The sequence below is a fragment of the Gossypium hirsutum genome, chromosome D01, assembly GCF_007990345.1.
Source record: "Gossypium hirsutum isolate 1008001.06 chromosome D01, Gossypium_hirsutum_v2.1, whole genome shotgun sequence".
In the NCBI taxonomy this organism is placed as follows: domain Eukaryota; kingdom Viridiplantae; phylum Streptophyta; class Magnoliopsida; order Malvales; family Malvaceae; genus Gossypium; species Gossypium hirsutum.
Genome location: NC_053437.1, coordinates 53,938,799 through 54,010,887, shown reverse-complemented (window position 1 = coordinate 54,010,887; position 72,089 = coordinate 53,938,799). Strand labels below are relative to the sequence as shown.

Genomic DNA, 72,089 nt, shown 5'->3' with positions numbered 1-72,089 from the left:
GGAGGAGTAAGTTATAATCATGAGTTATTTAAGTAAGCAAGTAAGTAAACAAGTAAGAGAGTAAGTAAAGAAGAAAGTAAAGATCATGATACTTGATGATAATTTATGAGTATAATTATTTATGATAAATGTTGTTATTCATTTGCTTGTAAACTTACTAAGATTTATGCTTACCCCTTATTTTCCTTCTTTTTATAGTATCGCCAACCCAATTCAGGAATCGTAAGGGCGTCGGAGATCGTTTCACACTATCAACAGACCATCTCGGTATTTTGTAATTCAAAATGTTTTAAGTTATGGCATGTATAGGGACTTAGTCATTTTGTGTGTGTGTCCTTATGATCTGGCTAATGAATAGCATGTAAATACTCCACAATGATTAGCTATTGAAATGGCTATTTAATAACATGCTTTGGTGTTATGTATGCCTAAATGATAGTTAATACAAAGAAATTATAAAAGAGTAAAAATTTTGCAATGGAACAGTTTTTGGACAGCAACATTTATGTGATTTTGAAAAATCACCAAGGATAGTAGAAATGGAATTAGATTGTGAATGAGATATAGAAGAAAAGCTTATCGAGTCTATTTTCACATGAAAGAAACGGTGTAGGAAAAATAATTTTATATTTTGTAATATTTGAATTTTAGTGAGACAGGGTAAGAATAGTTTTTGAAGTCCTTTATTCTGAATTTAGGAAATCATTAAAAATTGTACAGAAAGAATTATGAGTCATAATTTATATGTCTGGATTCCTTGGTGAGTCTATTTTCAATAAAAATAGGCAGAAGCACCATATAACATCTGTACAATGAGATAATTTGTTTCTAGTGAATAGAGGTCAGAACCATCGGACAATGAAATAGGGGAGATTTTAACGAATTAACTGTACTATTTGTCTAACCCAAAAATTCTAGAAATTTTATGATAAGAAGATATATGAGTCTAGTTTTAGGAAAATTTTACTGGTTTAAATTTCGAGTTTTGTAACTCAAGTTATAATTAAATTAGTGACTGTTACGCAAGTGGACAGTTTTATTGTGAATAGTGAAATAAATTATTTTGATTTATTTAAGTATTCGAAAAATTTTTACTGTTCCCGGGTATCATGTTTTATGGTCTCGAGGACCCTTTATAGGGACATATTGATTGAACGTGAGCGAATTAATTTTAAAAGCAAATTTTTATGCTCCGAACTAGTAAGTTAAGTCAGGTAACGCCTCATGCTCGACTCCGGCAACGGTCTTGGGTAAGGGGTGTTACATGTTAACCAAAAACCAAGAGTTCATGATTGAAGTTATTGATAAAATTCAAGACCCAGAACTTAAAAGAGAATATCTTTTGAAATTAAAATCCTCATTAAAAGATAAACCAAAAAAAGAAAAAGAAATTATCTTTAGTCAATCACAAATGTATAATATACAAGATATAATATTTAATAAATATTGAAAAACAAAAACCAGACAAATTACAAATAGAAATAAAACAAATTAATTGGAGCTTTCTCAGCTTAAAATTAAACAACAAGAAATGAAAAAACAAATGCAGACTTTAAAACATGAAATCCCAAAAAATATTTCTTCAAAAACTATGTCTGAACTTGAAGAAAATACACACGAATATATGATGGTTCTCACTGAAGAATCTATCCAAAGATATTTAATAAAAATAAATTATTATCAATAATGAATTTCAATTAAAAACAATAACACTTTTTTATACAAGAGCACATCAAAACTATTATAAAGAAAGGATAATTCCAACCAAATATTTTCCCTAAACATCAGAATCTCTTAAAGCTGAAATGGTAAAAAAAAACTCAAAATTACATACAAAATTTCTAATGTAGAAATCTGCAACAAAGGTATAAAATATCAAACATTTTTTCTATTGGTAAAAGATATTATCAAAGATGTCATATTAGGAATCTCATTCATATCCTTACTCAAGCCATATAAAGTAACAAATAATTCAATCCCTAACAAAGTTTTTAACACTAAAGTAGAATTTTATTTTGTAGAAGACCCCAAAATAAGAAATCTCAACTTATTAAAATATTTATCCATCCGTAATGGACAAATCAATAATTTAATTAATTATAAACATAAACAAATCTCTTGTTTTAAAAAAGAAATATGTTTTAAAAAATTAACTGAACAATTAGAAACAAAGAGAAGCCCAAAAAAAGATAAATCAAATCAAAGAAGAAATAGAATCAACAAGTTGTTCGGACATTCTTAATGCCTTCTGGAATAGGAAAAAAACATGAAGTAACATTACCATATGAAAATAATTTTGCTGAAAGACATTACCAACAAAATCGAGGCCAATACAATTGAACAAAGAAATGGAAGAGTTTTGTAAAAAAGAAATACAAGAACTTCTTAATAAAAAATTAATCAAGAAAAGCAGTTCTCCTTTAAGTTGTTCAGCATTTTATGTAATGAAAAATGTTGAACTCGAAAGAGGGACACTTAGATTAGTAATTAATTACAAACATCTTAATCAAGCTTTAAAATGGTTTAGGTACCCAATCCCAAATAAAAAATATTTGATACAAAACACTGCAATGCAAATATTTCTCAAAATTTAACATGAAATCAGGACTTTGACAAATCCAAATAAAAGAAGAAGAAAGATACAAAATGACATTTACTATACCATTTGGACAATATGAATGGAATGTGATGCCTTTTGGATTAATGGAATAATGAATGCCAGTTTTGAATGACATGAAATTCATTATTCTTTGAAATTTAAATGGAGCATTTTTAATCCAAAAGGCATCACATTCCATTCATATTGTCCAAATGGTACAGTAAATGTCATTTTGTATCTTTATTCTTCTCTTTTTTGGATTTGCCAAAATCCCGATTTCATGTCAAATTTTGAGAAAATATTTGAATTGTAGAGTTTTTGTAACAATTTTTTTATTTGAGATTGGGTACCTAATCCATTTTAAAGCTTGGTTGAGAGGTTTGTAATTAATTACTAATATTGGTGTTTCTCTTTCGATTTTTGCGTTTTGATTACATAAAATGTTGAACAAGTCCAAGTAGAACTGCTTTTCCTGATTAATTTTTTCATTAAGAAGATCTTGTATTTCTTTTTTACACAATTCTTCCATTTTTTTGTTCATTTGTATTGACCTTGCTTTTGTTGGTATTTGTCTTTCATCAAAATTATTTTGATATAGTAATGTTACTTCATGTTTTTTCCTATTCAAAATATCTTCGTCTGGAAAGAGATGGTGAAAAGGGGGCTAATTGCTTCAGAGGAGAGCTGTGAGAAGAGAAGGAACTACTGTGAGTTCCATTGTGAAATGGGGCATGAAATCCAAGAGTGTACGGAGTTCAGAGCCGTGGTACAGGGTATGATGGATAATAAGGAGATGGAATTTTGAAGGAATTCAGAAGGAGAGTCATGTATCTACGTCAGAGCTGTCATTGGGAGTTCCAAAGGCTAACCATCCTGTGGTCATCATCTCACTACCTAATAATAATGAGGCTAGAGCGCGAGTAACACCAAAGGTTATCATTCAAAAACCGACCGTGTTTACTTACAAGGATAACAGGAGGGTTCCTTGGAATTACAATTGTAATGTGACAATCCCGGGGAAGGAGGACGCAATTAATAAAGAGGACCATGATAAAGAAGGGCATGACGAACAGATGAAAGCACGAGTAGAGCCAATAAGAGAAGAAACTTCAGTTAAGAAGAATATGGTTGAACCCGAATTGTTGGTCAATGAACCAATCAAAGAGGAGGAAGCTAGAGAGTTTTTGAAGTTCATAAAGCATAGCGAGTATAGCGTTGTGGAACAGCTACACAAACAACCAGCTCGCATATCTGTGCTAGCTTTACTCCTGAACTCGGAGGGACATCGGAATGCACTACTGAAGGTGCTAAATGAAACTTATGTGGCCGACGATATCTCTATTAACAAGTTGGATCGACTGGTCGGCAATATAAGCGTTGATAACTTTATTTCTTTCAGCGATGACAAAATAACACCTGGGGGTGTGGGATCTACTAGAGCTTTACACATCACTGCAAGGTGTAAAGGGTGTATATTACGGGGAGTTCTGGTAGACAATGGATCAGCATTAAATGTATTGCCCCTATTTACGCTCAACAGGCTACCGGTGGATAGTTCGCATATGAAGTCTGTCAGAACGTAGTTCGAGCATTTGATGGTACTGAAAGGAGGGTCATGGAAAGAATCGACATTCCCTTGTTAATTGGCCCAACTATTTATGAGGTGGACTTCTTAGTTATGGACATCAAGCCTTCTTACAGTTGCCTATTAGGAAGGCCGTGGATTCATTCAGTAGGTGCGGTACCGTCATCGTTACATCAAAAATTGAAGCTGGTGTCAGAAGGCCGGGTAGTGACGATAGATGATGAGGAGGATATCATTGCATCTGTGACTAACGATGCACCTTATTTGGAGACGAGTGATGATGCAATCGAGTGCTCTTTCCGTTCCTTAGAGTTCGTAAATACAACATTCATCTTTGAGGGAAACAAGATCCCGATGCCGAGAATATCAAAGACCACAGGGATGGGGCTGCAATTGACAGTTAGAAAAGGAGCTTTTCCAGGGAAAGGATTGGGGAGATATCTTCAGGGTCGAGTCGAGGTCCCAGTATTGAAGGGCTCATTTGACAGGGGATGAAGTTGAATGGGAACCCATGACCTTTCCTCACCTATCCAAGACTTTTGTATTGGGGGGATTTGTCTATCCAGGAATGCTAGGGGTCAGAAGTATTAGAACGGAGCTAGGGAGTATTCATGCCGTGTATGAAGAAGCAACGCGAGGAAGAACTTGGCCAGATATTCGACCTTACGAATCGGAAAGGGAGCTAAACAACTGGACTGCAGAAGAAATACCTGTAGTTTTTAGGATTTCCTCAGAGTAATGTCTAGAACACCCTTATTGCTTTTTAGCCTAGAAGTGATAAGGATTCCTTTGTGAAATAGGCTCATGTCCAGAAAATCGTTATTTTAATAAAGTTCATGTTTGTAATCATTTTTGGAGCAAATCTTTCTTTCCATAAGAGCAGTTATTTTAAGTTTCTCTTAAATTACACTTGCATTTCATTCATGACCATATTGCACAAAACAAATTCTTGAATCCATATTGTTTTTCATACCTATAACAGGTCCCATGATATCAACGATACGAATGTCACCCTTACAAATTTAGAGTCTCCATTTGAACGAAACATGTGTTTAAAGGGATCGCATGATTTTGAAGACAATGAAGACTGTGGTTTGTCTCCTGACTTGTTGAAGATGGTAGAAAGGGCCGAGAAGCAAATCCTACCTCACGGGGAATCAATAGAAATTGTGAGCTTAGAGGAAGGTAAAGAGGTGAAGATTGGATCGGATATCACTGCAAAGACAATATAGGACCTCATCGAATTACTCCGAGAGTTCAAGGACGTGTTTGCATGGTCATACCAAGATATGCCGGGGTTGAGTACCGACATTGTAGTCCACCGTCTCCCTATAAGAGAAGATTGCAAGCCAGTGCAGCAAAAGCTCAGAAGGATGATGCCTGATATCGTGTTGAAGATAAAGGAGGAGGTCCAAAAGCAGTTTGATGCCGGATTTCTGCAAGAAGTCAAGTATTCTAAGTGGGTGGCTAACATCGTACCAGTTTCAAAGAAAGATGGAAAAGTACGAATGTGTGTGGATTACCGGGATTTGGACAGAGCTAGTCCGAAGGATAACTTCCCATTACCCTACATTGACACATTGGTAAACAATACTGCGGGCTTTTCATTGTTTTCCTTCATGGATGGTTTTTCTAGGTATAATCAGATAAAGATGCATCCTGAAGACATGAGAAAGACTACGTTCATTACGTTATGGGGAACGTTTTGTTATAAAGTGATGCCGTTTGGATTGAAGAATGCAGAAGCGACATACCAAAGAGCCATGGTAGCCTTGTTCCATGACATGATGCACAGGGAAATCGAGGTTTACGTTGATGATATGATCGTGAAATATAGAATGGAGGGCGAACATGTGCGAGTCTTGAGAAAGTTATTCTTAAGATTGAGAAAGTTCCAGCTCAAGCTTAATCCAGCGAAGTGCACTTTTGGGGCCAGGTCAGGAAAGTTGCTAGGCTTCATAGTCAGTGAAAAGGGAATCGAGATTGACCCAGACAAAGTCAAGGCAATACGAGATTTACCTCCACCTTGCACGCAGAAAGAAGTTCGAGGTTTCCTCGGAAGACTGAATTACATCGCTAGGTTCATTTCACAACTGACTAAGAAATGTGACCCTCTATTTCATCTTCTGAAGAAACATAATCCTGGTACTTGGAATGAAGAATGCGAAGAAGCTTTTAACAAGGTGAAGCAGTATTTGTCTAACACTCCAGTGCTGTCACCACCTAGCCCGGATAGGCCCCTGATATTGTATCTGGCAGTATTTGATAATTCCATGGGGTGTGTGCTAGGCCAACATGATGAAACGGGGAGAAAAGAAAGGGCGATATATTATCTCAACAAGAAATTCACTGACTGTGAAATGAGATATTCGCCTAATGAGAAGTTATGTTGTGCCTTGATTTGGACAACCCGAAGATTAAGGCAGTACATGTTATACCACACGACTTGGCTAATCTCAAAGTTAGACCCGTTAAAGTATATGATGGAGTCAACTGCTTTGAATGGGAGAATGGCCCGATGGCAGATCTTGCTGTCTGAATTTGATATTGTTTATGTGAGACAGAAGGCTGTGAAAGGGAGTGCAATTGCTGACTTTCTAGCTAGTAGAGCTCTGGAGGACTACGAGCCGTTGAGTTTTGATTTCCCAAATGAAGACCTGATGTGTATAGCGGCTACTGAGGAAAGTCCCCAAGAAGGTCACGGTTGGAGGTTGAACTTTGATGGAGCCTCGAATGCTGTGGGTAATGGAATTGGGGTAGTCTTAGTATCCACGAATGGTGATCATTACCCTTTCACTTGCAAATTGGATTTTGATTGTACAAATAACATGGCAGAGTACGAAGCATGCATCATGGGGATTCGTGCAGCTATAGAGCGAAGAATCAAAGTGTTAGAGGTCTATGGAGATTCAGCATTGGTGATATATCAACTCAAGGGTGAATGGGAAACGAAAGATCCCAAATTAGTCAGTTATCAAAAGTTGGTCCTCGAATTGATTAAGGAGTTTGAGGACATCACTTTTTGCTATCTCCCACGAGACGAGAACCAGATGGCTGATGCACTAGCCACTTTAGCCTCCATGATCAAGGTGAACAGACATGAGGATATGAAGCATTTCCAGATGAGTATCTACGAAGACCCGGCTCATTGTTACAACATTGAAGAAGGAGAAATCGATGATAGCCCTTGGTATAAAAATATTCTACGATATGTAAAAAATCGTGAGTATCCTGGCCAGGCAACGGAGAATGAAAAGAGAACTTTTAGAAGACTAGCCATTGATTACGTCTTAGATGGGGAGATCTTGTACAAGAGGGGAAAGGATCAAGTTCTGCTAAGATGTGTGGACGCTGTGGAAGCAAAGAAAATCTTGGAGGAAGTCCATGAGGACATCTGTGGAACGCATGCTAGTGGTTTCACAATGGCCAGACAGATTATGAGATTTGGATTCTACTGGTCCACCATGGAAGGGGATTACATCAATTATTCCAAAAAGTGCCATAAATGCCAAATCTATGGTGATAAAATGCATGCACCTCCTTCGCCTCTTCATGTCATGACTTCTTCATGGCCTTTCTCCATGTGGGGTATGGATGTTATCGGGCCAGTATCGCCGAAGGCTTCAAATGGGCATCATTTCATATTCGTGGTTGACTACTTCACCAAATGGGTAGAAGCTGCTTCGTATGCTAATGTTACAAAGTCATCAGTCAGCAAGTTCTTGAAGAGAGAGATCATATGTCGGTATGGAATGCCTGAAAGAATCATATCCGACAATGCGTTGAATTTGAACAACAGCTCAATAGCAGAGGTCTGCAGTCAATTCAAGATCAGACATCACAATTCGTCGCCGTATCGCCCGAAAATGAATGGTCCAGTAGAAGTGGCAAATAAAAATATAAAGAAGATTGTAGGGAAGATGACTGAGACTTACAGGGACTGGCACAAAAAATTACCGTTTGCCCTCCTTACTTATCGAACGTCAACCAGGACCTCCACCGGGGCAACGCCTTTCTCCTTAGTTTATGGCATGGAGGCAGTCTTGCCCATCGAAGTTGAAATTCCTTCTCTCCGGGTTTTGTCTGAGCTACAATTGGATGAAGCGGAATGGGTTCAATATCGATACGATCAGTTGAACTTGATAGAGGGAAAGAGGCTAAAGGCTATTCAGGACGGTCAGATGTACTAGAAAAGAATGATACGAGCCTACAACAAGAAAGTCCGACCCAGAGAATTTCACGATGGGGACCTGGTGTTGAGAAAAATTCTTCCTCTACAAAAGGATTTTAGGGGGAAATGGATGCCGAATTGGGAGGGTCCTTATGTTGTAAAAAAGGTCTTTTCTGGAGGAGCCCTGATCTTGGCTGAAATGAATGGAAGAAACTTGCCTAATCCGGTAAATTCAGATTCGGTGAAGAGGTACTTTACTTGAAGAAGGGAAGGAACCAAGGTGAAAACCCGCAAATGGCGCTTTGATTCCAAAAAAAAAGAGGCTAGGGTGAAAACCCGTAAAGGGCACCTTAAGACCAAAGGGGATTTGAGTTGAAAACCCGAAAAGGGCGGCCCAAATTTTGATTGTCGTGTGGTAGTCTTGTTGTACCTAAATCGGCAGAAAGGAATAGACGACATCTTGGGGCATCAACAAAATACTGTGAATCCCCTAAACACGTGTTGAATTCAGAAAGGTCTTCGAAAAGTTGTATAGAAAAATTCAAGAAAAGATATCTGGGGCACCTGATCACAGTATTTGTATTGAATTCGTTGTTTCAGAATATTTCATTCTTCAATATAAATGTCCCCAGACAATTCAATCCATTGCGAGCTATGCTCCCAAATTAATTTTGTTTTATTCATCGTTGTAATCTTTTCGCAAACATGTTGCATTAGAGTAACGATTAATGGACTAATAAAACTTTCACAAGGGAAATTTTTCATATTACTCTAGAAATCTTTAAATAACTCAGGAACCTGAAATAGGACTGTTGTTTAGACCTTCACCGGGTTAAAAGGTCGAAGATATCTAGGAGCCAAGAGTCGAGATTTTAAATTTTTTCAAGTTTTGACGAAGCATTGTTGCCACGAAGGAGGCCTTAATGAGCAATAATGACTTTAAACATTCAATATTCATTTTTCATGGCATAACATTCAAATGTCATTCTTACACGCCTAGTTAGGAGCATTTGATTCATCCTGATCATAACATCCTAATCATTAGGCATAATTAGGCTCATAAAGTGAATCATACAGGTCATGTTTCACAGAGAGTAGATTGGTGAAATCATAGAGCCTTATCTCCCTAAGCAACAGCGGAGCAGGTTGAAAGATAACAGATCATGTCTTCATGTACTGGCGTGAAGTAGATCATAGATACCAGATCTTGCCTTCCCATACTGGTGGCGGAGCAGATCAAAGAAAGCAGATCTTGTTTTCATGTATTGGCGTGAAGTAGATCAGAGATACCAGATCTTGCCTTCCCATACTGGTGGCGGAGTAGATCAAAGAAAGCAGATCTTGTCTTCATGTATTGGCGTAAAGTAGATCAGAGATACCAGATCTTGCCTTCCCATACTGGTGGCGGAGCAGATCAAAGAAAGCAAATCTTGTCTTCATGTATTGGCGTGAAGTAGATCAGAGATACTAGATCTTGCCTACCCATACTGGTGGCGGAGCAGATCAAAGAAAGCAGATATTGTCTTCATGTATTGGCGTGAAGTAGATCAGAGATACCAGATCTTGCCTACCCATATTCGTGGCGAAGCAAATCAAAGAAAGCAGATCTTGTTTTCATGTACCGGTGTGAAACAGATCAAAGATAGTAGGTCCTGTCTTCCTATATCGGTAGCAAAGTGGATCGAATATACAGATTTTATCTTTCCATACTGGTGGCGAAATAGATTGAAGATTACAGATCTTATCTCCCTAAGCAGTAATGGAGCAGATCAAAGATGGCAGATTTTACCTCCCTGAGGTTGCAATGGAGTATATTGAAGCCAGTAATTCTATCTCCCCGGTCGGCAGTAGAATTGATCGAAGAAAGCAGATCTTGTCTTCATGTATTGGCGTGAAGTAGATCGAAGAAAGCAGATCTTGTCTTCCCATACTGGTGGTGAAGTAGATCGAAGATACAAGTCTTATCTCCCTGAAGTTGCAGTGGAGCAGACAGAAATAATCGGTCCTATCTCCCAGGAGTTGCAATGGAGTGGACTAAAACCCTTCCTCGTGCGTAACTGACTCCCGAACCTGTTTTCAAAATTCGCAGGCCAAAATAGTTTTTTAAGGTGGGCCGGTCACACCTTAATAAAGGATCGGTGGCGACTCCAGTTTTATTTTTAAAAAAAAAGTCGACAACTAAATTTTTGTTTTCAAAAAACAGTTTCGACATTATATATTAATTAGTTGAAATGTTGTCACAAATTAACTCGGCACTAATTTAGGATTGATAACAAAACCATGATAAATAATTATATTTATTTAGTAATCTTAATTTGATGTATTCATGTGTTTAAATTTTATTTTAATTATAATTTAAACTATTTTTTTATTTTAATATAATACATATTTAATGTATTAATATTGATTAATTTCAAATCATTCATTTCATTATTTATTGTAAATTAATTTAAATATAAATATGTATTCTAAATATAAATTATAACTTTTTTGTATATTGTTGTTAAAGAAAACCACCAAAAAGGAATAACCTCCTTCAGTAATTAAATAGGTCACCAAAATAAAAAGCTGGGCCTTTAATAAACTGAAAAGGAAGCAAACTTGTTTTAGCAGTTTTAAGGCGGTGAAAGGGGTTTGGAGAAAGAAAAGGGTGAAATTTAGGCTTTTGATAGGTAATCATAATTTAGAGATTTTGCTTGCATGCCTATAAATGGAGTTACCAATAATACCCCAACGCCAAGATTACATATGACGTGGGTTCAAGCCTAATTAAGTATATTTTTCTTTCAATTAGTGGCGAAATTAGAGAAGCTGGTAGGAGTCCGGCCTCCTAAAATGAAATTTTTTTCATTTTGGTCATAAAATTTTAAATTAGTATTGATAAAATTGTATTTTGGCCTCCTAAAAATGATAAAATTTTGATTCAATCCTTTAAAAATTATAAAAATATAAATTATTAAAATAATGAAATTACTATCATAAACCCGAAAATTTTTATTAGCTTCACCTTCCTTTCAACTTAAAAGTTGGGGAAGTGTTATGTCTAAAAGTAAGTTGTGTATCAAAAAGGATTACTCAAAATATATAAAGTATTCTCTTTTAAAATTACTCAAAAGTTTAAACTAAAATTATAACAACAAAATAAGGTGAGGGTATTTTAATCTCTTGATTTTAATAAACAATACTTTTATATTTTTGTTGATGCATTGGATCAACAGTTAGTGAAAAGGGGATTGGGTGCGTGGCTTCGTTCTCCAGGAGTAGAGAACCAGAAAACAAACAGGAAGAAGAAGCCTCCCACACTTTAGGGTTTAAGATTTCCTTTTATTATATCGAGTCAGACCCCAAGTTGGGTCGTTTTTATTCTCTTATAATTATTTAACAATTTGCCCCCCCATGTTGTTGAAAAAGGGTTATAAAGTGACTCTTCTGAAACAAACTTACACTTATAGCATATTTAATTTAGGGCTTTCTATATAAGTTTTTAACTTGAAACTTTATTGAACAAATTTTGTTTTCTGATAATGTGGAACAAGAGTCAAGAATTGTGATGCAGAATACTGTGAACTGTATTTCATAAGAAAAATTTGTAAATTAGCGGACTAATTGAAAATTATTCAATATTAGTTTCGATCTTAAATCAGCGAGCTGTTTGGAGGCTGTGATCTTAAATCAGCCAACTTAAATAATTGAAGGTTGCAATTTTAAATCAGCTAACCTCTATAATATAAGCCGAGAACATAGGTCCGCGAGCTGTTTTGGAGGTCGCGATATTAAACTGGCGAGCCTTTAGAATATCTGCAAGGAAGTAGGTCCGTGAGTTGTTCTATACTTAGGCAAATATTTGGAAATGATCAACAGGAAATGTTAATTCACGAGTTATTTTAAGGGCTGCGTTTTTCACTTACGAGACCTAGTATGACAGCTATGAGCTTTTAACTCTCGCTAACTGTGTTGTGGCTATGATTTTTCACATGCGAGCCCTGATGACAGCTGGGAGTTTTGCACTCGCAACCTGTGTTAGAGATTGCGACTCTTCACCTGTGAGCCTAAATATGACAGTTGGGAGCTTTGCTCTCACTAACTATTTGGAAGTTGTGGCTATTTACCTGTAAGCCTTAATATGACAGCTAGGAGCTTTGCTCTCGCTAACTGTGTTGGACATCGAAGGTCGCGATATGAGTGTCAAGCGAACTATTAAAAACATCAACAAAAATAAAAGAAGGCGGAAAGCATACAAATATCTAATTAAATAACATTCATGTTGTAATTTCATACGATGAACCTGTTCTCAATCTAATTCTATGAATAACATGCAAACTAGCATGGAAGCTTTATATAGCTTAGAAATGCAAAGGCAATAAAATGTTAGGTTGAACAGTATACTTGGTGATGAAATACCACATAGGGGAAAAAAATCAAAGGAGATGACAAAGGAAGAAGTTCAGGTGTGACAACTGAGTAAACAAGTCTTCATATATTGCAAAGTTCAAGCAACCAGGATCTACCGTATGCAGTAATACATAACCTGAACTTTAGTAAAGGGGAGATAAGTAGAGAGGATAACATCTACTATAGGTGATTTAGTTTGATCTTACCTACAAAATGTTAGCATATACAAAAACCAATTTCGTATAAAAAAATCATATATAAACTATAAGCTATTTTTTAAACAAAACAAACCAGTTATCACTAATCCTACACGCCATCCTAGTAAAGGTTATGCGAAAATAATATATCTTCAAAAAGTAACTTTATATCAAAAGGCTGCAAAGATCTGCATGTGTAAATGCCTCTGCTAAAAGGCAAAATGTCCATGTTTATAAAAACATACCATTAACAAAAACTGCTAAACAAACGGCCAAAAGGTTACCATGGTTAGTAACACTTATTTGGAGATATGGATATCTCATCAAAACAATAAGAAGAAGCAAATCCCTTTTGTTCTTGTTTCTTGAACAACCTATACTATATAAAGTTCAACTCGTCGAAGGGAGTACTCATTAGAGACAGATCCAAATATCATAGGTTAAGTATAAATTCTATTTATTTCATCAATAAGAAAATAACTCTCTTGAATATAGATTAACAACTTTGAAACTAGCATTAAACAGTTAACTTCAAAGTAAAACATGTCACGAGCTAGTGTCTTTTAATTGTGTTGTATGTAAACATAATATAAGCCCTGGTGGTGAATTATTTACAAGCCATTAACAACTAAATTATGTTGACAGTTAACAACAGACCTCCAAGTCCTTCAGAAACTAAAAGTAAACTTGTACTAATTTTTCAGCGATTCTTTTTCAACTTGGTAGTAACCAAACCTGATACTAGACATAGCCATCTCCACACTTTGAGATCGTGCTTAGTCATGCAGCAAAACATGTAAATTAAATTGGATTTGTCATTTGCTAGGTCCATTGTGGATAAAGATCATGCAAACATAACAATTAACATCTAAAAATTATATTTAGTTACCTTAAGGCATACCTACTATCCCATATAAAAACCACCACCACCAAGTTGAGTCCACGTATGTGCTCCAGCCATTTGCAGGAATATGTTTTGAGAAGGAGAAACAACAACAGGCATGTAGCTTTGATTTTGTAAACATGGGCCAGAGACAAAGCTCTTTCATTAGAGTCAATAAATATACCACAACCATCACAGATAAAGAAATTCCAAATTGAAATCCCTAAAATCAAATGCTCCCCAGAATATAACTTAACTTCTCAAAGTAAACAATCAAATTCTAAAAGGAAATAAATAAATTAGGTTAGAGAATAAATAGATATTTGGGAGCTTAAAAGCGATTAGAAGTAGAAAACCATAAAACCGTGAATTTGTAATTGGTGCATGTATCTTCTATCGGTGCTACTCGCTTCCTCTCGACATCTCCCCATCACCACTGGGCACCGCTGCTCCTCGACTAAAAAGAAACATGGGGAAAACTCCACGCATCCACTCTCCAAAACTCAGTCCACACATCACCCTCTTTCTTAAATGAACCAAATCAACTTTGTTGGACCAAAGTTTTTATGTAGAAGATCAACCAAAAAGAATAAATAGGGGGATGATAATATACGTGTCTTTCAATGTGCTCCATCCAACTTTCTCAAACCAATCAAAAGCATATTTACCACAAATACCCATCTGCAAATCCCCCCCCCCAAAATTCATCTTCATCATTGTCTCTACTCCCTAAAAATCCCTTTTTTTTTGTTTTACCCAGCCTCTGTCTTGGTCAGAGTTTTCACAGAGTAAACAGGAAAGCCAGAACCTTCCTCTTTCTTTCAACACTTTTTCTTTCATTTTATTATTTCTTACCCTCATCTCTTTATTTCTTGTCAAATACCCTTGTCTCTTTTTCATATCCATATTTGTGGGTCTCTTAATCTCATCCCTGTGTTCTGAAACATAAAGAAGATTAAATGCGTTGCTGCTTCTGTAGAGTATTCTCTATACCCCATATACGAGGACCAAAGGAATAGGTTCAAGCACCACAGCCTTACGCAAGGCTTCGACGACTTGCTCAAGGAAATAGAGGCTATAAGGAAGAGATGGCAGGTTTTGGAAGATAAAAAATTGACCCTTTTGGCTGAAGTTGAATTTTTTAAACGGAGGCAAAAGTTCTTGATGCAAAACCAAACATGCAAAGTTTGGGGCGCCTAGTTGCAGGTTTCAATTTGAACCGGAAATAAAGAACCTAAATATTTTGCCAGTATTGAAGAGACGATGATAACGACCTTAACATCACAGAGAACACAAACTCTTTGGCGGGTTCATTCTAAGCATTAGACTAAAGATCTGAAGGTCGCGTGTTTGATCCACGCCCATCTCACCATTGATGATATATTGGATCAACAGTTGGTAAAAAGGGGATGGGGTGCGTGGCTTCATTCTCTAATGGCATGTTTGGTTCACTGGAATGAAATAAAACTGTAATAGAATGTGTGGATTCATTCTCTAACGGTATGTTTGGTTTACTGGAATGGAATAAAGCTATAATAGAATAGAGTTGTAATCATTAATTCAATTGTTTGATTGAATGTAATGAAATACAACTGTAATATACTAGTTATTTCTTCAAATATACAAAAAAAATTTAAATTTTTTAGTAAATCAGTGACAGATGTACATAAAAATCCAACATTGATCACTTAATCTTGATAATAAAGCAGACACATGTGGTTAAAATTTTTTGCTACTTGAAAAGCTATCTTATTTGGGTATGCATCTCATGTCAAAATCGATCACATGAAGATAATAATGAACCAAACTCAACATTATGGGGATTAACTGAAGATTAAGAATAGATACTAGCAAAATAATACAATTGGATTCCATGAGAACTAACCTTGTTGCAGAATAGAGTTGTAATCAGTAATTCGCTCTAATAGAATAGAGTTGTAATCAGTAATTCAATCGTTTGATTGAATGTAAAGGAATACAACTGTAATATACAAGTTATTTCTTCAAATATACAAAAAAATTTAAATTTTTGAGTAAATCAGTGACAGATGTACATCAAAATCCAACATTGATCAATTAATCCTGATAATAAAGCTGATACATGTGGTTAAAATTTTGTGCTACTTGAAAAGCTATCTTGTTTGGGTATGCATCTCATGTCAAAATCGATCACATGAAGATAATAATGAACCAAACTCAACATTATGGGGATTAACCGAAGATTAAGAATAGATACTAGTAAAATAATACAATTAGATTCCATGAGAACTAACCTTGTTGCAGCAAACACAAATACAACAGTCAAAACTTCAACACCATCTAATTCAGTTAGGAACTATTTGAAAGCAAAATAACAATGAGAAAGTCATCAAAAGTTAAGACAAAATAATAAAATGCAGCAAGAAAAAAGATACTAACTTGTTTGACAACTCGATTAGTTACTCCAGTGTTGTCATGTCCTCTTTTAGGGGCAATGGAATCAAATTCATCAAAAAAGAGGAGGCAAGGTGCAGTAGCTGCTACTTTAGAGAAAATATCTCGAACCTGGAACAATATTGAGAGAGTATAACAACATTAAAATCAGCTCGTACCAAGATTCTACCTGGGAACCTAAACTGTCATACATCTTTTTACAAACCAAACTAAATCTATCAAAAGAAAGTATTACAATGCCTTTGGAATAAAATATTAACAGTACAAAAGGTACAGGTTTATTTATCATACTCTCTTCACATGAATAAAAAAGATAAGCACGCTGGGGACAATAGATACAAATAAGTTCAAATTCTGGATTACATTAGAAGCTAATCCAAATATTGATTAAAAATAATCATAGGAAATTTAGAATCCCGAATGTTATTAAGACCACCAACATTGTCCCAACCAGAGCGACCAACATCAAGAGCTGATTTAGTTATGTCACCCATGGCAACTAGAAGGAACTCATGCATAGCATGAGACAAATCATCCCTAACTAGCATGGGGTTCATGTGTTCTTTAGAACCAGAATCAGAAGGCAAAAATCGGCCAGCAGCAGCATGAACAGCTCTATCAACCAATATTTTTTGAAATTTAGTATAAACTTTTACCCAAAATTTTTGGATAAACAATGGGAAGAGTATCCAATCTCATTCCCCAAATAACTTAGAATGCAACTTACTATATCCAATTTAAACTACATGTAGATTAAAAACGTTGTGAAAATTAGTAACAAGAAGGATAAAGATGTCAGTAATATATAGAAGTAACAAATTTATCCAGAGGGGAAAAAGAACATTAATGAAAAAGAGATACAAGACAGAAGTACATACACACATAAGAAACAAAAATACCAGATCATACGCATCATATCCATCGCAAAGATAACAATTCTATCATCTAGATTTAACCAGTTGGTTAATGAGAAAAGTCCCAATACCAAAATCTATAATTTCTAACCCTATCCCCAAACTGCGATCTTTGCAACTAAAAAAGTTCCATTTTTCTAATAAATTCAAGAAAATTATGGAAAATCATTACTTAATATGAACTAGATTTCTCAATATTCTTCTGGGTCATTCTTATAACAATAATAATTGAAAAAAAAAATGAAAGAAAAAGAGGAAAAACAAAAACAATAATACAAACATAGTTGAAATTATAAAACAAGAAGAGGAAAAAAAAGGGGAACTTACAGAGGTTCTTACAAGGGAAAGGAAGCAGCTTTGCGGAGGTGGGGAACGAGTCAGAAATGAATCGAAAAAATAGACAAAAAGGAGCCCTCCACACTTTGAGGTTAAGGGTTTCCTTTTATTATGTTGAATCGGACCCCGGATTGGGTCATTTTTATTCTCTTACAATTATATAACAATTTTAAATTGATTTTTTTAAAATAATAAAACTAACTACTCCCTACTTTTTTTACCTATATTTTTATTTCAATACTTGTTTACATTTTTATTACTTCCTCACAAATTATTAACTTTTTCAAAAAAAAATTATTAATTAAAATTTTCTTTTATATTAACTTTATTTATTCCACTTGCATAATAGGTACAAATCATTATTAATTATATTTTATATTATTTTTATGAGTAAGTTATATAAATAGTCATCTAACTATTAGCATATTTTTGTTTTGGCGATCCAGGTTTAAAATTTTCTATTTTAATCAATAATGTTATTAAAATTTAATATTTTGGTCATTCCTCCATTAAATAACTAAATTTAACATTTTGTGTTTGAGGTTGTGATTAACGATGAACATGATTAGGGATATATATAGGTGATGATGAGGACTTGGAGACCCAATAGATAGAAGGTCATGCCTGCAGCTCCACTATCGATTCCTAATTCGATGGCATGATGATGGAGGATGTTAAATCAGGGAGTTTAAAGTAATCGTTATTGGTACAATTGATTGTGGGCAAAGGCGGTACTTAGCGCTCAACAAATTTAGCGAGGATTAAGGAACAAGACCAAACTTATAATATACAAATTATTATTTATAAAATAAAACTAAAAAAAAGAGTTTGAATTTGGTTTAGGTTTTGTTTGTAGATTTTTGAAGGAAATTATTTTATTTATAAAATTATTATAAATAATTTTATGCTAGAAAAGGGAAACCGGGTTTTTATTTATAATTTTGTATGCATTTTTATCAAAAATAAATAAATTTTTAAGTAATTTTTTTTATTTTTAAAGTTTTTAATTTTTTTTAATTCTTAAGAATCAAGATTAAATTGGTAGAATGTGTGAAGTTGAGGTTAAATTCTTGATTTTTTTAAAATTAGTACCAATTTGATAGAATCTATAAACAATAAAAGGCTAAAATTGATATATGCCAATAAAAAACACTAAGTCAACATTTAGCTAATGATTTAAGAGATGAGTGATAAAAATATTAAATTTCGATAATATTAATAACTAAAATAAAAATCTTGAATATAAATAATCAAAACAAAAACACGCTAACAATTAACTAATTATTTACATAATTTACTCTATTTTTATTTATTTCATCAACAAAATAAATGCACATAACTCACTATTATAAAGTGATTGACTGAATTTAACTCAATAAAACCAACTAGTGAAAATTTACAACAAAAGTCAAATTTTAAATAAAATATATCTCATTTATTAAAAAATATCACCATTCTAGAAAACACTCTTTCCTCATAGTGATATCGATTTTAGTAATATAAAATATCAACAAAAAGTAAAACATGGGAACAAAGAAAGAATGAAGAATCCTCTTGAGGAAGATAACTAAACCATAGTTTTCATAATTCAACTGAATCAATCAATTGAATCTTGAGAATCCATCAAGATACAATCTAATTAGCTAGACTATTGTTGGTAAATCGATCGGTTCAATTGATCAATCCTGTTTGTTTAAATATTATCATTAAAATTTCAAAAAAGAAAGTATTAAATCAATTCAACTAATTTTTATTCGATTCAACCAACCTGTACTAGTTTTTGAGTTAACCAATCTAATGACATTCTCTGGATCAATATCTTAATCAATTCCCAATTTGATCCAATTCAAGCATCATTACCTTAAACTAATTAATCCACTAATCGGTACAGATCAGTTGAGCCAAACTAAAAAATTGATTAAAATCAATTTTATCAATTTTTAATATTTTTTTATAAATTTTTTAAATTGTATTTAAGGGTAAACTACACCCAGCTATCCTTAAAGTTTGTTTAAAAATATATTTTTATCACCCAACTTTCTAAAGTTACATAATAGTCATTAACATTATCAAACTGTTATATTTTTGTCACTCGATTGTCTACTTCCGTTAAAAAAAAGTGTTGCACCTTAAGTCAAAGGGTTAATAGATAATTTGGTCCAAAGTTAAAAGTTAAAAAATTATTTTGACATTTTAAAAATATTCTTAACAATAATGGTAAAAGAATTTTAAAAAAATCTTAGACTAAAAATTATTTTAAAAATCTATAAAAAATAATTAGAATTTTTATTTTAAAAAAATAAAAATATCTAAATATGTATAAATCTAGAAAATTCTTGAAATTAAAACTAAAAAATTTTTAAGCAAATTTTTTATTATATAAAATATGTTAAAATTTTCAAACTAAATTCCATTTGTTTTCCACCATTAATGAACACATTCAAACATATCAACAAGTTCATATCGTTTTATCTAGAAATTGCTTTACAAATTTTATTTTGTTTTATTTTTTTCTCAAAACCGAAAAGTCCTAGCAAAATACATCTCAATGCAAAATTTGGTTTCCACTATTAGACCAATTATTGCTACTCAAGTTTTCGAGAAACAAAATCTACGCGTGTAACACTGCTTTCATTCTTTGATAATTCTAAAAACTTCTACTATCAACTGCCTATCTACATGATTTTTTTGATAACTATAAAAAAAGGAAAGAGAGAATAAATTAAGAAAGAAGAGGGCAAGAGAAAAGAGTAAAATGTTCTATTATATTATCTGGTTCTTTGATTAGTTTCAATTTTTTTGAAATTTGAATTTTTTTTTAATTTATAATACAAGGTATCTTAAATTTTTTACTAAACTTATCTCTTTTTTTTCTGTAACTCTAGTTACTAGATTAATTGAATGTTTGAGTAAATTTCGGTTTTAAAATTTTGAATTTTTTAAATTTGTAAAACCACAAAGCAAATAAAAAATGAATAAGATCAAAATGAGTAATATTTAATTTTGTTTGTATGTGTGAAAGTTCCAAAATAATTATTTTTATGAGATTAGACGTGGAAAAATTAGCTATAAAATTCTTACAACAACCAATTCCAATAAAAAGGTAGAACAAATTAAATTGGTAAGACCACTCCCAAGGCTTCTAATATAAGATTCTAGAGAAATTAGAAAGTTTTTCTTACTGCATTCGATATGAATTTTTATTTATTGTTACATCTTTTAAAAAAATTACTAATTTTAACTAGCTATTACCCTTTGACTTGAGGCGCACCGTACCAAACATGTACAACAAAGTCTAAGAAAATTTATCCTTTTTTTTATTTAAATTCAATGATAAAATTGACCATTAATGTTTGTATATTTTGTCAAAATAATTCTAATTGTATTTTTAAGTATTTTTTGACTATCAAACTTGGTTTTTTTTTAATTTATTTTTTCCAACAGATTTAATAAAAATATCATTAAAAATTAACAGGGATAATATAAAATTTCATATGTAGAATATTTTTAAAGATATATAATTTATTATTTAGATAATTCAATAAGATAATTGAGCGTGAAAAATAATAAAATAAGTAAATAATACATTAAATTAAAAAACTCTTAATTTAAAGAAAATAAGCGTAATTATCTAAAAAAATTAACTCTTTAAAAAAATTTCTCAATAAACAAATATATAAAAAATTAAAAGAAAACAAGTATTAAAACCTTGAATTTATTCATTAAATTTATTAGACAAAATAGATTAAAAAAACAAAAATTGATAAAAAAACTCAAAAATGAAAAAAAGAACAATGGTTAATAGTAAAAAAATTTAAAAATACAATTACGACCATACATTAGTATTTAAATTTATTATTGATGGTGAATTTGAATAGGCGGTGCGTTTACCTGCAGTTAGTGTAAAAACAGTGGTGGCGGTAAAATTAGATACTATAACGATACTGTAGCATAAGACAAAAAGTAAACTACCTATCAAACCCACCTTGAGTCAAGCACATTAGTCCGACCAACATCCACACCTCGGGAAAAATCGAAGAACCCCAAGGCCAAGCGGTGGTGGGACGCCACATCTGAAACGAGGCTCTATTTCCATCACAAAACAAATAACCTTGTCTCTCTCCACGTATCACCTGCTTTGATTTTTTGCCTTACAGCTGAGGCTGTGGATCAATCTCCAAGGACCCCATCTCCTTCACAAGTGTCTATGTAACCATAATTATTCAAAACAACCCATGAGATTATTTGGATATTTTGTCTTCATCTTCTTAAGTTTATCTGCAAAAATATCTTTATTTTAAAAATCCATTTCCACAATTGACTAGGTCTAAACAATTTACACCACCGATGACTAAATACCAATGCTTTTGATTACACCGCACGGAGCGGCCAGTGGGTGAGGTTTCTACTGCCGAGAAGAAGCCATTGCCAAAAATTAAAAACACAGGTAGACAGAGATTATTATGATGATGAAAAAGAGTATCTTATTTAATGGTAGTTAATCATAAAAACTACATAAAGCAAGTTCTTGAAAACCACCAAACCCAGTGACGATAAAAACAGCACCATAAAAGAGTCTAAATGACAGACATTAAATATTCTAGACATTAGACAACATCCCAGCTTAACACATAGTTCTCTTTTTCTTCTCTAAGAGAGCTGTCCGCAGTCAGCGACAACAACGGGCTTGGAAGTTCTTCCACTGCTAGACCCAACTTTCTCAATGGCTTTCACCACATCCATGCCTTCAACAACTTGTCCAAACACAACGTGCTTTCCGTCGAGCCACTCAGTCTTAGCCGTGCAAATGAAGAACTGAGATCCGTTAGTTCCCGGTCCAGCGTTAGCCATTGAGAGAATACCGGGACCAGTGTGCTTCTTGATGAAGTTCTCGTCAGCGAACTTTGATCCGTAGATGGATTCACCTCCGGTACCGTTTCCGGCGGTGAAGTCACCTCCTTGGCACATAAAGTTAGGGATCACACGATGGAAAGAAGAGCTTTTGTAGTGGAGGGGCTTACCGCTGCGGCCGACGCCTTTCTCGCCAGTACAGAGGGCACGGAAGTTCTCCGCAGTGCGAGGAGTGCAATCTGCGAAAAGCTCCATCACAATCCGACCAGCGGGCTGACCACCGATCGTCATGTCAAAGAAGACCTTGGGATTTGAGGCCATAGTGATGATACTAAGATTTCTGAGAAGGAGAAGAAGATTTGTGATATTTTCTGCTTCAATGAGTAGGTATAGGGTTTGAACGGAGAGAGAGGAGTTTTTATATAGAAAGGAGAGGGATCTGGACCGTTGAGAGATGGAAACGTGGATTGATCGCGACGGGTAAATATTAACCAGCGTAAGGTATAGGTTCAACTAGAGTTAGTCCATTTGGTAACCGAGGGGCCCTTTGGCTTGGCGGCATATGCTTTTTGTCGGTATTCACGGATTAGTAAAGTAGTAGCTAGTACTGTACGAGTTTAATTTTACTTTTGGTGGGCCTTCTCATTTTTATCACAGTCCATCGAACAAAAACCCTTTCTTTTATACCTATACTATTTTCTCCAAATTTGAGATATTCCTCTCTATATTTTATTTCTCAGATGTCAAAATTAAATTCTAAAATTTTAAATCGCATACGCTTTTTTTCTTAAATGTATTTTTACAATTAAAATAATTTATAATTTTAAAATTTTTAAGGGATTGAAATAATAATTTTTTTTTATTTTAAGAGAGTCTGGGCACTTACTAGTCCTCTTGGCACCGTCCATGTTATGTAAATTTGATTTTTGCTAATTTATTACATATGACTGCTAACTTCTATTAGCTGTTTGCATATAAATTATTAAATTACTTATCTATAGGTCGATAATGATTAACAATATTATCTAATTGGCCTAAGTTTTAGTAGATTAGATTATGAATTTTTTTTATAAAATAAAAGGATAAATTTATAATTAATATTCTTAGGTCAGTAGAAAAATAAAATGAAATTTATTAACATTATATTTAAATTTAAAATTTAAAATTTTAATTTTTAATCATTTGTATTATGTTTATGTTTTATATCAATAAAAAAACCATAGCATACATGATCCAAATGTGGAGTGTATTTAAGAAAAAAAAGCTAAGAGAAAACTAAGAAAATGGGGTTGTAGACTTGTAGTTGAGGCAGCAATCCCGCAGGTTTACTAATAATAAAAAAATTCACAAGGTATGAGATGAGATGCGGGGCAGCGGGAGGCCACTTTTCCGCTTATTTTCCTTTCTTTGTTTTTTTAAATGATGCGGCTTATTTTCATAAATAATAAGTTAAAACTCAAAAAGACTGATTTAGACTTTAGAGAGAGAGAGCGACACTGCTTCAGACATGGAGCATGCTAGGTAGGTACAAATCTAGTCCTTTTCAGTTCTTTAATTTTTAAAATAAGTAAATTGATCATTAAATTTAATCTTTATTAAATTTAAAAGTAATAATTAATCACGGCCTTTCATTAATTATATATAATTTTAATTAGTATGATAATAAATTTAACTTTTAATATTTACATATATTTTTTTATATTGACTTTAATTCTAAAATACTTAATAAATTTAACATCAATATTTACGCAATTACACAAATATGGTGAGATGAATTTATGAAATTAAGATTAAATTGATAAATTTTATAAATTTGTGGATTACATTTATTATTAAACCAATTAAAATTATGTTCTATGGTTCAATTTATTCTAGTAATAGCGGACCCCCTGCCTCACAAAGCTTATTTTAGCATCTCGTGTCTGCAAAAAAAAAAAAGCATATATTATTATAATATTGCAGTTAGCTTCTCGATGAAACCTATGGTGTCCCTCCAACCACCCTTTATGCTCTGCTCTGCTGCTTTTGCTTGGGAAAGGGCGTTAGCATAAAGTAAAATATGTGATTGGTTAAGCAGAATTGAATGATAGATGCCAATCTAGGGGGACGAATATGCCTTTGATTTTCACAGGGAAAGATAATCTTGGTTGAATAATCATCTTACATGTATTTAGAGGTTTTTGATTGCAATAAACAGGCGAACAATGAATAGAGGTAGGATGATGAGTTAGTTGGGATGCCATCAACAAGTAAAACCCTCTGGTAGTCTTTGGCCCAATAAACAAACATGGGCTAACAAAATCAACCCCACCTTCTGATTGCTTCTTTCTATTGGGTCTGCCCTTTCTTTTAACTTAATTAACCAACAACACTCCACATGAATATTAACATTAATTATTTTTTAATAATTTTATTTTAAGTAATTAATGTAAATTATCATTATATGATGATATCAGAATTTCTATATGAGAGGCTGTAGATTTGAAATTATATATTTGCAGGAGTCTTAGGTTTAAAATTAGAGAGGTGCAAGATAACAAATCCTTGCACAAATGGTACACACACGACTAGAGGTGCTCATGGGCGGGCTGCGTCCAAAAAAATTTTGGCCCGCTTCCTAGGCTCGGGCCTGGCCCAGCCCAAAATATGAGCCTGAAATTTTGTCCAGGGTCGGCCCAGCCCTCTTTTTTAGTAAACACCAAAATTGTATAAAAAAATTACAAAATATAATCAACCAACCAAAATATCCATAGTTCCATACATTAACCAAAATATCCATAGTTCTATTATGGAACTTAAGTATAAATAATATATTAATTCTCGATAAAATAATCTTATTTTAGAAGAATGTCTAAAATTCAATCACGTTAAATATTAAATTTGAGAAATAATATAAAAATATATGATGGACATTTTTTAATAAAAGCTGGTACTTAAAATGATTATTTTAATTTGATATTTAAAGTTTAACAGCTCCTTTTTAGGGCCAATTTCATCCAAACTGCAATTAAATGCAAAGTACGTGCTCTATAAAAAATAAATCAATCAATTTTAATTAGAAAACAAATGTTTTTATGATCATTCATCTGCTAAGAATACATAGACAGACTTCTTTACCTTGAATAAAATTCAAACTACATCTTAATAAAAGAAAATGTTGTACAAAGTAAAAGAAAATCAAATCAAATCAAATTAAATTAAATTAAATTAAATTAAATTAAATTCTAAAAAGAAAATGTAAATGAAAGCTTACGAGAAAGGAAGCTAAGGTAAGCCAAATCGATTTCAATGTCGCTTGTTTCTGTAATAAAACAAAGCAAAAACAAAAAAAGATGAGATTAAATGAACAAATTACAAAGACAATCAATAACAGTGTTATACTGAGTTGGAATTACATATTTCTTACCTGCGAAAAGTGTTGGGATGTATAGCTAACAAGTTGCAAAAGGGTTTTAAGATTTTAAGCAATATATCTGAGATAAAATTAAGTTAGAAGTCTGTATTAATCCATTAGCATTGAAATCTTGAAGTAATTGAGGGTATAACTAATGCTATCCTAATCAATCATCAGTGAGGATGAAAAGAAAAAAAAAAGGAGTATGGAATGGTAAGGAATCAAATCAAACAAAGAAGCAGCCATGAAAGCAAGCTGACTTGAAAATGGAAATGAGAAAAGTAACTGTAAAGTCAAATGTGTTCCTTTATGAACCGTGTTAATAAGGTGGTGTGAGAATCAACAGTCTAGTAATGTGATGTTAAATCATGGGCCAAACACATTGCATCCCTCAACTTTTGACCTTTTTAAACATTGAAATCCCCCTCTTTTATTTTTATCAATGTGAAACATCACAAATCAAAGATCTTGTTAACCAAAGGAGTCCCCAATCATAAAATCACAAAATCACAAAAAAAGGTCCTAAAAAAATTCTTAAAGATACACCATGATTTCCATCCCTTTGCTTCTGGAAAACCATCTACATACATGAAAAATAGAAAGGTTTTTCTCTAAAGCAAACAAAACTTTTATTTCAACACTCTTTTTAACATTTCAGGGGACATAATTATAATAGATTAAGATCCACCAAGTCAAACAAGAAAATGCTAATGTAATATGTATTTCTCTCCATGTTTCTATTTTTTCTTAAAATATTTACATCCAACGTATATTTAAACAGATTGAAAAATATATTAATATTAAATCAATAATAACTCGTTGAATGAATACATTACAGTTGAATATGAAATAATCAATCATTTAAGCAGGGAACATACAAAAGTAACAAAATATGGGTTCTAGACAATGGCATTAAAGTATTAGTTAGTTCAGAAATTCTCACTCATTTTTTGAGGGAATGCAGGATAATCGACATAAACCTGTATGTTTCACTCACTCGGTACCAGTTAACATAGTCTCGGTAATTAGCAATGATAATCAACAGTATTGAGTATTGAGATAGAAAATAATATGAGAGGAAATTGAGAAGGGTTAACATCTTAGACATTTAATAGATATCAATTAGTTCATCAATCTAAAAAAAACAAAAAGCAAAAAATTACTTCGACATAAACTAGGGTTAACAACTTAACATTGTTAACAGTAGCAAACTCACCTTGAAATTCAAAGGTAGAAGACGTAGAAACAGCGCTCTAACCTCTTCATTTTTCCTCTTCCTTTACCTTTCGATTTCGAGAAGACAGTGCCAGATCTTTATACATTTGCAAAGGTACCCTTCTTGATCAAGCTTGAGTGCTGTCGATTACTTTTTTTCCTGTTGAAGGAATACCCGCTGCTAGAGTACTTGTAAGAGCTGATTCTGGAAATAGGTGGAGCCGTGGAGGACCGGAGGTGGAATGGTCGATCAGTGGAGATGGAGGTGGATTTTGGAATTGGGGAAAAAAAGGGGGGAGGGAAAGGCTTAGGGATTTTTATGGGTTAGGGAAATGGAAAAAGGGAAATGGGAAATGGGTAGGGGAAAGGAATTAAGGAAATGATAATTTTTTTAATATATATTTATTATATTCGGGCCGGGCAGGACCCGGGCCAAAAAAATTTTGCCCGAGGCCCAGCCTGTTTTCTAAACGGGTCTCGTTTTTTTGCCCAAACCCATATTTCGGGCTTACATTTTTACCCGAACCCTCCCATATTTCAGGCAAGCCATCGGGTCGGGCCGGGCCACCCGGCCCATGATCACCTCTACACACGACCAATTGTGCAGATAAAGCTATTTTTTAAAAAAATTTACAGAAATGGGTCGATTTTTTTCAAAAATGACTAGAATGGTCCATTTTCACAAAAACGCACCGAGATAGTGTCGTTTTCAGGGAAAACGTAGAAAAGTGCGTTCAGCTCAATGCTTTTATCACTGATGTCAGGTAAAACGCGCTTACATGGAAGCGTTTTTGTAAAAAGCATCCACGTGGGCTCGCTTTTGCCCGTGCTCCAACGGTAAACTCCAACGGCTATTTGAACTAGTCATTCGACCCCCAACGGTCCAAAAAAAAAATTAAAAACCCCCTACACAATTTTCACACACAATTCTCACAAATTCTCTTCTAATTTCTCAAATTTCTCACAATTCTCAAAAAGCTCTCAAATTATTATCCTAAATTCTATTTTTATCTAAGTTAATATTTTTTATTATTTTCTATTGGTAATTCCAAGAATAGTATTTTTATTAAAAATTTGTTCGTGTTCAATTTAGCAATGGTCGAGTCTCTAATTCGTCTTGATGACAAGCACATCTTCGTCAATTAATTGCAAATGGTAAGAATAAATTTTAAATTTAAAAAATTTAATTTTTTTATTTCATAGTTATAATTGAACTTAATATTTTTTATAACTTTTTTATGCAAAATAGGTGGAAAATCGAATTTTGCAATGTCATTTTGGTAATCTACATGGTCTTCCATCACTGTTGATCGAAACATACTTGAGGGAAGCTGATTTTTTCTACGTGGCCTACTTAGGCTGGGGCATAAGCTGGACCCGAAACTCATAAATGCGTTGGTGGAGAGGTGGAGACCAAAGGCGCGCACATTCCATCTTCCATGCGGTGAGTGTATTATCATTCTAAAGGATGTGCAATTACAGTTGGGTTACCCGTGGACGGATCGGTAGTCATCGGGTTTGTTCAGTCTGCTAATTGGGGGACCGTCTATTACGAACTTTTGGGTGTGGTACCGGAGATGATTATCGGAGGTCGGATCGAAATGACCTAGTTACGAAATAATTTCGCAGAGCTGGCGGAAGATTCTACTAAAGAGAAAAGAGTACGATACGCTTAGCGTATATCCTTCCATTTTTACGTCCTCGAGTGGACTACCCGTATACATTCCCACTCGTAATAAGGTAAAATTCAATATATATTACCATTATTAAATTGATTTAAAATAAAATTATTATGCTAATAAGTTATTGAAATAGGTGGAACCATGCCCTGAGTCACATAGGATTACCTATTGAATTTGAAGATATGTTGCTTCTATTGGACCAACGATCGGAAGCGGATGCATGTATTTATTTAATTTTAAACTATATACAAATAATGTAGTCAATTTCGTATTTAGTATTTAGCAGTATATATATATCTAATGTTTTTATCACACTCATATAGTTTGAATAGATACCATACGAATAACCAACAATTTGGGCAGTAATTCTTAAAGAATTCTTTGTGAATCCCAACGCTTAGCATATTTAGGTCCCATTGGTAGTATATGCTATTGTCGAGATGCATGAGGCGGTAGAGCATTGCAACAGTTCGGATTCTGGAAATCGATTCTCCTAACACCTTAGGAGCTTGATGATCTGCATCGTATCAACTTACGATGACCGGATACGAATTGGCCTGTATTCCACTCGCAATACATTGAGATGTGGAATAATCGATATGATTTTTTACCTACTTGCGATACAATTCTAGTTCTGGATTTAGCATACGATCCAAATTACAAGTCATGGTTTAAGATCCATGGCAAGCCATATTTGTTGACTGAAGAGGAGAGGCGTTCGGCGTCCCCATACGAGTAGGCCACGACGGGCCCTTTTAAAGCCAAAGGGGTGGCGGGACGGGCCCATCATCAGTGCCCACGTAAGAATCAGACCCAACAGCCTGTGCATCATCGCCCTCACCATATCCCCTTCATTGTGTACCGTCTTATTCTAGCCCGTATCCTAACTCTTTTATTTTTACATAAGTACAAAATATTACACCACATTTTTCTGTTTCTAGTCCTATGTCAGGTTGGATTGTTAGTCATCTATCACTGATGTGGTACATGCCCGGTCTATCTCATTTCCAAATGATGGTAACGCATATGACGATGCATAGGCCATCTATGCATGAGGTACCGACAGGGAGTCCACTCGTTATCCCATTGGCTTATGGGACTGAACATAGTTACGCCTATTCGCCCTGGGTGACGCAGACACCTTTGACATAAGGTGGATCATCTTTCCAACCACTTAGGTATAGATTGAAAGTTACATGAATGCAATGACCTACATCAACTGAAGGCAAACCCCGACAACCATAACCTCGACCGAAAGTTGAACCTAGAAGGAATTCAAAGCGTAAACATCGACCACCCCGATATGGCACAGATTCTGACCGATATATGTACTGATGAATTGTAAATTGTATTATTTAAATTAATATAAGTTCTTTTGAATCTTTTTTGGTACGCTATCTGATTTAGCTATCCATTAAACCCTAATCAAAATTCGAATTTACCTTGAATATTTTCACATAGCATTGCAATAAGATTTGATTTGAACAAAAACATCAAATGTTTTTTTTGAAAATTTATATGAACAAATATTAAATTTATTTTGGATTAAAAATGGCTAACAATTCCCATAAAGACATATTATAATGTTTAACTTCGATGTGGACAGAACGACATTGTATGACCTGGGTTCCTACAGCACCCGCATAACCTCTGCTAGTTTGAGCGCTCCCAAATATCCATGTTGTTGTATATTCGAGTCGAGTACGGTCGACATTTTGGTTTGCGACGCAAATCTCTACCGGGTAAAAACTTAAATGGAGCAAACAATACAGGCGGCCACTTACATTCATCTAAGACCGGTAGAAATACGTGTTTTCACACATTGTACGAGTTTTCTAATTTGTACATTTCGTCGACAAAGCCCATTAGATCCATATAGAGATTCATACAATTTGCAATTACATGAGCGCATGGATAACGAAGTGCATCAAATATCTCACAGTCACAAGTCCTATTTCTCAGGTGTACCCGGTACACCCCTGGCAATACATTGGTCTGACCTGTCGAACTCCGTCATCCGAAACCATAAGTCAACGCGCGGGTGACAAGCTGCGTATATGCAGTTTTCCCTTACCTTACCATTATTAATTTCTTCCACTACTGTCAGGCACTATACATGGCCTCACTGTAATTGCCTGGCATAACTCACCGTTCGTTTTAAGAATAGTTCTGCAGATGGAAGTATATCTCTTTCACAACTGCGGTTATCGGCAAATGACGCGTTCCCTTTAAAACAGAATTGATGCATTCTGCCAGGTTCGATGTCATGTGGCCATATCATAGCCCGCCCGTATACTTGTGTCTATTATTTGAATGGTATGTTTTCAAGATGTGCTGCCCTTACCGAGTTAATTGACCACAATATTGCCAACATCTCATGAAAGCGGTCCTTCATGATCTCGTACCCTGTCAATATAAGTGCATAGCGACGATTACATACCAAAAAATATAAAAATACAATCAAAACATTACAAACCAAATAATACTGGTGGCAATTGGACCTGTCCATGGGCCGGGCGGCCCGGCCCGGCCCGACGGCCCGCCCGAAATATGGGAGGGTTTGGGTAAAAATATAGGCCCGAAATATGGGCTTGGGCAAAATTTTAGGCCCGTTTTAAAAACGGGCCGGGCCTTGGGCAAAATTTTTTTGGCCCGGGCCCGGCCCGGAAATATATTAAATATGTATTTTTTATTTTTAAAATATAATATTTTTTCATTTACTTTCAATTACTTTCATTTCCTTGACACTGATAGAGACAAAATCCCTAACCCTATCTATTGTGCCGTGCGACTGCCTTTTTTTCCCATTTCCAAAATCGACAGAGTCTTCCACCGTCAAGACCTCCACCGATCTACCTCCGGTCGGTTTGTTTATTCCTGAATCGTCAAGGAGAAGCAAGCATACAAGAACGAGGAGTTTGGTACAGGTACGGGTTTGCTCATCTTCTTCAGTTTCCTCGTTTTCATTCTCTTTATTAAACACAATTGTTCTTTCAATGAATTTATGCATCAAAACAGCAATAACATAAATACCAAATGTAAAATAAAACGCATTAAAGCATCAAAAAGCTTACCTGAAATGCAGACTGAAATCAAGAGTAGATAATGCTAAGTTCCCACTTTCTACAGATTACCTACTCTTTTACCTCTCAAGATGATTCGCTTAATTTTAGTTACAAAACATACAGGCATGATGTGTTTTGTTTACTTAATTTTTGTTTCAAGATGATTCTGCAGATTACCCACGCTTAATGTATTTAGTGGTTGATACTATGAAAATATTAGAGGGTAGAGTCAGTAGTGACTAGTGAGTCATGTCAATGGAGGATATTTAATACAATTCTTCCTTTTTCTTAGAAACAGTTTGAATTAAAAATGGAAATCTAATCTAACATTCTTACTTCTTTCAACTTCTTCAGGCTCTGTTTGTTTCTATCAAATTGCATCATTTCAATATATTTAAAATTTATTTTTATTGTTGCTTAATTTATTATTTTGGTGATGAATTTGAAGCTAAAAAAATGGGTAAAAGTTCGAAGGCAAAAGAGAAGAAAAATAAGTGATTGATGATGTTTCCTGAAATGCAAAATGAAAAATCATGTTGCTGTTGATTCGTGGATAGGTCTTGGAAGTTGATTATGTTGTAAACATGTTTTTAGGTATAACATGCTATAAGATTTTGCATAGCTCTTAAAGATTATGTTTATGGATTATTATAGTGTGCTTGAGTGATTCATCTTGTAGTGCTTTATGTAATTCCTGGGGAATAGTTGGTTAAGTCATGTAATTCTTGGGGAATAGTTGTTTTGAACTTTTGGGTTTAATTCAATTATGAAGATTTTTCCATTATGAGGGTCTTATTTTCTGTTTGTTTCTGTCTAAGTTTATAGAAGTGTATAATAAAAGTGTTGTTGAAATATATACATATATATTCCCTTCCATTTATGTCTGTTAATCTATAATAAAAGTTTATATGAAATTTGTCAATTAGCTTTCTGTTAATCTATGATTCAATCAAATAATTAAGTGGTAAATGTTTGTTTATATGTTTATATCTGGAAATAAAGTTATCAGAATTTTGAAATTGCATGGGATTCGAGTTTAATGAATTTATTATAATGTTTACTAAGATTACAAGCTTAGTTTATTCATTTAATTTTAATCTCATCTTTTTTTTTTTTGCTTTGTTTTATTGCAGAAACAATCGACATTGAAATCGATTTGGCTTACCTTAGCTTCCTTTCTTGTAAGCTTTCATTTACATTTTCTTTTTACAATTTAATTTAATTTGATTTTCCTTTATTTTACTTTGTACAATATTTTGCAGATTAGCAGATTTTCCCGTAAGCTAAACTTGCTTATCTACTAGTAGGAAAATAATGGGATTGAGAAATAAAGATGCTTCTATTTAAGATTTTGGATTGGATTTATGCAGTTTGAATTTCATTAATTTCTTTTTTGGTACATATGTAATTTAGCTTATAGAATAAGTATGACTATCTCAGTCAATTGTTTAAACGCAAAGGATGTTTCTAGTTTAGGTTTATATTATATATTTAATAATTTTCCTATTGTTTATATATAAATTTGAAATCTAATAAATGTTTTTGTTCCATTCAATTCTTATTCATTTTTTGTTTGCATTTTAATTTTGTTTGCGTTTTTCTCTACATAACGGTAACGGACTTTCAAATTTAAACTATTTTATCTAGTTTTCATTTGTAGACCATGATATTTTTTTAAATTATTTCAAAAATTTTTTATACAAGGTAATTTTAAAGATAATTGATTGTAGCTTAAAATTATTTCAAAAGTTAGTATGAATTTTATTAAAAAATATTTAATAACAAATTATATATTTGTAATTTTAAAAGATTAAATTAATTTTTTATTATTTTAAAGAGTTATTAATTTAAAATTCTATATATTATAAAAGTATGCATCTCTAAGTCTAAGTGGATGAGTAGTGTTTTTTTAAACAGCAATTTTGGTGTCTACATCGAAAGTACTAGTAAGGTATGAAGGCAGTCCGGTATTGCTACTTCAACTGCTTCATTTCAAGTGCTTCAAAGCCCAAGAGGCCAAGACCGATAGTTTAGTTAGTAGCTGCTATGCTAATAGTTAAAGTCAGTTAAGTCAGTTAGCTGCTATGCTAATAGTTAGTAGTTAGTTGCTATGCTAATAGTCAAAGCTCAACTGCTATGCTATGCTAATAGTTATTAGAGTTAAAGATATAAAACAAGTAGACTCTTTTTCTCTTTTGATGTCATTTACATATTTAAACAAGTACTAAAAAATATTTATGCGTCTCTTTGAAAAGATATAACATTTCCTTTTACAAAGATTTATGAATACTTGTGTGTTTCAATTTACATGTATTGTATACACCTCTTTTCAAATTTATATTACATTTTTTCTTTCTTTTCTATTATATATATGACTGTTGTATATATTATAAATAATATATAATATATTATTATATTATTATATAGAACAGATTCTACGTTTTAATTAGTTTAATATATCTTGATACTTTTTTTTTCTTGTAATTACACTGTATCATATTAGTCAAAGTTAAACAGCAAGTATGCATTTTGTTTTAATCTATTTGTATATATATATTTAGTAACCGAGTTATAAAAAAGATTATTTTTGGATTTCAGGACTTCAATTTTTATGACTATGGCTAGTTCGAACACACCTATACCTGTGGACGATGGGTTTAATGAGTACGAAAGTGCTGTCAAACGTCAAAAGTCTACCACTTCAAAGGTGTGGGATGAAATGACAAAGCTTGAATGCGAGAACAAAAATGAATTGAAGGCACAATGTAATCACTGTAAGACTATCTTCTCTGCTAAATCTTTTAGTGGAACCTCTCATTTAAGACGTCATCTAAATAGCTGTTTGAAAAAAGTTAATAAGGACATCACTCAATACACCATAGCCACTCAACCATCACCAGAAGGTGTTCCATACGCTGAGAAAAATCAGGAGAATTGAAGAATTAAGGGTAAAATTGGAATATTGCAAAATTTACTTTAAAAGTTAGGACTAAAGTGGAATATCTGGAATTCTCTTTATTTTTCTGCATTCTCATCACCAAAAAACGTCCTAGTGGTTTCTTCAAGCTGGTTTTTCATAATTTTTACACCAAGTGAGTTAATCCTTGCCTTTTTCTTGTAATTTTTGTGTTTCTAAGACTTTTACAACTAGGTCCTATTACTAAATTCATTAGTTTTTGATTTTATGAATAAATTTGAAAGTTGCTATGAATATGTGCTGGAAGTTTATGATGAAATAGGATGAAATTTAAGCTTTAATTTGTTTATGAGATGATTTTATTAGGTAATTTTAATAGAAATTGATTTGTAGGACTTAATTGTGAAAAAGTTTGGAATTAAAGTCTAGTGCTAAAATTCTGATTTCCAAAGGTTATAAAGTAGTTTAAAGTGATAGAATAAAGTGTTGTTTGAGAAAAATCAACTCAATTGAGAGGTAAATTGAGCAGGGATGTAATTATCATTTATTGAAAGTTTAGGGAAAAATGGTAATTAACATCAAACACTAAAACAATTTTGGACAGCAGCAGTAGTGTAACTTTGAAAAATCACCAAAAATTTTATAGATTGAATTAGAGGATGAATAAAATATAAAATTAAATCTTATTGAGTCTAGTTTCTTATAAAAGAAACGATGTAAGCAATAAAATTGTAAATCATGAGATATAATAGATTTTGTGAGACAAGGTCAGAATGAATTCGGGTTCCCCTGTTCTGACTTTGGAAAATCATTTAAAATTGTAAAAAAATTATTATGAGTTATAATTTATATGGTTAGAATCCTTAATGAGTCTATTTTCAGATTAAACAAACAAAAATATCATCCAAATTCTGTACAATGAGATAATTAATTTTTAGTGAAGAGGGGTCGGAACTGTTAAACAGTGAAACATGGGAAACTTTAAAGAATAAACTGTATTTATTGGCTAAACCAAAAATTTTGAAAATTTTATGATAAGAATATATGTGAGTCTAGTTTCAGGAAAAATTAACGGATCTTAATTTGGAGTTTCGTAGCTCAAGATATAAATAATTTAGTGACTGTAACTCAGTGAGACAGCTTTGAATGCACTATAAATAATAATGGAATTATAGAGAATGTTACATATGAACATGAAATGTATTAGATTAATGATTAAATTTATTTATCTAGATCCAGAAAGTTCAAATACGAAGCTAGATCGAGGAAAAAAAAAGTTTGGGATTAGTAGATTTTTGTTTACGAACAAGTATCGAGGTAAGTTCGTGTAACTTGAATTATAAACTTAAATGCTTGAAATGTTTGTTGTTGATGTGAATATGATTTGAATGTTCATTATATGAAAATTGATGAAACATTGATATATTTGATAAAAAGGTGAAGAAATCCCGATTGAATGGAAGGAAAATTTGATGGATCTCTGAAAAGAAATTGACGGTAAAAAGGATCTAACCCGGACGGGTAATCCTATCCTGATATAGCCCTCCCGAAGAATATGTGGAAAATAGATTTAGCCCAGACGGGTAATCCGAATTAGGGTCTGAATTTAGCCTGAACTGGTAATTCAGATCCAAGCTCATTAGAGTAATTGTCGTTGCAGGGGATTTAACCTGGACTGGTGATCCCGACAATACTCTATGAGTTTATATTACAGGGGATTTAGCCTGGACTGGTAATCCCGCTGTAAGGATGAGGTTTGTGGGAGTGTGCTCTCTGAAATGGAAATGTGCGCACATGAATACGAATTAACGGACCCGGATTTGTACACTAAAGTGTACCTCTGAAAGTCCATCGAAATTCTGAGAAATTCAACGGGATAAATATGGAAAGATAATAAGGGAATGTAAATCATGGAATTGATGAGCTCATCAATCATGATAAATATTGTTGATACATGGAAATTATTGGACTAATTTGAATGTTGAGTTTGTGCATGATAGGGGAATAATGATTGAATGGATGTATGAATGTTTATTGCATTATATTGAAAATGTTAGGTAAGTATAATTCTTGTTACATGAGCTTACTAAGCACGAAGTGCTTACCCTGTTTCCTTTTCCCCTGTTTTGTAGTGTTAAGAGCTCAGAGGTCGGATTTGGTCAGAGACGTATCACACTATCAACCTAAAGATCTCGGTATATAAAGAAACTTTATTTTGGAAATTAATGGCATGTATAAGCTAGTAAAGTAGATGTTAATGTGAAATGAATGTATGGTTAGCCATTGGTATGGCTAACAAATTTTGGTTTTGGTATGTGATGAGATTATCTTATGAATTCGATAAATCTATCTTGAAAATATATTGAAATGGATTGGTTGTGTTGGATTGGCCTCGATTTAAAATTTGCAGGGAAGATTAGACATTTATAAAGGGGTTATATTGAGTTTTAAAAAAAATTATTCGCTAAAATCTGGCAATGCCTCATACCCTATTTCGACGACGAATACGGGTAGGGGGTATTACATTTGTTGGTCATCAGAGTAACCCACTGCCAGAAATAGAAGCAGGCGAGGAAGTTGAGTCTAGGGTTAACGAAAACCTTACTCAAACATTGGGTTAACGAAAGAATAGAAGTCGACCCACCAGAAGAAGTGTCTAACGCTAGGGTTAACGTAAACCTGAATCTAGCACAACAACCTATGGCTCAAACAACTCGGTAAATGGCCGAAGCTCCTACAGAACAACAGTTGTTATGCATTGCATATCCTACTTTGGATACTAATTTTGAGCTGAAGTCAGGATTAATCCAGTTTCTGCGACTTTTTGTGGATTGCAAAATAAGATTCCACATAAACATCTGAAAGAGTTTTATATGGTTTGTCTTAGTATGAAACCTTAGGGCGTAATTGAGGATCAAATCAAATTACGTGTTTTCCTTTTTTCCCTAACAAATTCTTCTAGGAAATGGTTATTTTATCTGCCTCTTGGATCTATCACAACTTGGACTGATCTTTCCCATTTTTTTCTCAACAGATTTTTTCCAGCATCGTATGCAGCTGAGTTAAGGAGAAAGATTGTTGGGATAAGGCAAAAAGATGTGGAGTCTCTTTACGACTATTGAGAGCTATTTAAGAAGTTGTGTGCAAGCTACCCACAACATGGGATAACAGAACATGAACCCTCAATAGGCAAGGGACTTTATCTCCACGATGGCTATAAATACACAATAATTTCGAGCCAATCTTGAACCCACTAGAAGGGTTCGCCGGCTAAGTAATTCAACTTTAGACGATAAAATTGATAGACTTACTAATATCATGAATTCTCTTGTTGCAAAAAAGGTAAGACCAGCTCGACTATGCGAAATTTGTGCAACACCCGAACATACAACTGATGCATGCCCCAATTTTTGTGATGATACTATGATCCATTTGGATGTTGTGGGGAACTTGCTTAGACTACCCTAAAGGCGATATGACCCTTATGCAAGTACATATAACCAAGGATGGAAAAACCATCCTAACTTGAGTTATGGGGCTAACCTACAGTATAATCAACCATACCAAAACTGATTTCCATAACAAAAGCGAGATTCAGGTACCTCTCTAGAAACCATGGTCAATAAATTAGCAGCTAATGCGCTTGATTTCCAACAACAAATACAACGACAAACTGTTAATTTTCAGAAGAAAACAAAATATTTTCAACAGAAAATCAATGCATCTATAAGAGAGTTGACCACATCAATTGAGAAAATAAAGTAACAGGGAAAGCTGCCGTCACAAATGGAACCTAACCCAAGACTGGAACCAAATCCTGACAGGAATCTTGATCAAGATTTTGCGCAGAAAAAGTAAGAGTCCGATGAATAGGTCCAAACGAAACCTCAATTGCCCATAATTCAATCTCTTTTTCTAGGATGGTTGAATCAATATCAGAGTCGTAAGGAGGAAAAAGAGATCCTTGAAACATTTAAAAACGTTGAGATTAACATATCGTTGTTGGATGTCATCAAACAAATTTCGCGATATGCCAAGTTCCTTAAGGAGTTTTGCACCAACAAACGAAAATTAACTGGAAATAAAAGAGTAAGTGTTGGTGAAAATGTATCTGTGGTGTTGTAGCAAAAAATGCCAGCAAAATGTAAAGACAGGGGCATGTTTGTAATACCGTGCAAAATAGGCCACTTAGCAATTAAAAAAGCTATAAGTGATTTAGGGGCCTCCATAAATGTAATGCATTTTCTCTTTATAAATCACTTAATGTGAGTTTTTTTTAAAACATGTGTTATCATTCAATTAGCAGACAGGTCTATTGTGCATCCCGAAAAAAGTCATTGAGGATGTATTAGTGAAAGTCAACGGGCTAATCTTTCCCCTAGACTTTTATGTGGTGAAAATGGAAGAGGATAATGCTCTTAGGTCTTCGGGCATCTTGTTGGGGCGACCTTTCCTTAGTACTGCAAGTACTAAGATTAACGTATGTAGCGAAACCCTCACGATGGAGTTTGACGGGGAGATTGTGAAGTTTAATATTTACGATGCTATTAATCACCCGAGTGAAATCTTAAACGTAAATCGTGTCGACATAATTGACTCATTAGTAGAAGAAAATTTTGAGTCAGCTTATGAAGATAAGCTTGAAATATTGTTTAATGATAATTTCGATTCAAGATCTATTAACGAATTTGTTAATGAATTATCGACTCTTATGAATACTAAACTTTTACCTTCTATTGTGCAGGCACCAGATCTGTAATTAAAACCACTTCTTGAGCATCTCAAGTGCAAATTTTTAGAGAATGATGAGACCATTACCGACTTAAAAGGGATTAGCCCCGTAACATGCACACATACGATTTTCTTGGAGGAAAATAAGAAACCAAAACGAGACGTGCAAATATGATTGAACCCAAATACGTTGGATGTGGTAAAAAAGGAGAATTTCCAAGTCCATACGATCGAAAAAATTCAGCTGGAACAACCCCAATACTAATTGGGTCGTTAAGCTAACGACGTTAAGCAAGCGCTTGTTGGAAGGCAACACAATTTTATTTTTATTTTCTTTATTTTCTTGCATGTTAATAAATTTTATCTCTCTTCTTATATCTAGGAGAATCGATGAAACAAAAAAATAAATTTGGAAACGGGTGGCGAAAATAGTAACGAAAACGGCATGGGGAGTGTTCTAAACCCTTTCTTTTTCATCATATTTGTTAATATTATTTTTCACATCGAAGGCAATGTGTTTTAAGTAGAGGGGAGGCATTCCTCATTGCTTTTGTTGTTTTATCTATTGTTTTGTTACTGTTGTTGTTGCCTTATGCTTGTTTTTGCCCACATTTTTTTTGTATATCTTGACTTTTTTCATGCCCATGATTTTGACTAGGAATTACCCACTGTTTGATCTGTGAGCGTGGTTCTTATTTACTGAGTTACTTATGATTTTGCTATATTGATTTCATCTCTCTATTAGGCTAAAATAATTATGTTCAATGAAGTTAATCCTATCTTTCTTGTAGTAGAATTAATTAAGTCTAAATGCAAATAGGACACTCAATACAAATGTATGCTAAATCTATTTTCATGATTGATAGGTAATTGCCGAAACTTATTTTTGACACTTGATTGTTTTTCCTACACCTCCAAAATTGAATTTCTGTTTCATTAATAAAATAAAATAAAATAAAATCTAATGATTCCTTGGTTATGAGCACAGCTTAAAACGTGATTAACTGAGTAACCGGGGTAGGATGCTTAGGTTGTCATCCTACTTCGCATCAAAAGGTTGTGTAACGTGTTATGGAGAATTTCGCTAATCGAAATTAAACAAAAAAAAGAAGAGTGTGTTGGGTTGAGTAACTGGGGTGGGGTGCTTAGGTTGTCATCCCACTTCGTGTCAAAATGGCCAAAACATTCTTAACCAATAAAAATAAAAATAAAATAGGAGCGTGTTGGGCTGAGTAATCGGGGTGGGATGTTTGGGTTGTCATCTCACTTCACGTCAAAAGGGCCAATATATTCTTAAGAAAAAAACTAAGAAAAAAAAGAGAAAAAAAATTGCATTTGAGGACTAAGGGTGGAACAAAAGGGTGTATTGGTAAGTTTAGTAAATTACCTAATTTTTATGAAATAATCCAAGTCGATTTAACCTTTGTGTGTTTAAATTGGATTACTTTTTTGGTTTTACTTAAAGCAAACTAAGGGTTCTCTTTATTTTCATATGCATTATGCCTAATTTTTATAAAACTTTGGAGTGATACTTTTTTCATGGTAAAATCTAAATTACACAGTAGGATAGGAACCAAACGTGAGGGCAAGCATGAGCTAAATAGAAGGGAATATGATAATACTCTAAAATGACATACTTTTATGTGTCAATTGCATATATATTTTGAGTATGATCCTACTAATTTGGACTTTTTATGGTTTTTTATCTTGTAGGGACTAAATTGAAGGAAAAAAAAAGTTTAGGGGAAAAGCGTGAATTTAAAGACAAAATGGGTTTACATGTAGAATAGAGAAGAACTGGTGCCGAAAATACAAAGTGCAAAAGACTTGGGGCAAAAATTCAAATAAGAGATTTATGAACAGAAGACTCCATTTAAATTGGAATTTTAATTTTAGGATCACTGTTAGGATTATTATGATATTATTTATATTTAATTTTAGATTATATTTCTATTTATATTTTAGAGTTTAAATAGGAACAAACTAGGTTTTCTATGTACTATAAATAGGGGATGGAGTGACATGAATATTCACTCATCATTTTTCTGTAGAAAACTCCTTCTCCCTAAAGCTCTTAGCTTTTTGTTCCTTTTAATTTTCAATAAAATTCCATTCCATTAAACTTATTTCTTTTTTTTTTTCCGAAAAGCATGAGTCATTAAACTCATCTACCAAAAAGTTATCGAGATTCCTCAAAAAAAGGTTCATGAAGCTTAGAACTTGCACTTAGCCTTCTCAACGAGTATTTATCGTTTCTCCGCATAACGGGACTGACGCTTCCATCCATGTCCTTCCAAAAAGTGAGCTTTTCATCTTGTGCAAAGGCGACCGTTTTTTATGTTTTGGGAAGGTTGCACAGTTGGTTCGTTAACTTACTGCATCAAAGGTTGTCGAGCCCAAGAGACAAAATGGCGTGGGATTTGTCATTGAGAAATGATGATCTAGTGTAAGACGGTCCCAAAAAAGTGATGATTGGCTAGAGTCAGGTTCCTCTAAATCGTAAGTTTAAAATCTAAATGGAGCTGGTGGTCGTAGGTGTCCTCTTACACTATAACTGGCTTATTTTATTATGAGAAGGATCACCTAAAAGCCTGAGATTAAACTTAAGGAGGATCAAGATAACCGAAGGCTGGAATCCCTTAAATTGAAGAATCTCTTTCCTCAATTCTATTTCTTCTTGCAATTTCAATTTCAATTTATACAATTTTAACTTGTCCATAATTTTAATTCTGTCTTTTTTTTTTATTTTTCCTAGGTACACCATTTTTCTTGGGCACAACTGTGCTTAGGATTTCGAGGAACAAGAAGTTGTAGCAATCCAGTCCCTGAAGATTTGACCCTACTTCTCTTATACTATTCTTTTCGTTATTTAATAGGGATAGGTTATTTTTGGTGCTTTCAACGACACACTAAGTTGTAGTATGCAAGACTTGTTTCAAGATCTATTACGCAACCAGGTACGTATCTCTTTAGCATTTAACACCGTTGCCATACTTTGTTGTATGACGCGTCCCACCTATTGTGCATCTTCTCCAAGGCCTATTGTTTAGCTATCCATGCCTTGCAGTACAAAGACGTGTAGTTGAATTGGCTACAAATATTGGCAATTAAAACCAACACGTTAGTCTTCGGATCCGCTTTCACCATCGATAGTATTATGCTCGCGATCATATCTGAATTTAGTTTTGGATGATCTATGAAATGCCTGTAACCCCACTAGTACGTCAAAATAATTTAAAATAACCTTAAATCCTAAATAAAACCCTAAAAACCCAATGATAATGTACTAGAGGCAACACGCGTATACGAACCGATGAACTTTTCAATCATCCATACCCCCATCTTCTTCCTAGCAGAACCCATGATTTTTCATGAGCAATTGTCGTCTCGCAATGTACATTTCCCCTCGAACTTCTCAAATTTGGATTTAACTAAATGGAAGTTAACCCCGTTCTTGATGTTGTATCGCTTTAATGTTGCGAGAAAACCATCTCTACTAGAATACTCCCTACCCATTTCCAAATCACCCGAATCCAACGATACACTTCTGTGGCTAGGCCTCCTGTGTGGCAGGTCTGTAAACTCTAATGCATCATTTGCCAAAAGATCGACAATATGTATGTGGGCTAGTGGTGAGTACAACGTGAATCGTGGATCTTTTTCTTCTTATTCTTCTTCATCACCCCATTCACCGTCTTCAGGTTCAGTTGGGACAAGCTCCGGTTCAAAAAATAATCTAACTTCTGAACTGTAGGCACCAGGCTCTTGGAATGGATCCATATCGGATTCATTGTCTTATTCATTCTCTAACCTATTAACATCTGTCATATTAGAGGTCTCATCACTGGTGGACGCCGTAGGGACTAAATCATCCATTCTCGTGTACGTTTCAGAACGTCCAAAATCACATGTTGATTGCCAACTATTGGAAGATGGTGTCATTCCCCACTAAGTGTTCCCAGCGTCGAACATCAACCCACCAAGGTGTATGTTCCATCCACTAATTGAGTGTTGTGCAGGGGTTGTGTATTACGTTCTACCACCAAAACCCGATGGTTCGATGTTCTGCCTCCCACAGTTAAAATCTAAGGTTGAGATGGATAAGTGTCTTCCCATTGATGACCTAGGATATTATAATGGGAACTTTCTAACATAATGGTTGTACTGTCGACATTTTCAACCGTTCTCACCTATCGAACAGGAAGAAATGTTGAAGTCGCAAGTTCTTCATCAGGTCTTGAAAATTCTACATATAACTTAAGAAAAGGTGATCTACTTTCAATGTGCGTCTGCACCATCGCCTCGAAGCCCCAAGCACCTTTCAAATGAGTCATATCTCACGGGATCAATCAAAATAAAAAATTGATACTTAATAGATGAAACTCTCATTGCAATAGATTCGAAGATTTTTCGCCTAATTTTTTATGAAGTTCTGTCAACTCTATGTTCTGGTTAAAAGCTAGTCGCGTTGTGTTCTCCGATAAAAAAGTCACACCGTTCTCGGTGTCACAGACATCACCGTCGTAATAAATAATAACATTAATTCATCCATTCATTTTCAACCAATTTATCTGTCGAGAGAAATTCAAAACACGAAAAATTAACTTATACCTTCAACCCCAACTTTTATTCTTCTGAACTTCTTCAATTTTTATTGCTCCAACTAATGCCATCGGAGGCTGAAATATGAGTCATTTATAGCCTAAGGGGATGCATCCCACTCCTTTCTGTAAAATACCCCGGATAGTGGGGGTTGAGGTTTGTAGAGGAAAAACGCTCCAAGCAGGACGCACTATTAGAAGTAGTACTGAAAAGGGCATCCAGTTGTAAGCGTTTTTAGTACTCTTACTGATAGTGCATCCTGCTTAGAGTGCTTTTCCTCTACAAACCTTAACCCCCAATATTCAAGGCATTTTTCACAAACCTTATCCCGGGAATCCCAGGATATTTTTTCAGAATCATCTCATCAAATTTATTTTTTCAGAAGTAGCAGTACTGAAAAGGGCGTCTAGTTGGAAGCATTTTCAATATAATTGCTTACTGTGCAACCTACTTGGAGCGTTTTTTCTCTACAAAACTCAACCCATCTCATCAAAATTATTTCTTCAGAACCCATCCCCTCAAAACTATTTTTTCAGAATCCATCTTGTACAAATTATTTTTTCAGACCCTCTAAACCCTAAAAAATAACGAAAGTCCTAAATGTAGACATTTAAAAAATAAAAACCCTAAACCTTAACCCTAACTCTAACCCTAAATTAAAAAATTTAAAATTAAAAAACCCTAAGTGGGAAAACACGGGAAAAAGCGCACCACATGGTCGCTTTTTATAAAAACGATTCCACGTAAGCGCGTTTTACCTGACATCAGCGAAAAAACCTATGGACACGCTTTTGTGTGTTTTTCCTGAAAACGACGCCATCTCAGCGCATTTTTGTGAAAATGGACCATTCCAATCATTTTTGAAAAGACTGGCCCATTTCTTTAATTTTTTTTAAAAAGGGCCTTTCTGGACAATTGGTCCACAAAAAAAAAAGGCAACATCTATCTATTCATGGGCACAACACTAACAAGACGTTCCCTTGTTCAATAGCTTATAAGAAAATATATATAATATTCTTAATAATAAAATAATTCAAAACATAATTAAAGTAATTACACACTATTAAAACTTGTAATATCGTCAATTGAGTCTTAATTTTATTGACATCAATATTATTTCTAATGTAGGAGGACATGACTTCGAATGCGCTGAAGCGCATTTTATCTTTCTATTTAAGAGTTGAAGAGAAAAAAGATGTAAATAATTTAACTATATTTTAAATGCCTTAAATAATAATGCAATTATAAAATCTAAAACAAACTATTTGTATTTAATGAGAAAGGATTGTATGAAACAGGAGCGCTACATCAATTTATATCCCTTTCCAATTATTTAATAACATTTCAACAAATTTTTTCCATGCATTAATACATAATTTTGGTACTTTTTTTACCTTGAACTTGAACCCGAAACCCTAAACCTCAAATTCAAGGATTAAGGTTTGAGTTTGAGGTTTAAGGTTTAAGATTTTGAGTTCAGGGTTCGAGTTCAAGGTTCTAAGTTTTAGGTCCGAATTTAAGGTTCAGGATTCAGAGTCATTAATAGTTCAAGGTTTGGAGTTCAAGACTTCGATTATAAAATTTACCAAAATTATATCAATGACATGAAAAAAAATTACTGAAATATCAATAAATAATTAAAAAAAGATATAGAATAACGTGATATTTGTTTGCATAACAAAATAGACACGATGTTTCTAAATTTAAATTGTAAGAATATTTCATAATTACGTAAGTATAATTAAATAGAAAATAACAGTAAAATATCAAATAAGATTAAAATCCAAACATATCAAATGATAATTATTGCTTGATAATAAAAATATAATTAATAAAATAATCATAATTAATTTTTATTTTATATATCATACTTATTTGAAAGGAAAAGTAGAAGTAGAATTACATGCAGAATTAAATTGTTTTTATTACTATCACATAATAATTAATAACATACCTAATATTTATGTTTCATTTTATCTAATGAAATGCTAATATATCATTATTACTTTTGATACGATAATGATAAAAAATATATTACATTAACACACAAATATTTATTATTTGTTCTCTTTTTATTTTATTCTTTCTTTTTCTGACAAAATAAATTTTAAAAAAAATTAAGAGTTAAATTTAAATTTTAAAATATATTTAATGTATTATTTAAAATTAAGCACCGAATATAATTAGATTATTTGATGAAAGTAAATTTTAAATTATGAAATTTTTATTTTTTATTTTTATCCTTAAATTTAAACATAGCACATTTTTTCTTTGTAATAAAAAACACAACAATGTTACATCATCAAAAACTTCTCTCACTTTGTCCTGTTGAAAAGTATCCAAAACTTCATTAGGAATGGTATCAAAGATTTGTAGGCTTGCTTTCCACGTAAGTCCCAACTTTTCCAAGTGATATGTAATAATATTATCTTATCTAGGTATATGTCGTAGCCACCATTATCCTTCAGTTCTCAAAAGTCGTTGTACCCTTCTAAGCATTGTAATGCTTGAATCTTCCAATCTATTATCAGTTAGGGCAGGATCACTTCTATATTGTCAGATTGAATTGTGGCCCGTTTGTATCCTCTACTAAGTAGGATGAGAATCCCATCGAGAATACCTCAGAGTTCAGCTTCGAAAGGTGTGCATTGGCCCAAGTGACGGTTGAATCTCAAAATCCAGTTTCCTTCCTGATACCAAGCCACTCTGCCAATAAACGTGTTTTCCGTGTAAGTTAAAATTTGAATAACTTTAGTATAAATATGAAACATTTGTAATAAATTATACCGAGTATAAATTTTTTTTATCAAACCAATAGGCAATTTATAGTAAATGAAGTTGGTAAATCAAACTCACTAAAGCAAGTAAATGGTTTAATTGTCTGTTCGCTCTTAAAATAAGTCCTTAGAATTAGTGGTAAAGTTGCACATTGAGTTCTTTATAGATTGTACAAATGACAAGACAATCGTTCTCTGATTAACATGGTAATATAACCATCCAAGTCCTTCTACAATAAGCAATTTAATTGCTACTTAAATATCACATCAATCCCTCAACTAATTCCACCATAATTCAGACCTTTACCATACACTTAATTAGAGCATAAATATTTCTGGAGTTTTACTAATCACCTAGGAATTTACAATCCATGTTTCAGAATTGTACTGTTACCAACACCAAAACTTTGAAATTTCAGTTTTGATTAAACGATGAATGTTAAATTTGTTAAGTTAAATTCTGTTATTTCTAAAATTTTATGCGACAAAAATATTACTAAATGTGCAATACCATGTCAAATTATTATTTTCACATAATACTCACAAAAAAGTTATGTCATTTTAGTTAATTGGTTTAACGACTATTGTCGGAGTCAAAGATCAAATTTCCAAAATTCGAAAACTACAAGGACAAAAATATCCAATTAGAGAGCATAAACTAAGCCCACAACCTATGATAGTATGGGACTAATAGTGGAGCTTGACCTAACGGATTTAACTACTTTGAAACTCTAAAATTCAAAAAATACATGAACTAAAATCAACCAAATTTAATTAGAGAAACTGAATCAGTAACTTATACATAGTTAAAAGAATAATAGCCAAATTTAACCTATTATTTCTACTATTTATAATATATAGGGATAAAGTAATAGTTAGTTCCTAGATATGACAACTTTTCCCATTTTGGTCCTTGAATTTTTTGTCCATATTAGTCCCAAAATTTGGAAGTTTTTTTCAATTTTGTCATTGAACTTGAATTCTACTAAGATGTGATGATGTGGTAAAAATCTAAATTTTTTTATTTTTCAAAATTTTATAAAAAAAATTTAAAAATTTAAGGTGATAATTTAACATAATTTTAAAGTATGATATTATCACATATTAATGAAATTTAAATTCAAGTTTACCAAAGATTGAAATTAAGGGTAAACTATTAAAATAGTCATTTTTATTTACCTCAGGTTACATTTAATTTAGTCACTTATGTCTGAAATGTTATGTTTTAGCCACTTACGTTGTCGCGTTGTAACATTTTAGTCATTGGACTGTTAGTTACCCGTTAACAATGTAATAGTAAGCTGACATGGTACGTTAAATCATCATTTCAAACAAAAATTTTAGGTTAATTTATACAATTGGTCCCCATATTTTTTTGTTTTAAGTAATTTAATTTTTTTCTTTTATGTTCTTTTAACTTTCCTCTTTTTTTTTTCTTTTTTTTTCATTTTCTTCTTCTTCTCCCTATGTTTTTCTCCCTTCTCCATTTCCTTTAACGTAGTTTTTCTATGTTTGCCTTTTTGTTAAAACTAGTCCCTATACTTTTATTTTTTTGAACAATTTAATTTTTTTCGAATGAGGCAAGCTTATGGACTAGTTTTAACAAATGGAAAACATAGAAAAATTACGTAAAAAGAAATGAAGAAGGGAGAAAAACAGAGGGAGAAGCAGAAGAGAATGAAAAATAAAGAAAAAAAAGTTTAAAAAACATGAAAAAAATTAAATTGCTCAAAATGAAAAAAATATAAGGACCAATTGTAGAATTTAATCTAAAATTTTCGTTAGAAATGATGATTTAACGTGTCACGTCAGCTTACCGTTACACCGTTAACAATAATTGACGGCTCAGTGACTAAAATATTACAGCACGGTAATATAAGTGACTAAAATGTAACATTTTAAACATAAGTGATTAAAATGTAACTTGAGACAAATAAAAATGACTATTTTGATAGTTTATCCTAAAATTTATGTGAAGAATTGTCTATCATATATCTTTTAGGTTTTCCTGTGGTATTAAAAAGGAATAATCGTCTATCCCAGTGCTGCTACCGTCAGAACATGGGCCAAAGCTCATGGCATGAATTTATGGATTACCTAATGGGACACCTACTTTGGGTATCTTACATAATATTTTATTCATTGATTTTTTTTATGTTTTTTTTATATAAAAAATATAATTGATTTAAAAAAATAAACACGTTAAACAATGTTTAAGTTTGATGATAGACTTAATGTATTATAGTATTATGCAATTTTAGAATAGGAGAAAGGATAAAAATTAAAAATTTTCGAATTTATTTTTTTAGAATAGATGGGTTATTGGTGTTTTGAATGGGAAATCTCAAGTGCATAGAAAAAGATAGGAATATAGAAGAAGAGAAAGAAATGAAAAATTATAGTGAGATGAGAAAGATGATGGGTGTGCTGTGATAGTGATGAATAGCGGCAAGTACGACTGCAGATTTTATTTTCAGTGAGATTACAGATAAAACACGACCACACTATTTATTGGTTTGTTGGGGCATTAATTAGAAGATACATAATACTGGTGAATTAGGTTAGCATCGCATCACGAAAAGCCAAAATAAGGTGGTGAGCATGAAAAAGAAAAAGAAAAGTTAATGTACTGTTATTTATTGCAACAGAAAATTAGAAATTCACACATTCATATCATAAAGTAATTAACAAAACATATAAATAATAAATTAACGATTCCTCTCTTAATTTTAACAATTTTCTTCTTCTTCTTTTGTTGCTACATTTATTGCATGAGGTACTGCTGTGGAACTTGTTCACACTAACCACCTTCATTAAATGCGTAAAACAATGCAAGATAGCTTAAGGATGATGGGGAGCAAAGGGTGGCAAAGAAGGCCATTTTCCGAACTTGGGATGGTGGTGGAAATACTTGGGAGGAATCTTAGGGAGAGGAGGTAGCTTAGGAAGGGGAGGGTGGTGGTGGAAATACTTGGGAGGAATCTTGGGAAGAGGAGGTAGCTTAGGAAGGGGAGGGCATGGCTTCTTAGGGAATGGAGGGATCTTGGGAAGTGGAGGGAGTGGCTTGTAAGGAATGGGAGGGAGGGGTTTTGGTTTGTAGGTTGGAACAGGTGGTGGAAGTGGCTTCGTATACACTGGAACCGGGGGAGGTAGTGGTTTGTTGTATACAGGAACTGGAGGGGGCTTGTAGATTGGAACCGGAGGAGGGACTCTTTTCTTGTATACCGGAACTGGAGGAGGCTTATGGACTGGAACTGGCGGAGGATGTGGTTCCGGAACTGGAGGAGATTTATAGACTGGAACTGGGGGAGGACATGGTTTCTTGTATACTGGAACTGGAGGTGGATGTGGTTTCTTATAGACTGGAACTGGCGGAGGATGTGGTTCCGGAACTGGAGGAGATTTATAGACTGGAACTGGGGGAGGACATGGTTTCTTGTATACTGGAACTGGAGGTGGATGTGGTTTCTTATAGACTGGAACTGGAGGAGGATGCGGTTTCTTGTATACTGGAACCGGAGGAGATTTATAGACTGGAACTGGTGGAGGACATGGCTTCTTGTATACTGGAACTGGTGGAGGTTTATAGACTGGAACAGGTGGAGGATGTGGTTTTTCAACTGGTGGAGGTTTGTAGATTGGAACAGGTGGAGGAAGTGGTTTTACTGGAACTGGAGGAGGTTTATAGACTGGAACTGGTGGAGGTTTATAGATTGGAACAGGTGGGTTTACGGGAACTGGAGGGGGCTTGTACACCGGGGACGGTGGCGGAAGAGGTTTCTTGTAGATGGGAGGGATTATTGGATAATGGTGGTGGAAGCCTTTGAATGGGGGAAGTGGAAACTTGGGCAAAGGGGGATGGTTCCACTTAGGCAAGGGAGGAAACTTAAAGTGAGGCCAAAAGAAGGCAGAAGCACAGGTTAGAGGTGAGAATCTGAGCTTTCCTTTTAACCCAAACCCGTGTTTCCCATCACTCCTGGACTTCAACACTAACTTGGCCGACTCCAAGCCATCATGGGCGGGACAAGGTGCTGCCGATACACTGTGAAGCTGTGCATAGCATTCTTCCTTCAGTTCCCCATTTTCAACCAAATCCTCTGGAACGAATACTTTAAAATTGCCTTGTTTATCAAGCTCCCCTGATCCTCGTGTTTTAAAGTTCTTCCCATTTTCGGGCTTGCAGTCTATGCTTACTCGTAGCCCTGTAAAAAGAAACACAAATTAATAACAATAATATTATGGATATCATCAGTGTTAAAGTAACCCTACATAATACAAAAATAATGCAGTCCCGTAGTCCTACTCGAGCTCAATATATGCATGCATGCATGAGTAGGTGATCAAAGTACGTACCTGAAAAAGCCTGGCTAATCTCCAAGTTATTCTCTGCACAATCTGCACACTCACCAGCCCCGACAACCTCGACTGTTTTAGCATCGGCATTGCAAAAACTGGCAACAAATAACAAGGAAGCAATGAAGCACACAAGTGCGCCTCCTCGAAACGGGAGGATCTGCATTGGGAACCTATGCTTTTTTACAGTCCCTCCTCCCAACGATTTAGGAAACCAAATCAAAATAATATCAGCTTATTTGCATCTGCCAAGCACATAACCAAATAATCTTTGAGTGATGATGATCAGATTGCATATACAGAGGCTTTATTATATAATGATCTTAAAGGAAATCAAATTCAAAGCCTCACCGACACCTCACTTAAAGCCTCACATGAATTGGGGACCCCCCACCCCTTTTGCTGTTATATGGTTTGAAAAAGAAATGTGTGCCACGCCAGCTTCATCGTGCAAATGACATTACCTTTCATTCAATGAGTTCTCAACTACAAACAGGCTGTCTGTTTAAACCTACTTACTCACTTTCATAAATATAATCTTTGCCTTGCTTATACATGATTTTTGGTTGAATTACAAAAACGTTAATTGCAAAGCAGCATACAACTATCAAATCAGTCCTTACAAATATTAAATTAAACCAATAAGTCTCAACTTTCCCACATCCTTGCATAGTTTTGTATATAAAGTTGACATCTTCACGTGAATCAACCAACTAATGACTTCAATTAATAGTCCTAAATGTTGAATTGCTTTTTCATTAGTCATTTATTGCTTTTCTATTAGTCATCCGAACAATATTGTATATTCTTTTGCAACTACTTAAATAAATTCAAAATTTCAGCTTATGGAGCATAAAGCATAGACTAAAATTTGTAAGATATTTTATTTATTTATTAATGACCTAAACTTGGGGACCATAGCTGCCATTGCATAGTCGTTGAGAGAAGTGATGATGAAGCTACCAGCAAAATTGAAGAAAATTTCGAATTTACCCTTACTTTTTGCCATCAATGAGATTTTACTAGCTTTGCCAAAACTGGCATGTTAATTTAGATATGATAGCCTTTGAATAATTCTCATGTGCAAATCACAAATAAGTGGTTGATTTATTAATGCACTCATTAATAAAATCCATGAAGCAATATATTATTTTAAAATTGTAAATACTGCACAACATATATACATGCTCATTATTAATTATAATAAAAATTAAATATATTTATCACCAATTTGAATTTTATTAAGATATGAGCTCTGTTTGAGGGCAATTGTGATGGCAATGTGTATTCATTCTGGTGATAAAAAGAATAGGGAAAGAAAATAATAAGTTAAATGAATTTATTTATGAAGCGAGTTTGTAAAGGGATATTATTGTTTTTTGGTGCACTAATCTTTACATTTAACCATGGGACTCCACCCCTAAAATGGATAATTTTCCATTTAAACTCTTTATAATCTATAAAATTTTAAATTAGTAATGGTAAAATTATATTTTTCCTTCTAAAAATTATAAAGATATAGACTATAAAATGGTGAAATTACATTTTCACTATCATAAAAATATACAATTTAATCCCGGTCTTCCTAAAAAGTTTCTGAATATAGTTATTTATTTTATTTGGATTACGGTAAAGGTGGTTTAGAAAGATTAAAAATGTTGATTTGTATTAGTTTCTATTTTGGTGTTGAAGAGTGCTTTGTTAGCCGGTTTCGTGTTGTGGATTATAAGCTATTAGATTAGGGCATTGTATTCAATAAAGAATTATTGAATAAGAGGTTAAAGTCCCCTCAAACCAAGGAGTTTTTCAGTGTACTTTGTTTTTCATTAATAAAATTTTTATTTAGTTGAAGAAAAGAAACTATTTTTTTTAGGTATAATGAAATTTTTGGTTCTCCAATTTTATAAAAAAATATTAATTTTAGTCTTCCATTTAAGTATGCTTGTTAACTTTGTTGTTTTGGCACACATGTGGATGACATGTTATTATTTAATTAATTTTTAAAAATTTTAAAATAATTTTAATGATTTTTCATTTTTAAAAATATTTTTTGAATTTTTAAAATTTTAAAAAATTAATTAAATACACGTGGCAATCCATATGTATGCCACATCAGCAAAGTTAGAAAACACTTTTCCATCTATTTTAAAATGATTTGATAAAAAAAATGTAAGTTTAAAAGCTAAAAAAGACAGAAAATGAAATGAAATGCTAAAATGACTTTTTTTGTAAAGTTGGAAGGCTAAATAAATTATTATGCTTTTTTTTTACACAGATTGTATTTTTAGTTATTTATTATATATTTTATAATTAAGCAAAATTTACACATTATTATTCACATTACCTATTTTCATTGCCTAATACGTTATGAAATCATAAACATTAATTAAATTATATTATCATCTTTATTATATAAAATTTGAATTTAAATAAAAATAGAATTATTTTAATATGAATTGGTTCATGAATTTATAAATTATATAAATTACTTTATTTCACAAAATATTGTTAATAATAATATTTTTATTGCATTGATTATTTAAAACATATACTATTATATTCTTCACGTGAACTAGTACTTAATGATGCCTTGAAAAGATAATGGATTTCGACATTTGTTTTTTGATCATGGATTTCGATAGTTATTTTTTCAGATAATTATAGGTCTTTATCTGATAAAAGGACTGTTTATAAGATAATAGTATACTTAAAAGAAAAATGAAATCAACAAACATGATCACATCAAAGAAATTAATTTTTCTTTTTATAAAAGAAGCATCAAGCTGTTGATAAAATCTTGAAAAGAATTGATGTTGAAAATATAGGTACAAGTCGCAAAATAAACGTGGGGTCAAAGACTACTGAATTTGAGCAAATTAGGGAGTACTGTGATTTATTATGCACCCTAATGTTTGGTCAGATGAATTGTGGATGATATAAATTCACAAATTGTAAATTATGTGAGTGGGGCAAAGGGTATTGAAGCACATTTTTTGGATTAATAGTCACATTCAAAGATGTGGAGGGTTTTAATGCCGCAAATTTAGGTATTATCTCATCAGCTACAATTGGATTTTATTTAGTAATACACTTGGGTTCTTTAAATTAGTGGTCGAAGTTGGACCCATCTTGGACGACTTCCATTTTAAGCCTAAAACAATATTATGCGACGATGGATGATTTCAGCATATTCACAGGTTGATATTATTCGAGTAAATTTTATTAAACAAATTATTCGAGTAAATTAAAAATAACATATTTTTGTAAACAAAACTGTAAGAATAATATGACGAGCTCCTTCATCATTAAAAATACGATTAGTCTTCAACAAAATTTAAAGTCCCAACCTTTATGCTCCATCATGTTTAAAAATAAAGAATGATACTACAAACAATAATGTTGTTTGGACTGATATAACAAAAAATTGACCCATGAATTAGTACAAAGCGATTAAACTAGATCTTATATTCTTTTTAAAATTTGTAATAAATTTATTTACTTTGAACTGAACGAACAGATCAAACCAAAGACTGATGATCTTATCGGTTTGACTATCATTCCCGTCCAAGAAACATTAACCAACAACCACTAGACTTCGGAATCTTTTGAGAGAGAAATTGCATAGACCAATCAAGCAAAACCCGGAATCCATGAGCAAGAATTTTTATCTACCACAACCTAGAAAACAAGAAGCAAATGTTGGTGGGTTGGGGCAAGAAAATATTATGTTACCCGGAAATTTTCCTCAAATAAAATTGAACCTTCTGCTTCGTATCTTTTTGCTTCAAAAAGGCTTAATTTCACATGCTACAACAGCAAGGTATGCCTTTTCCTGGCCTAATTCTCAAACTACTTGTGCCTTCACTTTGAAATTTTCCAAATGCCTAGCATGTGTTATAATAGCCTAACTTCAGAAACACTGCCCCATCTACTTCTTTTTCTTTGATTTGGAAGCTGACTGAGTGTAAGCAGTTCCCTGAAAATTAAGACATCCAAATCAAGAAATTTTCAGCTAAACCCTACTAAGATTGTTATTTAATGTATTTAAGACAGAGGTCCATACTACGAGTAGTCGAGGGTGAACAGACCGAAAAGAAAAAAAGCACAATAACTGCAATAGAAAATTATGGGAAGTAAATGACGATACATAACCTGAAGCCATTCATCCAATGAGGCATCAGTAGTCCCAATTCCGACTTCCACCTTTGGAGCCTTCTTAGTTTTCTAGCAATAACAAACAATAAAGGCAAACATATTAGGTTCACTCCGCAAAAAATTAAAAATAAGAAATACAAGAAACATGAAAAAATAGATGCAAGCACTTTTCCTTCTGTCTCTCTCTCCTTACAAGTATGCATGCAACAATAAAGTAACCTTGCAAGTGCAAGAACAAAAAAAATTACAAATACTTAACATTCACAGCACAATAGCTTTCTGGACAATTTGAAATAGGTCAATCATGCTAGGACAAAGTAGATTTTACTCCATGTATACATGGTGGGTGTGCTCTTTTCTACAAGATATCCATCAATACTTTCATTCAGCAAAAGGCCCTGTTTGATTAGGTATTATAACAAATAGTTTGAAGAAAATGTTAATTCCGTCTCATGCATACTTTATTTTAGTACATAGTTACTAGAGTAAATTAATACAACTGAAGAAGGTGGCACAATTACAATACCTTTGTAGTAAGCTGAAATTGACCATGAAGCCATAAGGCGAGGAGAACAAGAAGTGCAATCCCAAGGGTAACAAGAAAAACAGACTCAACACTTAGGAAACCACCAGCCTCAACAACTTCAACGGTACCATTGTAGAATGTATTTTGGTATGGTTTCTGGTCAATTTCATAGACAATCGTACCCACAAGATCAAAAGTTCCAGGCTGCATCAATGTTTTAGACATGTAAGCTTAACTGCAACACTGTCCTCACAAAAAGGAATTTATATAAAGTTCTAAAGCATAGAACTCCCAGAGTATTTATTTACCTGTAAGTACCTGCTAACAGCAAACATGTAAGGGAAAGTAGCTTGCACTGAAGGGGACACAGATGCTTTGTTGAAGGTCTGTATTAAAACAACACACTTTCAGTTACAAAATTTACATGCAAAAGTCACAAGGCAGTTTCAATCCAACAACATAGGCCATAATGTTTTAGCAATGAAGAAGCTTAAGATCCTTTTCAAATAAAGCAACAAGCATTTTATAGGGTTTAGGCTTTAAGGTAAAGTACAAAAGAAAACAAAAAGCCAACTGTCAAAACCAGCAGCAAAACATTACAATTGCAGTGAGCAATTAGAGTATGATATCTATATACTGTATTGATATACTCGGTATAATCACAAAATCAATGTAGGGTCTAGCCTGAAAGTTAAAGACACAGCAAAACCTACATTAGTAACACACTCTGCCAACGTTTCTTAAACCAATCTAAATGCAAGTTCAACATCCATCTTCATATTATTGGGCAAAAATAATGAACTGCACTATCACTGTTAAAGCTCATTAAAGTAGGTAAGCAGTAGCAATAGGAACACAAAAGAATCAGTCACAGCACATAAAACTCATCACTAGCCACATGTTTGATAATGGATATTTAAGACATTCAATAAAGATACCATAGATTTAGTCAACACCTTTTAACCAAGTAGACTACAAAATAGGATAAGCAGCAAATAATGATCTAGAAGAGGAAAAAACAATGAATGCATTAACTTAAAAAAAACTAAAAGGCAAGATATTCAATAATGTAAAGTTTTTAAATTAGGAAATGATAGAAATTAAGCATAGAAATCAATCAAAATGAAAACTGCAGTAGCTACCAAAGCATGAGTTATGAAAATATTACCAGAACAATATTATGAAAACCTATGATTACCTGCGCTGTAAGATTTTGTACAAGCATTCGATGATCAAAAGGGAGATGAACACTTGCTTGGATTGCAATGATATTTAAAGGTGACCCCCTGCAATTTTAAAAAGTAAGCTAAGCATAAGAGAGGACTGGCATGGCTAATGCAAAACTGGTAAGCATTGAAATCTAGCAAATGAACTGAACAAGGACAGATAAATTAACTTATTTGAACACATAACATCAAATTGCATTGTAAAAGGAGCCAGTAATGTTGTGAAATAAAACTAATTACCAACATTTTCCATCCCAACTAAAAGTTCAGTCTCTTCTCCAGCCACAACCACTGCCAAGAGAGGGGGGGGGGGGGAAGAGGTTAACCATTTCCAATCAAATAAAAATGCACATCACTAACAAAATCATACATCGAAATGTTCTTACATTTCGCACTAGTTTTGAGGAAAACGCATACAGTTTCAACTCCCGGCGCTGGGCCAAAATTCCCATCACCAAAATCCTGAAAATCCTCGCCAACAATCCCAAGCTCGCCTCCTTCAACAGCTTCAGCAACATCTACGTCTGCTTCTGATTGACACCTAGCAACTATCACACAAAAGAAAAAAATTCAAGTCACAACATAATTTAAAACCATATTGACAATTTAATTATCTATTTATTAATTTATGATCAACAAAAGGTAAACAAAAAAAATGCAACAAACAAATTCAACTCTGGAAATACTACTTCAAGAATGTTACAGAAAAGAGCATCAAAGTAGTTGACAAGCATTTTAGCCAAAAAAGAGAAGTGCTTGACAAGAACGCTTTTCGTTGCCTTTTCTTAGCGCAAAAAAGAAAGCTAAATAACCACTAAAGTATCGGTAGAAAAGGTAAAAAAACGATGGCCAAGCTTGTCTGTTTTCTGAAAAAGAAATCAAATGAAAATGAAATGTCAAGGGCATGCAATGCAACCAAGATTTAGAAAACAAAGAAATCACGCCAAATTCACACTTATCGAATCATGAATCAAAAGAAAAGAAAATCAATTTAGATCAAAACAATGGGACGTAAGAATGCAAGAGGAAAATCCAAAAGTAAGATCCAGAGTCGGCGATAGGTAAGCAGAAATAGCTATTTAATGTTTAATCAAAGAGGATAATAGATTTAGATCTGTGTTAAGAACTAAAATCGAGCAGAGAAATTGGGAGAAGAAGAAGAGGAAGAAAAGAGTATAAAGAGAGAAGAAGGGAGATCACAGATTGAGTACTGGTATTTTCCTTGATAATAGCTGCCATGCAAAACATGCAACATTTAAAAGAATTACAACGTGCTGATGTGGATTGTTCTGTTAGACACAAAACGCCCCGTATCACTAACAGGCCAAAACGCCCCGTATCACTTAAGCTAAAAATCCTGCTAATTTATTAGCTCGTAACAATACTCCCTTGCTGAAAGAACAGCCTTGTCCTCAAGGCCGAAATTTTGGAAATCTGTTCTGGAATGCAGTGAAGGACTCCCAAGTTGCATCTTCAGGGAAGGAATTAGCCCACTCCACTAATACCTCAGTTACTGCTTGGTCCCCTTTCTTAACTATCCTCCGGTCCGCAATGCGAATTGGCACTTTTTCTAAGGCACCATGATCATCCACCAGGGGTAAGTGAGCCTGAACTGGAGCCAATCCAACATGTTTCTTCAACTGAGATACATGGAAAGTCGGATGAATCCTTGAATTCTGGGGAAGCTGCAAAGTATAAGCCACTATTCCCACTTTCTTGATTACCGGAAAAGGGCCGTAATACTTCGGAGATAATTTCTGATTAGAGACCTTCCTAATGGATTGTTGCCTGTACGGTTGTAAGCGTAAGTAAACCAAGTCGCCAACCTGGAAACTGCGTTCCGATCGGTCTCTGTCTGCCATTTGTTTCATACGTGCTTGGGCTTTCTTAAGACAAAAATGGAGTAATCTCCGAGCAACTTCTCTTGTTTGTAGACTGCGATCCACCACAGCTACGGATGAAGCCCCGGCCAAATATGGCATGTGAGTAGGAGGAGGATGCCTATACAGTGCTTCATACGGCGTAAGCTGGATAGAGGAGTGATAAGATGTGTTATACCACCATTCGGCTAAAGGCAACCAATAAACCCACTGCGCTGGAGTTTCCCCAGTCATACACCGCATATAATTTTCCCAACAACGATTTAGGACTTTCGTCTGACCGTCAGTTTGTGGATGGTAGGCCGTCGACAACAAAAGCTTAGTTCTCGATTGCCTAAATAGCTCCTGCCAAAAACTACTAGTGAAAATTCTATCCCTGTCAGAGATTATAGATTTAGGCATGTCGTGCAATTTATAAACGTGATTCAAGTATTCTTGAGCTACTTCCTTTGCCGTATATGGATGACTCAACGCCAAGAAGTGACCATATTTGGTGAGATGGTCAACCACTACAAGAATGGAGTTCTTCTTATTGGAAGTTGGTAACCCTTCTATAAAATCCATGCTGATCACCGACCAAGCTCTCTCAGGTATCGGTAGGGGCTGTAACAGACCAGGAGACGCCACTGATTCTCCCTTGCACTTTTGACATACTAAGCATTCCCGGATCCATTGCTTAACATCCTTTGTTAGTCCCTTCCAGTACAACTGACTAGAGATTCTTTTCCTGGTGACATGCACCCCCGAGTGCCCTCCAATAGAACTGGAATGAAAATGCGAAAACAATTCTCGACGCAAGTAAGGGAGTCTGCCCACCATAATCTTCCCTTTTCTAAATAAAAATCGACCATCCCAGGTATATTTTGGATCATTATTCTGAGTTTGGGAAACCTTCTGGATAAGCTTCTGTAACTTTTCATCCACCGTATATGAATGTTGTACCTGCTCGAGCAGACCTGAAATTACTGAACAAGTGGTTAGCTGGAAATATTGACAAGGAATGGACTGAGGTTGTCGAGACAAAGCGTCAGCCACTTTGTTGTTAATTCCTTTTTTGTAAACCACCTCAAAATCATATCCCAGCATTTTTGCCACCCACCTTTGCTGAAACGGAGTAATAGCCACTTGGTCCGACAAAAATCTCAAACTTTGGTGGTCTGTCCTGATTTTAAAATGCCTACCAACTAGGTAGGGATGCCACTTTTTAACCGCCAACAGGACTGCCAACATCTTCTTCTCATAAATAGACAAAGCTTGATGGCAGATTCCGAGAGCTTTGCTAAAGAAGGCAATCGGTCTACCCCGTTGCTGTAAGACTGCACCAACGCCCATGCCACTAGCATCAGTGTCGACCACAAATTCCAGCTGAAAATTTGGGAGCGCTAGCACAGGAGCTGAGCTTATAGCTTGTTTTAATGTCTGAAAAGCGTCAGTAGCTCGGTCAGACCACTCCCACGTGTTCTTCTTCAGTAAATCAGTTAATGGTCGAGCCATCAATCCATAATTCTTGATAAACCGCCTGTAATACCCAGTGAGCCCAAGGAAGCTACGCAATTCTTTTACTGAACGAGGGACGGCCTAAGCGAGTATGCATTCAATTTTTGAAGTATCCATAGAGACGGTACCAGCTTGTAGAACATGTCCCAAATAATGGACTTGTGAAGACCCAGAACAGCATTTTGTCCCTTTTGCATACAGCTGCTGCTTCCTCAAAACCGAGAGAACTGACCGCAAATGTTGCAGATGATCTGACCATGATTTTGAGTAAACAAGTATGTCATCGAAAAATACCAATACAAATTTCCGCAACAAAGGCTTGAAAACTACATTCATGAGAGCTTGGAAGCTTGATGGGGCATTAGTGAGGCCAAAGGGCATCACTAAGAATTCATAGTGCCCCTCATGAGTTCGAAATGCTGTTTTATGTATATCCGGCTCCCACATACGAATTTGATGGTACCCAGACCTTAAATCCAGTTTGGAGAATACCGTAGCCTCCCCTAGCTCATCCAATAATTCCTCAATCACCGGAATAGGGAACTTGTCTTTGACCGTATGTAGATTCAGTTGTCTATAATCCACGCATAACCTCCAACTACCATCTTTTTTCTTAACCATCACGATGGGAGAGGCAAAAGAACTGGTACTGTCGCGAATGATCCCCGCCTCTAACATTTCCTGAATGAGCTTCTCCATTTCAGTTTTTTGAAACACTGGATACCTATAAGGACGCATTTTAATTACTGTTGTCTCATCTTTAACGGGATTTTGTGGTCATGCAGTCTGCGAGGTGGCAGCCCTTTAGGGACTTTAAATACGTCATCAAATTCGTTCAACAATTCCTAGAGGTGTGTTCCCTGGTTCTTATCCCCCTGAATCGAGAGCATCACTTGCTCGGGTGAGCTTAGTACTGCTGTAAAAGGTCTCAAAAAGTGTCCCACTCTTACAAAACATCTTGGTTTACATTCTAAATTCCCAACTGCCAATGACCCCGGGCTATGCCTTGAAGGATATAAGGTTCCCCTGCTACACTAAACTACATGGTTAACGCCCCAAAATTCCACATAATGTCCCCAAGTGTCAGCAGCCATTGCACCCCCAACACGATGTCGCACTTTTTCAAAGCCAACACCTTGAAGTCAGTAGTGAATATATGACTTTGTACCTTCCATTTGACCTCTCTGCACAAGCCTTTGGTAAACAAGCAGCTGCCATTTGCTACAGATACTCTCAATTGCTCCTGACAGACCACAGGTAGAGACAATCTCTGAACCAATTTGGTGCCAATGAAATTGTGAGTACTACCAGAGTCGACTAAAATAATAGCCCACTGACTTCCCACTTTGGCAGCCATCCTCATTGTGCTATGCCCTTGCATTCCAGTAAGAGCATTCAGAGAGACGGTAGGAGATTGAAGATCATCCTCCCCATTCCTATTGCCTTCCAACTTGTCCGAACATTCCTGAAACTGCTCAGTCTCTTCATCAGAATAAGGTTCCAATAAAACTTGATAAAGCTGGGATTTCATGCACTTATGACCTGCCTGATATTTAGCTCCACACCAATAACATAAACCTTTCTGCTTCCTTTCAGCTATCACTGTTGAAGATATGTTCCTCGCCCCCGAGTTGATTGATGAAATCCTAGTAGCCGATTGACCACTAACCCCTGATCTTGTGGAGAATGAAGGATACCTCGATGCATTATGCGAGCTGCTAACTGATCGGGATGAATTAACCCCCAACATCGTGGGGCCTTTTCCTGACTGGAAAATTAATATTTCGATTTTTTTAGCTAGTTGAAAAGCTTCCATCAACGTCGATGGTGAAAATAGATCTAGATAATGGCCTATCTTAGCTTTCAAATTGCCCAAGAAAATGCTAAGAGCATACGATTCATGCAATTGCAATTGATTAAGCAAACCTACAAAGAGATCTTGAAACTCATCAACCGTACCTTGTTGTTTCAAGTTAACTAATTCTCTCATAGGATCCCCAGACGATCCACCCCCAAAGCGGTCCTAAAGACTCTTTAAATATGCTGGCCACGACAACATTTGCAGCCCTCCATTTCATTGAGAGTAAAAATGATGCCATTCCAATGCTCTTCCCTCCAAGTTCAGCATCACCAACCGGACTTTGCTAACATCAGGTATTCCCTCTGCTTCGAAATACTGTTCCAACTTGGTCCACCAACCCCGAAAATCTGTCCTATTGAACTTGGGGCACTCCAATCGGCTTTAATTAGCAAAAACTCCCGTCACATGGGAAAAATTGTTCATCTGTACACTACTCCCATTCGTAGCCAATGGATCTGTCTGCATCTGAGGTAACTCCGTGTGCTTAAGTAAAAACCCCGGAGGTGCCCCCAAAACTCCTTTGCCCTTATCCTCGGAGGCATTTGCCGATGATCCTACGGGAGGTGGCCCAAAATATTGACTCATCAACGCCTGAAGATCTCCCTGAATCTCAATTTTAAATTCCTGCAGTCGATGCTCCAGCTTGGATTCCACTCGGGCGATGTCATCGTGAAGTTTGGAAATCTCCTGTTGCATACTACCCACTTCTTTCTGTAATCGTGTCGATATTCCATCACCGACCATCACAAGGGATCGTAGAGGCTCTGATACCCTTGTTAAGAACTAAAATCGAGCAAAGAAATTGGGAGAAGAAGAAGAGGAAGAAAAGAGTATAAAGAGAGAAGAAGGGAGATCACAGATTGAGTACTGGTATTTTCCTTGATAATCGCTGCCATGCAAAACATGAAACATTTAAAAGAATTACAACATGCTGATGTGGATTGTTCTGTTAGACACAAAACGCCCCGTATCACTAACAGGCCAAAACGTCTCGTATCACTTAAGCTAAAAATCCTGCTAATTTATTAGCTCGTAACAATCTGAAATAGTAATTTACAGATCTTGGAGAAGAGGAGAGGCAGCGAGGAGTAGAACAAAGAAGAAAACCCTGAAACTTTCCATAGCCATCTTTGAGAGTTTCACATTTGGTTAAAGAAAATGATAGTAATAAAAAGAAAGAAACGATGGTCTGCAAGAAGTATGTACCAATGTAGGGTAGCTGGCTGAGGTTTCCAACGCCAATAAATTATATCAGACCCAAATAACAGAGAGCTGAACACAGATCAAGTCTGCCATTTTCTCAATCGCTGCTTTAAATAACACTGCCCACTAGAGGAAATTCTAAAAACAGAAAAAAATTATATTCCTTTTTATATTACTTAAATAAAAAATCTACATTAGATATAAATTTGATCAAAATAAGATAATAAAAACTTACACTTGTATATGAGTTTCACACAATATTTTCTTGTAAAGAGGGTACTCCTCTAACCACCAAAGTAAAAAAAAAAAAAGAGTAACAACATTCAGACATTGACCTTCTTTTTTTTTGTATACAACCGAGGTGGAAAGCAAATAAGACCTCCATAGATTATCAACTCTGAAAGAGCTATATCTCATAAGTACTCTTTTGAGCTCAAAGTAAAGACAAAGTAACAGTTGTTTGATAGAAGTTTCCAATAGGCAAAGCACAACAACATGGAGGAGAAACTGATGATGGTGAAAACGACTTAAAATGCATTCAATCCGCTAATAACTATACATTAGGAACTAAGTCCTCAATAATGCACTCAGTTTCAACAATGACAACTAGTTTCAGTTATACAAATAACAATTAATCTAATGGAAAATATTAACCCCTACCTACTTAATGACATTGATCATGTTAAGATGACATTTAAAGAAAAAGGTGTTTTTAATGCATTTATTTTTTCTAGAATTTGATAAAAATTGTATTAAATGTAAAAGAATTTCCTATAATAATTAACCTATGCTTATAATTGGACCCTTAATTTATGGACTAGATCATTTCCACTCTCTTTTCTTTATTGGCTTGATAAATCAATCTCATTCTTCTTACAATTTCACTGCAATCATTAAGTAACAAGATTTATATACTAAAGGGAAAAATGTAGTAAATAGTGAAAAACCATTGATTTACTAGTAATATGATTTGATATATTTGTATTATTAATTTATGATAAATCATAGTCTCTACCTCTAATCATTCAGTGATAGAAAAAATTTGTGGTTCACATACATGTGGAACAACGAAGAGAAAATGCTGAACATTTCTATAATAATTATCTTTTCAAAGGGAAGAAAGGGTGATTAGAGTTAAACTGTATTCACAATGTCTGCAAAGGGACGAAGTATTCATCCGAAACTGACTTTCTCTATCAGCTTTTCATGGATCTTAAGGCACTGATCACATGTGGTGTGATCTCCTATCGACAATCCTCTATATACATACTTGGAAATATTCATAACAATTATATACGAACTACAAAACATGTGTACCTGTAATGAAAACAATTGTCTATCCAAGAGCTATAACATCACTAGGCAAAATGTTCAATAATGAGAACAACAAACCTACTAAAAGATTTAGTCACAAAATGCATATTCATCAAGTGCAGATACTTGAAGTTATTCATTAGTCAATAATAATGTAACATTCGTTGCAACTACAGTTGTGCATGTAACAACTTGTTTTTTGTGGTGTCGAAAACTGTGGTTTCGAGGCCATAAATCTCACGAGTTAGTCCATAAATACTACTATTTAATATTTATGAGTCCAATAAAGTATTATAATAAATTTTGATTTCATAATTTATTTTATTTGAATGAATAATTAGGTTCAAGTAGCAAGTCCTTAAAGTAAAGTGGTTTTAGAAAATAAGGTTTTGGGACCTCCTTACTATAAATCGAGCTCAAAAATATTTTATTAAATATTTACAGATGTTATTAGGGTCATATTAAAATTTGGTTAAGAAATTTTAATGTTTAGATAGTTAATTAATTGAAAAGGACTAAATTGTAAAAGATGTAAAACTTAATCGTTATAACTTTATTTGTATTAAATGGATATAAAAGCATGAATTAAAGGATTTATGTGGTAATTATACCTTTTTAGACCATAGTGGACGGTTCATGGGTTTTAAATATGGAATTTGAGTTGTTTACTTTAAGGTTAATATAATAATTTAATAAATAAATCTAAAACAAAAGAAAATAAAGCATGTGTCTTCTTCATTTTCTATCTTCATCACCGAATAGGAAAATGGAAAACTCCATTGTTGGCTTCATAAGCTTCGGCCAAGCATGGTTATTTGCATGTAAATTTAATTTTAACCCGTTTTTCGTAAATTTTATGTTTTTGAGTTTGTATTAGTTTAATCTAGCTAATCCGGGGGTCAATTTGTAAAATTTTTAAATGTTATAGATTATGCCATAGATGAATTTGATATATTTTTGAAGTTTTATGATAAATTGTTAAGCGTTAAATAGATATATTTTGTTAGGAAATTATTGATGATTTTAAGGTTTAGGGACTTATTTATGAAAATGGTAAAATTCAAGAAAAATAGTGTAAATTGATGATAAATATGGGTTGCTATAAGGTTAGGTAATAATCAGCTAGCATGGATTTTAATTAAAAGTGGTTAAATTATAAGTTTCGGGTTTAGGAACTAAATTGCAAAAAGGTAAACTTTGAGGTAATTTTGTAAACTTTTATTGTTAAGGGTTATAATTTAAATTAATCATTTTAAATGCTGGAATGGGATTAATTGAATAAATATAATTATTTAGATCAAGAAATGACTCGAACGGACATAAATAGTGGAAAAATCAAAGTAGCGGATTAGGCGTTAGATCATATTAGGACATCATTTTGGTACAAGTAAATTAGTATTATATATATTTTTATTTTAAATTCCTTGATATTTTTTACTCTATTAGTTAAGGTGTTTGTAATTATATAATGTTGGTTGATAGAAATTAATAATGCAATTGAGTTATACCGGAGATATTGTGTCAGGCCTTGAGCCTAGTAGGCTTCGTGCTGGTCTATTGTATCAGGACTTGAGCCTAGCAGGCTTTGTGTCGATGTATTATATCAGGCCTTGAGCCTAGCAGGCTTCATGCCGGTGTATTGTATCAAGCTGTGAGCCTAGTAGGCTTCGTGTCGGTGTATTGTATCAGGCCTTGAGCCTAGAAGGCTTTGTACCAGTGTATTGTGTCAGGTAATTTGTATTGAAAATATTATTTCAAGTTTTAGATGTAATCCTATATGGTTCAACGGGTAAGTAAAGATTAATGGAAAGACATCTATTAAATTTAATGTTACTAATGTTCATATGAAATGGAAAGAAAGACAGGCATATATGAAATAAAAAGGATGAGATTTTATCAAGTGATTGATGAAATATGCATGGAATTCATTTCTTAATATAGACTAGGTTTTATAAATGTTATGTTTACTTATTATCTACTAACTATGTTGATTCAATTGAGAAGAATGTGTAATGGATATATATATATGTGTGTGTGTGATGGATGATATATAAAGTCTAAATGCTTATTATTTATATACCATGATATACTTGGAACTTACATGTAATGTTATATTTACTAACCTTATGAGATGATGTGTATAGGAAAGGAAGTTTGGCATATGACATGGTGAAATTATGTTTGGTTGTTTAATTTAATATGTTCGGTAAGTTTAAGTTTCCTTTATACGAGCTTACTAAGCACTAGTTGCTTATATGGTTGTTTTCTTTGTTTTGTAGATCATTAGAAAGCCAGATCGGTTAAAATATTCGTCGAAGCACAATCACACTATCCATTGACTATTTTGGTAGCTTTTGAATAATTTGGGCTAATGGTTATGAATGGCATGTATAGGGTTGTATGTTAATTTGTAATGTTTTGAGCTTATGCTTAACATACTTGAGTATATATATGTTTTGAAATTAGTTGGTATATGTTCGTGTTAATAGGTGAGTTTGGTCTCTTATGTGTGTCTTGTGAAGGAATGTGACTAAGTGATATAATTTGAGAATGAAGTAACTAAATGGTGAATGTGTGATGTGTGTTTTGGCATGTATAAGGCTTAATGAATAAGTGTTACATATATGTTATTTGGTCAACCTAGTTTGCTTATGCCTTTTGTGTAAATGTTTTTGTTTAGGTTTATAAGGTTTTGGCAAGATGTATTCTTGATTATTTTTAGGTGTATTGTAAATATATGGCTTGAGACATGCTTATATACGATTGAAATGACTAATGATGCATGGTTGTGATGATGTATGTTTAAGGTAAGGTATGTTTTAGAATTAGATGAATTGGTGTGAATTGTGGTGCCTTTGAATAGCATATTGGTTAGAATTCATAGGTTGATTGATTTAGCATGAATTGAAAGTGTTTTGGACAAATGAATACATGTGTAAATGATGTATCTTGTTGGACAAGGATGGGTATTGAAATGGTTTGTTTTAAGGGTTAATTTTGGTGCACACAGCCTGAGACATGGGCTGTTACACGACTGTGTGCCACACACAGCCAACCCACACAGCCGTGTGTTTATTAAATTCTAGATATAGGATGAATCACACGGCCACAATGAGTTACACGACTATGTGACCAAACTTCGAATACCCACATGGCCTGAGTTATGTCACAATGCTGTGTGACCTGTGTTTTCAAAATTTTCAACTTTTTTTGAAATTTTTTTATTTTTTTTAAATTAGTCTTAGATTGTTCCCGAACTATTTTTAGGGCCTAAAAGGCTCGATTTAAGGCTCAAATGTGTATGTTTGCTAGGTTTATAATGAATTTTTGGTAATTAAGATTAAATGGCATTATTGATTTGTATTGAAATTAATTGTTCTGATTTGTACGGTAATGCTCCGTAAACCGAATCCAGCGACGGAGACGGGTTAGAGATGTTACAATGCACTAACAATTACTAAAAAAGAAAAGCATAAAAGTAGATTCCATGAGGGATTAAGCAGATTAGACCAGATTTCGTTTTTGTCAAATACTCTCAATCTTATTTAAAAACTTTGAAAGAGACCCTATCATTGAATGAAATATACAAGTGAAATTCCAAAAGAAAAGAAAAGTTTTTAAATAAGATTCACTTCATAAGAATTAAAAAGACTCACTTCATAAGAATACCATAGTTTCCTTTAACATCTTTGATAACCATTAATGCTTCATGCACACGTATCCAATTTATAGACTAAAAATGCCAATATCCAAATTAAATGAAAAAAATGGAAAAAAAAACTTTTTTCTTTTTAGGGTACCAAACCTTGCATCGTTCATCTTGGGGAGGATTACACTTGAGCATAGTTTTAATAGCTTCAATGGGTTTATACCTGAGATAGAAACAAACCAATCCTATAGAAATATGTTTTTTTTTTCCTTTTAAAACTTTTAAATGGAAAACTCAAATTCGTATTAGAAATTTCAATTGTTTAATTAAGCACTCGATCTTCAAAGATTTGTTTTCTATTTTTGCTAATACATCCTCGACGTTATCAGATTCCACAAATTTCTCTGCTTCTGCCATTATTTCTAATTCACTCACTTTCTCTGATCAATCACCTGGCAAACAAAAAATTTTCTTGTTTCATACAGGATTCTTCTTTAGAGTTAGAGGGATGAACCCGATATATAAACAAGTTTAGATTTCTAAGGAGAGAAGCAAAGAGATGAAATTGTAATAACAAATATCTTATATAGTTTTGATAATAATCAATACCTAATTAAAATTTAATTAACATATAACATATACGAGGGTAGATAATGACACACTGTAAACGGATGGGATAAATACTCATATTTATATTATTAAAATATTCTTATTTATATTATGAAACATTTATTTCTAAATATTTATAAAGTGAATTATTAATAAAATATTAAGATAGAATATTTTAAATAAAATAATCAAAATATTATTAAAGTTAAATTTGTTATGAAAATAATAATTATATTAACAAACTTGTGTGATATTATGATATGCTATATATGTTGGTTTGCGTTGCAGACTTTTAGTTAAGAGTTATGATTGATTAATAATTAAATTTAGGGTTTATCCATTTTTGTTTTTTTCAATTTTGATGCTAAGCTTGGGGCTTACCATGTGAGCTTTGTTTGGAATATTGTTCTTCACCAGCCAGAGAATTGCCACGTACTACTGACGGGTATAGTAAAATTGTTGACTTTGGTGCTCAAGAAGCACTGGAGTAATTTGAGAGAAGGGTAGATGCTTTCAACCATTGTTTACAGTGGAGTCCAACTTCTCCTTGCATCTTGTATTTGGAGTGAGGGTGATGATCATGATTCCTCGAGGAATTCTACCCATGTTTAAGATGGCGATACCTAGAATTAATGGTATTTATCAATATGTGTTGTTATTGTTTTTAGCTGGATTCCATTGAAAGAAAATGAATCTTTCTTGCAAGCTTGTCCGTTTGCGAACTAACCTCTACTGGTTTCACCATGAATCATTTAGGGATAGTCGTTTTACATGCTAATTTTGGAGTGTGTGTAATGGATTGGGATTTCCTGAATCACACTTGTTGTCTAATACAATTATTGGAGTCGTTCTTATGATCTCAATTACAAAGTTATAAAGTCCAACTTATCGAAACCAAAAGAACATTGTTGATATTGTTACAACAATGCATGCTTTTCTACTTGTTTTATTTCTTTAAGCATGGCAATGAAAACAAGAGATTGACAACCATATATGCTCCGCTTCTTCTTTCAACATTATTGTTGAAAAACTGATCAAGCATCTATTTATGAAGAAAAAAACCAGTACATTCAGTGAAAGACCATTAATTATAATTACAGACTCACTAATCTTTTATAGATTACCTACTAACTAACTAATAACAAATTAACTATACTAACTGAGTCTAACTACCCAGCTAACTATCTACTTTCTTCTCAACACTCCCCCTCAAGTTGAGGGTTGATACAAATCTTTAATCCCCAACTTGGACACCAAAGATTCATGTTGCTTGATTCCAAGTGCTTTAGTCATCAAATCTACAAGCTATTCAATTGTCCCAATGTGCTGCATTTGAATCAAACCTTATCCAATTTTATCTCGTACAAAATGACAATCAATTTCTATATGTTTGGTACGTTCATGAAAAACAGGGTTTGTTGCAATCTATAGTATTGCCTGGGTATCTAAAAAAAGTAAAGACTTATCAAACTGACCAAGACAGACCTCTTTCAACAAGCCATCCAACCAAATAACCTCTGCTACTACTGCTATCATACTTCAGTATTCAGCCTCTGCTAATGATTGAGAAACAGTAGTTTGTTTTTTTTTCCATGAAATGAGGGAATCTCCAAGCTTAACACAAAATCCGGTGACAAATATTCTGGACATGGGACATGAAGCCCAATCTGAATCACAAAATGTAACAAACTATAGTTTACTGGATGCAGCCAATAAGATACCTTGACCAAGATTTTTTTTGATATATCGAACCACCAGAAAAGAAGCCTCCAGATGAGAGTTTTTTGGTTTGTGCATGAACTGGCTTAAGTGTTGGATTGCAAACGATATGTCTGCAAACGATACTACAACATCAAATATCAATTCATCACCATCAGCACTCAGTTGTACAGATTCATCATACTCAATCGAAGTGAGTTTCTGATTTTGTTCAAGAGGCATACTTGTTGGTTTTGCTCCTCCTAACCCAACATCAGCTATAAACTCCAACGCATACTTCCTTTGATTCAACACAATACCTTCACTTGATCTCATAACCTCTATACCAAGAAAATATTTCAATGCACCCAAGTTTTAAAATTCTGGTACAGAACCTTTTTAAACTCATTTATCATACCAATGTCACTTCCTGTGATTAGTAGATCATCAACATAGACAAGTAGTATGACTATGTTACCTCTTGTATTTTTGAAAACAATGAACCTCCTTGAAATAATGCCTCAGTAAGCTTTAAATTCCATTTTCAAGGAGCTTGTTTCAACCATACAATGATTTGAGCAAACGACACACCTTGTGCTCCATCTGTGTGCGAAAACCTTCTGGAATGTCCATATAAACCTCTTCACACAAATATCATTGTAAGAAGGCATTGTATACATTCATTTGGAAAATGGGCCAGTCATGCATAGCAGCCACACTAACAAAAGTCCAAATAGTTACATGCTTAATCACTGAGGAAAAAGTCTCATGAAAATCAATACCAGCCTACTGATTGTATCCTTTCCTCACCACTTAAGCTTTAAACCTTTCAATAGAGCCATCAAAGTTATACTTGATCTTATAGACCCATGTGCACCCAATAGGAACAACACCAGCAAGTAAAGAAATAACCTCTCACGTATCATTGTTTTCCAAAGCTCGAATTTCTTGTTGCATAGCATCGACCCATCTTGGATTCGAGATGGCCTCAGAATATGTTTAGGGTTCAGATAAGGAAGAAATATGGCCTGCAAACAACTGAGTGTGAATAGGTAAATGTAACGATGAATAAACATGAGAAATAGGGTATGAACCTGTAGCAAGGGAAGTGGAAGATTGGTTGGAATAGACGTAATCTCTCATCCATGCAGGTGGCTTGATAGACCGTATGGTGCGTCCTAAGGGGGTTGAAGGGAAAGGAATCTGTTCAGGAAGGATGCAAGGCTGAATTGGTAAAGTAGTACCAGTTGGTAAAGTTTGGGAAGGAAGATTCGTTGGCAAAATAGGTGATAGGGAAGTATAGGAATGGAAGGCAAAGACTCCAGATCAAGAAAAGTAGAGCTATCAACTGTAGGGAAAAATAAAAAATGTTTT

The 72,089-nt window shown here is 33.9% G+C and overlaps 3 protein-coding genes and 3 long non-coding RNA genes across 17 annotated transcripts; 1 reads left to right on the top strand and 5 right to left on the bottom strand.

Annotated features, from left to right (window-relative positions):
* Positions 1–10,275: 10,275 nt before the first annotated feature.
* On the bottom strand, positions 10,276–17,618 carry LOC121213948 (uncharacterized). Of its 3 annotated transcripts, none has more exons than XR_005909525.1 (4): positions 17,502–17,618; positions 12,264–16,371; positions 12,074–12,153; positions 10,276–10,425 (listed from the first exon to the last, which is right to left on the bottom strand). It is a non-coding gene; the product is annotated as an uncharacterized lncRNA (long non-coding RNA). The 3 variants fall into 3 exon arrangements; XR_005909524.1 differs by lacking the exon at positions 10,276–10,425 and having other exon boundaries at positions 11,901–12,153; positions 12,264–16,162; positions 16,246–16,371; XR_005909523.1 differs by lacking the exon at positions 10,276–10,425 and having other exon boundaries at positions 11,901–12,153.
* Positions 17,619–21,977: 4,359 nt separating this feature from the next.
* LOC107922329 (peptidyl-prolyl cis-trans isomerase) lies at positions 21,978–23,038 on the bottom strand. The gene has a single exon (XM_016852317.2). It carries the CDS (start codon positions 22,680–22,682, stop codon positions 22,161–22,163), a length of 522 nt encoding a protein of 173 aa, XP_016707806.1. The 5' UTR covers positions 22,683–23,038; the 3' UTR covers positions 21,978–22,160.
* Positions 23,039–25,391: 2,353 nt separating this feature from the next.
* On the bottom strand, positions 25,392–27,339 carry LOC107921169 (uncharacterized). The gene is made up of 3 exons (XR_001690958.2): positions 26,972–27,339; positions 25,768–25,834; positions 25,392–25,662 (listed from the first exon to the last, which is right to left on the bottom strand). It is a non-coding gene; the product is annotated as an uncharacterized lncRNA (long non-coding RNA).
* A 4,043-nt stretch (positions 27,340–31,382) lies between these two features.
* On the top strand, positions 31,383–37,948 carry LOC107921215 (uncharacterized). 2 transcript variants are annotated; one of them, XR_005909522.1, is made up of 6 exons: positions 31,383–31,579; positions 32,851–32,898; positions 34,316–34,491; positions 35,868–35,951; positions 36,767–36,829; positions 37,669–37,948. It is a non-coding gene; the product is annotated as an uncharacterized lncRNA (long non-coding RNA). The 2 variants fall into 2 exon arrangements; XR_001690981.2 differs by lacking the exon at positions 35,868–35,951.
* Positions 37,949–49,353: 11,405 nt separating this feature from the next.
* On the bottom strand, positions 49,354–51,485 carry LOC107922117 (proline-rich protein 4). Of its 4 annotated transcripts, none has more exons than XM_041087429.1 (3): positions 51,098–51,427; positions 50,125–50,946; positions 49,354–50,010 (listed from the first exon to the last, which is right to left on the bottom strand). In XM_041087429.1, exons 1-3 carry the CDS (start codon positions 51,261–51,263, stop codon positions 49,586–49,588), a joined length of 1,413 nt encoding a protein of 470 aa, XP_040943363.1. In that variant the 5' UTR covers positions 51,264–51,427; the 3' UTR covers positions 49,354–49,585. The 4 variants fall into 4 exon arrangements, with proteins under 4 accessions (XP_040943363.1, XP_040943364.1, XP_016707452.2 ...); XM_041087430.1 differs by having other exon boundaries at positions 49,354–50,033; positions 50,148–50,946; XM_016851963.2 differs by having other exon boundaries at positions 49,354–50,112; positions 50,227–50,946.
* A 2,945-nt stretch (positions 51,486–54,430) lies between these two features.
* On the bottom strand, positions 54,431–58,371 carry LOC107921184 (translocon-associated protein subunit alpha). 6 transcript variants are annotated; one of them, XR_005909520.1, is made up of 8 exons: positions 57,391–58,371; positions 57,249–57,295; positions 56,977–57,064; positions 56,087–56,164; positions 55,779–55,982; positions 55,250–55,321; positions 54,859–55,073; positions 54,431–54,775 (listed from the first exon to the last, which is right to left on the bottom strand). XR_005909520.1 is itself a non-coding variant. In XM_016851061.2 (7 exons), coding segments are annotated over exons 2-7 (492 nt in total). In that variant the 5' UTR covers positions 57,251–57,295; positions 57,391–58,371; the 3' UTR covers positions 54,431–55,025. The 6 variants fall into 6 exon arrangements, 5 of the variants coding, with proteins under 5 accessions (XP_016706550.1, XP_040943361.1, XP_040943362.1 ...); XM_016851061.2 differs by having other exon boundaries at positions 54,431–55,073; XM_041087427.1 differs by having other exon boundaries at positions 54,431–55,073; positions 57,422–58,371.
* Positions 58,372–72,089: the final 13,718 nt, after the last annotated feature.

Bases quoted from the DNA above. Each gene is read 5' to 3' on its own strand.
- LOC107922329 (XM_016852317.2), bottom strand. From the start codon at position 22,682: ATGGCCTCAAATCCCAAGGTCTTCTTTGACATGACGATCGGTGGTCAG.
- LOC107922117 (XM_016851962.2), bottom strand. From the start codon at position 51,263: ATGCAGATCCTCCCGTTTCGAGGAGGCGCACTTGTGTGCTTCATTGCT. The intron at 50,947-51,097 runs GTACGTACTTTG...TTCTTTTTACAG, and splicing joins GATTAGCCAGGCTTTTTCAG to GGCTACGAGTAAGCATAGAC.
- LOC107921184 (XM_016851061.2), bottom strand. The intron at 55,322-55,778 runs GTATTGTAATTG...TGTTATTGCTAG, and splicing joins AATTTCAGCTTACTACAAAG to AAAACTAAGAAGGCTCCAAA. The intron at 55,074-55,249 runs GTTATGTATCGT...CTTAATTTTCAG, and splicing joins CATTGGATGAATGGCTTCAG to GGAACTGCTTACACTCAGTC.